At 45.1% G+C, this 53,586-nt stretch overlaps 2 protein-coding genes across 2 annotated transcripts; both read left to right on the plus strand.

Annotated features, from left to right (window-relative positions):
- Nucleotides 1-19,599: 19,599 nt before the first annotated feature.
- On the plus strand, nt 19,600-28,361 carry LOC120673339 (nuclear pore complex protein NUP98B-like). The gene is made up of 10 exons (XM_039954131.1): nt 19,600-19,717; nt 20,722-20,832; nt 23,384-23,461; nt 24,123-24,281; nt 24,927-25,468; nt 25,564-25,689; nt 25,775-25,897; nt 25,978-26,085; nt 26,180-26,327; nt 27,474-28,361. Exons 2-10 carry the CDS (start codon nt 20,724-20,726, stop codon nt 28,061-28,063), a joined length of 1,983 nt encoding a protein of 660 aa, XP_039810065.1. The 5' UTR covers nt 19,600-19,717; nt 20,722-20,723; the 3' UTR covers nt 28,064-28,361.
- Nucleotides 28,362-35,859: 7,498 nt separating this feature from the next.
- Nucleotides 35,860-39,626, plus strand: LOC120673340 (probable LRR receptor-like serine/threonine-protein kinase RKF3). The gene has a single exon (XM_039954133.1). The coding sequence runs from the start codon at nt 35,997-35,999 to the stop codon at nt 37,908-37,910; it is 1,914 nt and encodes a 637-aa protein (XP_039810067.1). The 5' UTR covers nt 35,860-35,996; the 3' UTR covers nt 37,911-39,626.
- Nucleotides 39,627-53,586: the final 13,960 nt, after the last annotated feature.

Raw genomic sequence — 53,586 nt, forward strand, 5'->3', positions numbered from 1 at the left:
AGAAAGACGTGTATTAATGTATTACTTTCCTTTAGTATACACATACTTTTCTTTGCACATACGATAACCCATAATCCATGTTATTTTTTCTTTTGGAAGGATAATAATTGACGTCATTATTTATGGAAGAAAAAGAAAGACATGTTTTATTTTTAGAAGAAAAACAAATGGCATTGTTGCTTGATGGTTTTTTAAAAATATTAATTGATATCATTGTTTTATGGAAGGAAAAGAAAAATGTGTATTGTTTTTGGAAAAAATAAATAAATAACATCATTGTTTGATGGAAGAAAAATTAAATACGTGCCATGCACTTACATCTTCTCTAGTTCTTAAAAAAGTAATAAAGATGTTTATTGGTAGTTCAACCATTGTAGATTAGTTGATGGGGTTTACTCTTTTTTCTGCTTTTCTAGGGGGGTTTTTAACCTTCAAGCATGAAAAAGATTTCTTTTCTTCAATTTGAAGTTGCTGTTACATGGGCTAAAACTAAATGTGAGCGCTTATAGTGATTTTGTAAAGACCCAAAATCCAAAAACATGTCATTAAACATCCGTGAGCATATAATCCAACCTAATTTAAACTTTTTAGCATTGTTTGCTTATATTTGAATTTGGGTAGCATAATGTATGTGCATTGCCACGGATAATATAATAGATTTATATAGTACCATCAACTTTATGTTTGTTGACTTCATGTATAGGCCGTGCTATAATAATTGTACGAGACATTGATTGTTCGTGGGATTCCTATTGATTTGCCTAGGTTCTGTGATTTGTCCAAATTCCGATTAGGGTTTTGATTAACGGACCAAGCAAACATTATTTGCTTTAGAAATATTAGCTAATAGAGATAGAGATTTTGAACTAAACCAACTGGCATGTTTCCTATAGAACTTGTGCTGGGAAATAGGTTGGTAAAATAATAGTTTCCAGTTCATGAATTTAAGTGTGTTTTCATGGATTTTAGGATACCATGTTCAAGCCGAACAACCTACACGGTCGCCCCGTCGACGCCCGTCTCCCCGCGCGCGCCCGGCAAGGCCCGCGGCCGCCTGCCTATCAGCGACGCCTCCATCCCTCCAGTGGCGCAGGCGGCGCTAGGAGTGGGCTTGGAGGGGGTGTGCGGAGGGGCGCCGCTCGGAGGGGGGAGCTTGGACAGCGGCGCTCGAAGGGCGCGCGGACGGCAAGGCTCGGAGGGGGCGCGCGGAGTGCCGGTGGGGAGGGGGGGTGGGGGGGGGGGGACGCGGAGGGCCGACGAGGGTGGGCGCGAAGGGCCGGCGAGGGGGCTGCGGAGAGGCGACGAGGGGGGTGGGGCCTGACTGCGCGCGCCTCTGGATGGATCGGGAGGGGTGCAGAGGGGGAGGCGCGTGCACCACACAGGGATCCGAGCGAGAAAAAAAAATATGTGTCTCACTCCAATCTAACCCAATAAGTACCTCATGGGTGGGTTAGTTTTTTGGTGGGTTAGATGGAACTAACCCAATCCAACCTATTTGGATGTTTTAGTGTTAGATGGGCTATAAGACTAATTTCAGTGGGAGTGTTATAGAAGTGTCATAGATATTAAATTTGTTAACATGTACCAATAATATGAGGAAAGATGAGAGACTTGTGTCATCACCATGATACTCCACTGGCACAGTTCTTAAGTTTCCAATCTTGGTAACTGTGTCGATGACACTCCCACTGAGACTGGTCTAAAGGCGTCCACAATGATAATAGCTAATACTAGCTATTTAGTCCGGTGATGTGTAAGTGAGAGAGTAAAGAAAAGACTACTTTATACTAGTGGATCCACAAGCTCCTCTCACATAATCTTGAACTACGTGAAATAGATCAGCTATTTGCTCGTCGTTAGTGATTATTTTCTTTTTTATTTTTTTTATTGCCATATCAGATCTAGCTAACTAAATAGCTAATTATTGCGGAAGCCCTAAGAGCATCTCTAAAAGCTATTGTATTTTGGGTGAGTTAGGAAAAAAAAGAGAGAAAAAAACCCACTTCCAACAGAAACGGCATCTACCCTAGTCTTGTATTCTGCGCCCTCGCTCCCGCGCTCAACGCTTTGCATTCTGCGCCCTCGTTCCCGCGCAGATTTGGCCGCTCCCGCGCACGCTGTCCACTTCCGCGCGCTGCCTTGTTCCCCCATGGATTTAACCGCCCCTGCGCCCGCTGCCCTCTTCCTCACACGCACCATCTGAGCAGCAGCACGTGGGACTCCGACAGTGATGCACCAGCAGATGCTCTTGTCAAGGCTCCGGCTATACACCAGCAGCAATAGCTCACCCTGCACCAGGAAGCCTACAGGCTTTCGACCGGGCCTTTGCGGCCTTGCGATGGTGCCCACCTTGGCGAGCTCGCCGTTGCTCGGCCGGTAGCACTACTAGCCGATGGTCTTGCCTGCGGAGCCGTTACGTGCACTCCGTAGGAAGATCGGACGGAATACGAGGGACCGAAAAAACGACCACCTTAATGTGAATGTGAGTTGATTACAAATTATCGCAATCGGAAGCTCGACTTAAGATCCAAAGTATGCACCCAACTCTAACGTCCTAGGTGAAGTACGGAGTAGCTATGGAGGAGCTACACCAGCACACGACAGCCCTAGAGACAAGCGAGAACAATCGCGGAAGCAAGCACGAAAAACAGCACAAGAAACAGCTCGATATAACTCACCGGTTAATCCGACGTGCATAGGTATGAACACGTCGGTTCATCCAGTGAGAAAGAGCCGGCAGCAGAGGAACGCGAGCACCGGTTGATCCGACGTATGAGTTGGAACAGCGTCGGTTCAACCGGTGTTATCACACCGGATAATCCGGCAAAATCAAAACCAACGTCGGTGCTGTTTGTCCAGAGGGACTCAAAAATGCATGATTAATACCGGTTAAACCGATGAAGACAAAACCCTAGCATCGGTGCAATTGTCCAGGGAGATTGTAAAACGAAACGCACTGAGCACCGGTTGAACCGACGTTAAGAAACTTCTATACGCTGGTGCAACGCTCAAAACAGCACACTAAACGGGGGCGGAGTCAGGATTTGATCATTGGGGGGCAAGCAGTGATTGGGGGGCCAACAGTCTTGCCGCAAGCTGCCGCTGGGATAAGTTCCACTTTTGATAATGGTGCTATAATAGTGCTACGGGATCATTAGGGGGGCCAGGCCCCTGCCCGCCCCCCTTGTCTCCGCCCCTGACACTAAAGGTCAGTGAAAAGGTATCACCGGTTGATCCGATGCACGTGGGACTAATGCACCGGCGCAACCAATCGAAAACCCCAGAAACCCTAATGCGTGAAAAACCTACTCACCGGTTGATCCGACGCACAAGGAGGGAAGGACCTCCTTTCCCATTCTATCTCAGTACAAAATCTCAAAAATCCATAGCTAAAATCCTACCCTAGAGAAGAGAGGGAGGAGGAACAGGAAGAGGGGGAGGGGGAGGAGGCGCACGGGAGAGGGAACCAGAGCTGGGCGGCAGGTAGGGAGAGGGAGAGGGTGAAGAAATATTTATGCCCACTAATTCTAGGACAAAAGACTAAACTACCCCTAGACTTAATTAGACACTAGAAAACCCGTAGGGGCAAAACCGGAAAAAGATAAAAGGACTCATCCGACGGCCAAGGTTCTTTCTTTGAGTCGAAGTCTTCTCCGCGATGCCGCCGTGGGGATGAAGATCCGGTCCGCGGCTTTGGAGGGTCCGCGAAACCCGCCTCCACGCCGTGGCTCTGGACGTCGTTTCCTGCCTCGGCCTTCTGACGGCCCTAGACGCCGCCCGACGCCCGTCACCTCCTCGCCCTCAGCGAGGCCCTAGATGCCGTCGACGCCCGTTCCTCCGCCAGTCCCGAGACCGACGCCCGTGCCTCCACGACTTGGCGCCTTCAACCGCAGTCCGCCAGCTTGGTTTTGTGGCGCAAACCAAAAAACCCGCCTTCCGTCGGCGCTTGCGCCCACGATCCAGGAGTGGACGCCACAGTTGCCGCCCGGCCAGAGCTCCGGTCCCGGTTGCCCTTCACCGCCGTCCACCGCACGGTCCATCGGCCACAGCACCTCCACGGCAGCTCTCCGTCGACACTCGATGCCCGTGTACCTGCAACCAAAGACCAAGCACACGATCACACCGCACGGTTGACAATTCACTCATCACAGCCAGGAGTGAGTCCTGCTCATTCCTCAATCTCCCCCTTGATGAGTGCATTGTCAACACACCACCTGTAACCAGAGAAGTGAAAAATAAAAAGTGGCAAGAAGAAAGTGAAGAACTCAAGCAAGTGACAAAAAGCTCAGAAATGCAAGAACAGTCACTTACTCAAGCAAAAATCGATTCCCAAAGACAAGGGCAATGGCTCGACGCAATCGATCAAAAGTCAAAACATGAGTCCTCAAAGACAGAGGTAAAGCTCGACACAGTCATGCAAGAAGCGAAGGGAAAACCAGGAGCTAAACAAAGCAGAAACTCCCACTGAAATGCATTTCCCCCTTACCAGTGCAACTCTCACCACATGTATGCACTCTCAAAGCCCTGTGCGCAACAAGTTTTTCAAAACTTAAACAAGTCTCAAGTCTCCCCCTTGTTCGATCACTTCTCCCAAAAATTCTCCCCCTTGTTGGCACATGTACACATCAAGCCTAAAATATGCCTAAACCTCCTCCTGAAATCATACTATGCAATGAATGTCGTGCAGAGGGTGTAAGTGAAACATTCAGGCATACAAAGATATGATCATCTAGTGACAGACATGTGTGCTTCATAAACAGGAACTGAATCTAGCTCAACAGTGTATATCAATCAAGTCTAGAGCTAGCAAGTTCAGTTCAGCAAAAATAAAAGCATCACCCATGATCTAACAACAGCAAGTAGGAGAAAGAAAGCAGTGCTTACCAAACTCATACAGGGTGATCCAAAGCAGCCAATATATTTTATCATGAATCAATTCTGCATCTCAAAACTTGCATTTGAACGAAAAGTTAACATGTTATATCAAGCAAGTGATTCTGCCAAGGGTTGAAAGTTTGTCATGCTTTACTTAGCAGCGAGACCAAGCCTATGCCAAGGGCAGTTAGAAGCTTAAGGCACTCGCTTCAGTCATGCACAGCCTTGCCCGGGTTCTCACTAGTACTATGTGAGCCGTCCCAAAAGCTCGATCAGTGTGATAAGCAATCCCACCTGAATCTTTTCATTCCATTTCAGACATATATTAAATAATTTTAACAATTTTAGCTCATGTCAAAGATTAAAAGCCACACTAGCATGAATAGGATAGCAAAGCGTATCAATACAACCTAACATGCCAGTAGCCAAGACAGGGTGATCATGTTTTTAGATTTTCAAATCAAAATAGGTTAACTCAGTTGATATAACATATACTAAAGAGCAAGCTATACATGATCAAGTCTAAGAAACTACACTAGCAAGCACTAGAGGATCATAACAGTGTATACAAGAATGCCAGTGTAGTGAAGCAATGCGAAATGCAAACATGTACAATGCAAATGCATCTATCAGAAGCTAGAAAGCGAAGAGAAACAAAAACAAAGACCTACAAAAAACTAACCAAAGAGAAGTCAGCGATCAAAGGGGTAACAAACCCAAGCTCCCCTCGCAAGTGAGCAAAGGTGTAACACCTCCGGTGTTTAGCACTATTTTAAACACGCAATTAACATTTAAGGACCAAGTTAATTACATCAGGCTTTTCACATACGTATATGTATATGTGCATATGTGCAAATATACGCGTGCAGTGACATATACATTGCTTTAATTTTCAAATCAATCCACTCGTGCCTATGAAATTGAGTAGGGACCTTTCCCTTATCTTAATTAACAAATGACTAGTTGGAATCTAGGGGAGAAAACAAAATTTTGCACATGAAATGATAAGTCATTCGAATCAAGGTTTTTGGAAATTCAAAATAATTTTTAAACCATAACTCGAATGAAATTTTGCCCAACACGAAAGTTGTAAATCTTTGAGTTTCCTACAACTTTGATGTTCGCCGTTTTTCGAGTTTCAATACAAAAAATTGAATCATTTTGAGTCAAACTTCGGTTGACTCTCTCTCCCTCGCTCCCTCCTTTCTCCCTCCTCTGCTCTGTTTCCCTTCTTCCCGAGAGCAGAGCCGAGCAGGCCATCATGCCGCGTCCAGCACGCGCTCCTGCTCACTGCCTGCACCACCGCTGAGTCGCTGCCCCGTCGAGCACGCGCCGCGCCGTTGCTGTTGCTGCGCTTCGCTCCGCTCGGGCACGCCACGCCGCGACGACACCGTGACGATAAACGAGCCGGTCGCACCCCCGCCATCAATGCCACGCCCGCCCGCTGCTGCCACCACGCTGCGGCCGCCGTTGACCCCAAGCCCTGCTCTCCTCGCTGCGCTCTCCCCCGGCTTCAATGCCGCACCACGACGCCGGCTCCACGACGCGCACTCGGCGCCGTCGGCCGTCAGTGCCGTCAGCCATCAGTGCCGCCCGGCCATTACCATCGCCCCTCCCTTGCCTAGCTCTCCTCCCCCTCATTTTTCCTTCGCAGTGAAGCCTCCTCTCCATCCCACTCCACTCCCTTTTCCCCAGAGCCGAGCTTCCCCCTGCGCCAGAACACCAGCCGCCCCGCCATGGGCGCCGCCTCCCCATAGCTCCACGCGGAGCCCCCTCCTCCGCCCTTCCTCGCCCCAAATGGACCCCGCAGCAAGATTCCTCTCACTGTTGTGAAGCTCCCAGACCCGCTCGCCTCCGCCCCGGACCGCCGGAGTGGCGCCGCCGCCGTACGCCACCGGCCGCCGGCCCTGCTCCACGCCGGCGAGCCGCCTCCGGCCACCCCGAGACCAACCCGAGCCGCCCAGGGGTAGAGCTCGCCTCCCTCTTGCCTTTCCCCCACCTAGCTCTCACCGCCGGCGAGCTCCTCGCTAGGATTTCGGCCGCCCGCCGCCTCCTCTGATCCAACTCCGGCTAGGAGCCTCCCTGCAATTTGTTTTAATCTTCTACGGGCCCAACTGCAAAGTTCCGTTTTCTTTTTCTTTTGTTTTGAAAAACAACAAACTTGTAAAATTAATAATAAATCACATAAAAATCATAAAAATGTAAACTCAACTTTTCTGGAATCCTTGTGACTAGATCTACAACTTTTATTACATGCACTTTTCATTTGCTCACTATTTGTTGCTTCATTTAAAATACAAAGAATAGTTAGCTTTTATTGTATCTCAAGTTATATGCATGTTCTGGTTCTGAATTTTGGACAGTGTTATATTACTAAATAGTATGGCTCTGTGTAAAAATTTGATGACCATAGGAGAAATCTAGCTATAGATTTTAATAGATCTTGATTTATGCCTAGGTTAAATAGTTTTATTTTTTCAAGTTGTTCTGATATGATTCATGAGCTGAAAATTTTATAGTTGCTCTATTTCGATACTTGTATACTTAGGAAAAAGTTTGGAAATTTTTAGTTAAGTCAAACTGGTCCAAATAATTTATTGTAGGAAGGAATGTACTAAATCATGAAAAATAGTTCCTTTGCCTGGAAAAATCTAATATTTTTACTACAGTCTTTACTTATGTTGGGAACCATTCCTGTAAATTTTGAGGCTCAGAATCTTGGTATAACGGTCTGTGGAATTTAGTTTTGATCCATCCAGCTATATATTGTGCTATTTTTTCATGCCTTGTGTAATGCTTAGTTAAATCTGAAATTTTTAAAGTTTTGTTACTAGTACTCGCATGGTTTCGTCTATACAATTTAATCTTAATTCTAGTAGTAGCAGCTTACGCTATTTTTAGTGATTAATCAGCTTGACGAAAATATCTGAAATTTTGACAGTAGGTTTGTGTTTAAGCAAAGTACTCTGTATAAAAATCTCAGCACCGGAAACTATGTTTAACAGCAGTTATGAATAATCCGTGTTTGCTATTGAAAAATAGCTTTTACGAAAAGGCAAAACCCTCACTTACTTAATGAGAAAAAGTTAATCTAGATAATACTCTATAAACGATTGCCCAAGGAGATGTAAAAGAAATATTTTACAACTCTATAGTGAATTAAATTAAGTTTGTTACCATCACCACAACTCATGCATGTGCATTTCATATAGATTTGACTACTCTCGCCGACGGTACGTACGAGCTGGTGCTGGAGTCCGAGAGTGAGCAGCGTGAAGCTCAAGTTAATCTAACTGAAATTGCTGAAGACCTGAACCAAAGTTCAGAAGAGCCCAAAGCTAGCTCCGCTCAGGAAGGCAAGCCCCGGAGCATGTCCCGTCTATTTTAAATTTATGCAACTTATTGTTATTCCTATTGACTTATGCATTTAAGTTTACAGGGGTTGATTGGAACCTTAGTTGCATGATTCTAAGTACCTATGCTTGAACACTAGTATGTGTAGGTCGCTAGTTGGCTATGCTAATGGTTCGGTAGAAATCGAGTGATTTCCTGTCGCTCGCGAGAATTATAGGAGTTGGATGTTTACTACATGCTGCAACTATAAGGTCTACGGGCGGGGCTGTGGTACTTGTGATGCCCCGTCTGTTTAGTGAAATTTGATAAGGCCACAGTGTGTGGTAGTGGCGGTTAAGCATTTGATAAGGCCACAGTGTGTGGTAGTGGCGGTTAAGCGTTTGAACGTACTAACCACATGCCGAAAAATATGGTAATCGGTAAGCATAAGTACCTGATTGGCCCGCAAGTGGACCTTACTTTCACATTCTTTGAACGTCGTTTCTCATGCACGCACATGCGGGTGTAGAGTCGTCGTACTCTATAGTCGAGGACGGTGACCCTGATCCACGACCCGGAAAGAAAGGGGAAATGTTGCACATGTGACTCTGTGAGTAACCACGTGACGTGTGTTTAGGTCTGCCTTGCAAGGTTAACAAATTCGATTCGAATCGTCCGCCTCTCACGGATATTGGGACTGCTTAACCCTTTTGCCACATAGAGTAAGAAGTGGAACAATGAGGATGATGAATATGGTTGAATGATGAAAAATAATTGTTTTCCACCATGTATGTTATTGGATAGATGTTCACTTAGAATGGTCAATTGAACTAGAATTTTGAAGCTAAAATTGGAAATTAAGGATTTACTCTTAGTTTCTTTTCGGCGAAACAAACCCCTCCAGCCAAAAGCCTTGCATGTCTAGGTAGTGGGCTAAGTATACCCATAGTCGGGTAAGCCTTGCTGAGTATTAGTATACTCAGCCTTACTTGTGGCTCAACTATGTTTTCAGGTGATACGTTTGAAGATCAGATAGCTAGCTTGACTTGGCCGTGTACTTTACCTCCTGGTTGGTCGGTGGAGTGGGATACGACTCCGGCCAACGATGACAATGCCGAGTGATGTCATGTACGGGTTTCATCATGACATCTTGTATCGTCATTTAGAACTCGCTTTATTTCCGCTGCAGTTGAACTCTGAACTACTTTCAATTTGAATTTCAAGTACCTTTCTGAGATTTCGAATTTGGTTTGTAATAATTAAGTTAAGACTCTGTAATGTAATATATTTGTGAAATGTTGTACTCTCTGGACTCACCTTCGTGTGAGTTGCATGTAAGCTTTGGGTTCGATCGACGCTCAGGTGGATTCTTCGGGACTTTACCCGACAGCACTGCCGGATTACTCTGTTTGAAGTGCGTGTTAGCCGGGATTACCTTTAGGGTGATGGTTAGCGCACTTGAGCCGGATTAATTTGGGCGGTTCTGCCACAAAAGGTATCCTGCTCAAGTGGTTTGGTGAGGATATCTGTGGTTTGCCTCTCTGAAGGGACATGGATCATGTCTATGTGGCCTCTCTCATGGTTATCTCGCAGGAAGTGGAACCGGATATCTATGTATTTGGTTCTAGAGTGTAGGACATGGTTCTTTGCAATGTTAATGGCAGACATGTTGTCTACAAAGATGGGAACCCTACCAAAACTCAACCCATAATCCTGCAAGATTTGTTTCATCCAAAGAATCTGAGAGCAGCAGCTAGCAGCGGCAACGTATTCGGCTTCTGTGGAAGAAAGCGCTACACTAACTTGCTTGCGAAAGGACCACAAAACCAACGATGTACCAAGAAAGTTACAAGTGCCGGAAGTCGACTTGCGATCCAGCCGACACCCACCAAAATCGAAATCCGAAAAACCAACCAAAACAAGAGATGAATCCGCAGAATACCAAAGACCAAATTCAGGAGTGAACTTAAGGTACCTAAAGATGCGTTTCACACTTGCTTGGGGGAGGTGTGCGGCGAAGCCTGATACCGCGCACAGAGGCCAACCCCGAACTGAATGTCCGGCCGGGTCACCGTCAGGTACAGAAGGGATCCAATCATGCTACTGTACTCCTGGTCAACCGCCTCGCCATCCAAGTCCGCATCAAGGGCCGTCGATGTGCTGATCGGAGTCGGCTGAGGAGACAAATCACTCATGTCGAACTTCCACAGCAAGTCCTTGGTGTACTTGGCTTGATGGACGAATGTGCCCTGGGAAGTTTGCTTGATCTGCAGCCCGAGGAAGAACTGGAGCTCACCCATCATGCTCATCTCGAACTCTCTGGACATCTGCTCAGAAAACTTCGAAACAAGAGCGTGAGAAGAACCACCAAAGATGATATCTTCCACGTAAATCTGAACCAACAAAAAGTCAGAGCCAGAGCGCATGAGGAACAGGGTTTCATCAACACATCCCATTTTAAAACCTTGAGCAAGCAAGAAGTTTTTAAGCCTATCGTACCAAGCTCTAGGCGCCTGTTTCAAACCGTAAAGAACTTTCTGAAGTTTGTAAACTCGGTTTGGAAACTTGGGATTTTCAAAACCAGGGGGTTGTTTCACATACACTTCCTCTTCAATAAAATCATTCAAGAAGATCGATTTAACATTCATTTGAAAAACTTTAAAACCCTTGGAAGCAGCAAATGCAAAAAAGATTCGAATCGCTTCTAAGCGTGCCACCGGGGCAAAATTTTCCTCATAACATATCCCTTCCTTTTGGCAAAACCCCTGGGCTACAAGTCGAGCCTTGTTCCGCACTACCAACCCATCTTCACCTTACTTGTTCTTGAAAACCCACTTGGTTCCAATGGGGTTACAAGCAGGCGGAGGCTCAACCAAAACCCAAACCTGATTGCTTTCAAAATTTTCGAGTTCCTCATGCATGGCATTGACCCAATTGGAGTCAGAAAGTGCGTATCCAACATCTTTGGGCTCGAACGAGGCAACAAACGCTGAATGAGCAAAGCCAGCGATACTTGTTACCTTGAACCGTGTGACTCGCTCGTTGGGGTCACCTAGCATCTGTTGAGGTGGATGACGACGCTGAATGTGTTGCGGTGCTTCCCTTGTCGAAGTCGCCTCCTCCTCAATCAAAGCTGGTCTCTCCTCAGGTGCAGCTGGTGAAGGCTGAGTCACCTGCTCGATCGGCCCCTGGGAACTAGATGTAGTCGGGTCGGGGCCGTCATCATCGTCCGAGCTCGTGGCGGAGACAACTGGGTCCACAACACGCGTGGTAGCCTCAGCATCACCCTCCGCAGCTTCTTCCTCCTTATCTTCAAAGATGGGGGTGCCGAGCTCATCATCTCCTGCAACCTCAAAGACAAAAGAATTGCACGGTGCAGTCTCATCGAAAGTGACTTCACAAGTCTCTCTGACGATGTTAGTATCAATAATCAGCACACGGTAAGCTCTAGAGTGAGAAGCATAACCGATAAAAATGTCGTCAGATGATCAAGACTCAAACTTATTAAGATTTCCTTCCTTTAGCACAAAACACCGGCAAACGAAAACTCTGAGATGGTCAACACGGGGCTGGCGTCCAAATCGCAACTCATAAGAAGTCTTGTGCATGAAAGCACGCAAGAAAATGCGATTGGACACATAATAAGCGGTGTTAACTGCCTCAGCCCAGTACTTTCTAGGAGTCCTATGCTCATCGAGCATCGTCCTAGCCATCTCAACCAACGTCCGATTCTTCCGTTCTACAACTCCATTCTGCTGTGGAGTGTAGGGGGAAGTGTACTGGTGTTCAAGTCCTTGATCACTGCAAAAAGTGTCAAAACGAGCATTTTTGAATTCTGTGCCATTGTCACTGCGAATCGCTCTCATGGCCTGGGGTAGCTCGTTTTTCAACCTCAAGACCAAGTCTCGAACAAACTCGAAATCCTCATCCTTGGTTTTCATGAAAAAGACCCAAGAATAGCGAGAAAAGTCATCCACGATCACAAAAACGTACCACTTCCCACCAACAGACATCACCCGAGAAGGACCAACAGTGTCCATATGTAGCAACTCTCCAGTGTGAGTGGTCATCACTTGATTAACAGGCGGATGGGAGGTGGCAACCATCTTCCCGTGGCGACACAGATGGCAAACAAGATCCTTCTCAAACTTCAATTTGGGCAATCCTTGGATCAGGCCAAGTGAGTTAAGTCTCGACAACAAATCAAAACTCAAATGTCCAAATCTCTTATGCCACTTCCATAAATCAGAAGAAGGAGCAGCCAGCAAGCAACAAGGAGGACCAAGAGAAGTTCCAGAGAAATCAACCAAGAAAACCCGATCGCGAGGTAAAATCCGGCAAACCAAATCTCCTCTGGAATCTAAAACACGAGAACAACCCTCCTTGAAGCGAACTTCAAACCCCTCATCAAGAAGTTGCAAAATAGAGAGCAAATTGAACCCAAGGTTCAAAACCAAAGCAACTTCTCTCAGGGTAAAGCGATCAGAAACATGAACAGCGCTAATTCCACGTACCTTTCATCTTCCATTGTCCCCGAACACAATGTACTCCTTTGAGCGCATCGGGGTGAGGCTGGAGAACCATTTGTCATTCCTGGTCATATGGCACGAACAACCAGAGTCCATGATCCACCTGTTCTCGAAGCCTCCAACCTGCACATCAGTAGCGAGACAAAGGGTGAGCAAATATCTCAACACTGGGGTTAGCAAAGTGTGAAGCAAACCAGTGTCGAGCCATTTGCTCTACAGAAGGGTTAGCAAGATCATGCAAAGCGTATCCCCTGTCCCGTCTACCCCGAGGCGGACGACCACCACCGCGAGGAAAGCCTCGGTTCCGTGGTCCATAGCCGTACTGAAGACGATCAGGAGCACGACCGGCAAAGCGACCACCCGCTGGAGCACGGTAATCACCACCGTCTCCCTGTCCTCCACCTACACGGCGCGCCCTAGCATCTTGCCTACCACCACACCGAGGAGGACCATGCACTCGAGCAGAGTACATGTCCGGGTTACGTCTCTCCTGCTCACGCCTCGCAGCCCGCTTCCTCCTGAAGCAAAACTCCTCCAGGTGACCGTCTCTGTCACAGTACTCGCAGTGGTACCTCACCTCTCTCTTGGGAGGTGGAGCCCTTGCCTTTGGACAGGGAGGAGCAGCCCCCTTCTTCTGGGCAACCTGGGCTGCGGCAGCAGGGAGCGTATCGAGGGGATTCCTCAGCTCATTGGGCTTTGGAACACAAACCTACTTTTGTGGAAGTGCTTTTTGTGGTTCTTTCAGCACACCATCCACGGGGTCAACAAGCGAAGGCTACGTGCTCGTACTAGCTGTGTTTAGAGCACTAGAAACTCCAGCAGCTTTGCCGATCTTACCATACAGCTTGTCAAAGTCTGACTTCGTGTAGGTGTAACCGACCCTAAACCCATCACCACGCTTAAACTGCTTGATCATCATGACCAACTACGGCTCACTACTAGAAACCCAACTAAGAATCGCCCTAAGATATGTGTTCTCATTCTCCAAATTGGCTTTCTCTACCGCAAGATCATCCAAATCAGAAATCAGACAAGGGCAAACATGACAATCAATAGGTGGGCTAGACTCCCCGACCTTAGTCTTCCCCAAAGACTTAATCAAGGCATTCTTCTCATCTAGCTCCGATCTAAGCGTGGGACAAAGCTTACAAGCACCAAGCAGAACAGGCCTAGACCTAAGCTCCTCTAGCTCACACACAACTGTAGCAATCTTAGACTGCAAAGAAGCTAGATCAGACTTAAAGATGGAGCACTCATCACATTCAAGCACATCACTAACGATAGGAGCGTCCTTGGCTGGTTCAAGCTCATGGTTGGCCTTGGCTAGCTCGTGAGACACGTCAGCAAGCAAAGTCTTGGCAACATCCAAGTTCGCAACGTTCTCGTCATGCTTGGCACGGAGAGCGACAAGATCATTAATGTGAGATATGCAGCCAGCGCACTCATCCTTACCAGATATTTCTCTAGCACAAGCCAGCTCAGCCCTAAGCTTTTTACGCTCTCTAGCTGCTTTCTTAAGCAGCCTTTTCTGATTGTCGAGAGCGGCGTAGAACTCCCTAACCTCAGTATCAAGCAGGTCGATAGTGGAGTTTACCTCTGAATCACTCTCGGATTCAGGAGAAGAGTCGTCGTGCGTCAGTGTAGCATGTCCACCTGGAGACGCACGAGCACCATTGGCCTCGCCAGCCATGGTGCAGAAACTCTTGCGCCGACCGGCCGCCAAGTAAAGGCCGATGAAGCCGGTGGCTTCCTTGTCCCGCTTCTTCTTCTTCTTGTCATCGTCGTCAGAGGTCGGTGAAGAAGAGTGGTCGGTGTCGGAGCTCTTGTCGAGGTCGCTGAGCTACGCTAAGAAAGCCTTCTCTCGCTTCTTGGCCTTGTACTGGAAGCGCTTCTTGATCGACTCCTTGTCGAAACGCCCTCCCTTGTCCCGGTCACGACTGTGGTACTTGTGGCGCCGACGCTCTTTGTTGGAGTCTCCCTTGTCGCGGTCGCGGTGGCGGTAGTAGTCGATGTTGTTGTTCTGGCCATCGCCAGACTTCTTGGGGCAGTCGGCGACAAAGTGGTTTGGATCACCGCAGTGGTAGCACCCGGGGTTCTTCCTCCTCTGCCTATTATGGTAGACACGCTAGAACTTGTTGATGAGGAGGCACAATTCGTCGTCGCCCAGCGTCTCCAACTGCTCATCTGTAACAGAAGGCAAAGAGGCAAGAGAAAAACCAAGAGCAGAGTTAGCGTTAGAGCTCGATCCACCAGGGCCAGTCACAAGAGCGATGCTCTTGGAAGGATGGGAACCATTGAACTTGGCTCGTGTCTGGTTATCCACCTCAGTGGCCTTGAGCTTGCTGAAGAGCTCATTCACGGTCAGAGTCTCATAGCCTGCAGACTCGATGATCGTGTTCACCTTGAGATCCCACACAGAGCGGTCAAGTGCGTAGAGCAACTTGAGAGCCTTCTCATGCTCTGTGTAGTCAAGGGCATCAGCAGATCTGTTCACACTGACTTTGCTCACAATCTATTGAAACCGACTGAACATGTCACCAATGCTCTCACCCGCCCCCTGTGTGAAGTTCTCATATTCACGCCGGTGAGTCTCAAAAAGCCTAGCCTTAACCTGAGGTGTGCTCTCGTGGTAGTTCTCAAGGCACGTCCAAACCTTGTGGGCTTCCTGAAAACCCTGGACGCGTGAGAACTCCGCACGAGAAACGCCAGTAGACAATGCATTGATAGTCTTAGCGTTAGCCTCGTGCTCGGTCACTTGAAGAGGAGTGGTCCGAACGGCAAGCACCTCGTAAGCCTGGTTCTTGGTTATATCCCAAACCTCGGCTCCCATGCTTTGCAAGAAGGCTCGCTTGTGAACCTTCCAATAAGCATAGTCCTCGCCGGAAAACACAGGGATCTTACCAAGACTTGCCATGGTCGTCAAGTAGTTTTCGAACCGGTTAGGGTAATGAAAACCTTAACCAAGCTCTGATACCAATTGAGGGACCAAAAAGGCGACCAGAGGGGGGGGTGAATGGGAGCTGATTAAAAATTATCGCAATCGGAAGCTCGGCTTAAGATCCAAAGTATGCACCCAACCCTAACATCCTAGGTGAAGTATGGAGTAGCTATGGAGGAGCTACACCAGCACACGACAGCCCTAGAGACAAGCGAGAACAATCGCGGAAGCAAGCACAAAAAATAGCACAAGAAACAGCTCGGTACAACTCACCGGTTAATCCGACGTGCAAAGGTATGAACACGTCGGTTCAACCGGTGAGAAAGAGCCGGCAGCAGAGAAAAGCGAGCACTGGTTGATCCAACGTATGGGTTGGAACAGCGTCGGTTCAATCGGTGTTATAACACCGGATGATCCGGCAAAATCAAAACCAACGTCGGTGCTGTTGTCCAGAGGGACTCAAAAATGCATGATTAACACCGGTTCAACCGATGAAGACAAAACCCTAGCGTCGGTGCAATTGTCCAGAGAGATTGCAAAATGAAACGCACTGAGCACCGGTTGAACCGAAGTTAAGAAACTTCTATACGCCGGTGCAACGCTCAAAACAGCACACTAAAGGTCAGTGAAAAGATATCACCAGTTGATCCGATGCACGTGGGACTAATACACCGGCGCAACCAATCGAAAACCCCAAAAAACCTAATGCGTGAAAAACCTAATCACTGGTTGATCCGACGCACCTTATCGCAAGCGTCGGTTTAACCGGTGATAGGTAAAAACTCAGCCCGACGCAGAACCTCTGTTTTTGCTCTCGGTTCGATCCGAGACTTGACGATCGGAGGATCAAAACAAGTTCAAATCTCACCAAAAATTGCAGGCACGATCACAAAGACCTTGTGAACATACCTACCAAAGGAATCGACGAATCACTCCATGGTTTGGGAGGAATCGAGAAATTCCCGAGCAAGAACGGGGTTTTCTCAAGAACGCAAAAACTTCGATTTGAAGGGACTCATGATTCCGGGGGTTTTAGCACTAGGCTAGATGGATTAGAATCACTTCAAAGAGTCAGACAATCATCACAAACTCGTGCACAGAGAACCAACAAAACGAAATCGAAATTTATCGCAAAGAAAGCACGAGATGTATGAAATTGAAACGAAGTCAAAACCCCAGAGGGCACAAGGAGGGAAGGGCTTCCTTTCCCATTCTATCTCAGTACAAAATCTCAAAAATCCATAGCTAAAATCCTACCCTAGAGAAGAGAGGGAGGAAGAACAGGAAGAGGGGGAGGAGGCGCACGGGAGAGGGAACCAGAGCTGGGCGCCACGTAGGGAGAGAGAGAGGGTGACGGAATATTTATGCCCACTAACTCTAGGACAAAAGACTAAACTACCCCTAGACTTAATTAGACACTAGAAAACCCGTAGGGGCAAAACCGGAAAAAGATACAAGGACTCATCCGACGGCCAAGGTTCTTTCTTTGAGTCGAAGTCTTCTCCGCGATGCTGCCGTGGGGATGAACATCCGGTCCGCGGCTTTGGATGGTCCGCGAAACCCAGGTAGGTGGCCGGTTTTGAGAAAACCGCCAAAACTCCATGCGCGGGAAGATTCCCGCCTCCACGCTGTGGCCCTGGACTTCGTTCCCGCCTCGGCCTTCTGACGGCCCTAGACTCCGCCCGACGCCCGTCACCTCCTCACCCGCAACGAGGTCCTAGACGCCGTCGACGCCCGTTGCTCCGCCAGTCCCGAGACCGACGCCCGTGCCTCCACGACTTGGCGTCTTCAACCGCCGTCTGACAGCTTGGTTTTGTGGCGCAAACCAAGAAACCCGCCTTCCGTCGGCGCTTGCGCCCTCGATCCAGGAGTGGACGCCACAGCTGCTGCCCTTCACCGCTGTCCACCGCACGGTCCATCGGCCACAGCACCTCCACAGCAGCTCTCCGTCGACACTCGACGCCCGTGTACCTGCAACCAAAGACCAAGCACACGATCACACCGCACGGTTGACAATTCACTCATCACAGCTAGGAGTGAGTACTGCTCATTCCTCAGAATATGATCACGTGAGACCAGTTTTGAATATAGCAATTATGTTTTACATAATCTATTGGATTATCCCATGAAATTAGGTGGTTTTCTATTTTTACAAAGTGGATATAATCTTCAAATTTACCTAACATAATACAAAAGCTCTTGGAAATGTTCTAAGAAGCAACTCTAACTCTAACCTGGCATTCAAAGAGGACCTAGGTTGCGTTGGGACAACGCTGACCGCCCGGTCATATTTTACGCGATCAAGAGGCCAACCCAGGAATGGCACGGGGACGGGGCTGAAGCCACTCCAGTAGGCAGCGAAAGAAAAAGGGTTAATTAGATCTATACCATTACAATTATCCGAGTTCTTTGATCTGCCATTACTATTCATCATATTGGAACCATGCCATTACAATTCTACAACTCTCCGAAACATGCCCCTACATACCCCTTCGCTGTGTTTCTTACATTTTATGGACCAAAATGCCCCTAGCTTTCTTCTTCCTCACACCCCCTCTCTCCCTCTCTCTCTCTCAATGGCCAGACCCGTCGCGGAAGTCGATATCCGCGGAGCTCGACAGGTGGCGCGCGGCGTTCTTCGGCGAGGAGCCCACCCACGGAGGCCAGTGGCAGGTCTCGCCGGTCGCAGCGGGGCGGATTAGCGGCGCGCGCGCGGGCGTGCAGCCGCAGCCGGCGAACGCCCGCGCGGGCGGCGGGCGAGCGGTCGTGGCCGGGGCGTGCGCGCGTGGACGGCCAGCGCGCGCGCGGGCGGCGAGCAGCGGGGGGCGGCGGAGGTCAACCACCATGGTGCTGCGGCGTGCGGCCGCGGCCGGTGAGCGCGCGCGGGCGGCGGGCGAGCGGCCGCCCCGTGGGCGTGCTCACGCGCGGGCGGATAGCAGCGGGGGCGGCGGAGGTCGACCTCCATGGTGCTCCTCCTCCTTCCCCCTCCCTTTCATGCGCGCGTCTGCCGAGGCCGTCGAAGCGGACGCTCCCCTTGGGCGGGGTCACGGTGCCGCCATCCGCCGCGGCGGCCGTCTTCTCACGTTTCGTCCTCGCCGTCGCCGTGGACGCCTCCGTCCCGGTCGCTGCCACGGCTGCCGTCGTGTCAGGAGGGCGCCCTCCTCGACGCGGACCAGAACGGGACCCTCGACGAGAAGGTCCGTGTGATGAACGACGGCCACCGGTCCGACCGCCCGAGCCGCGCGCTCCGGGCGCCGGCGCTGGCACGGCCTCCGGCGGGCCCCATGCGGCGCAGGCTCTCCTCACCTGCGGCAAGCTCCTGACCGGGGTCCACGTTGCACCGGCAGACGGGGCAGGTGACTTGGCTGGCGAGCCACTCCTCGTCGGGGAGCTCGCCGCGGCCGATGCAGACCGCGCACTCGAACTCGCTGAGGCAGACCGGGGGAGCAGCCGGAGCTCCTCGTCGCCCTCGAACTCGCTGAGGCAGACCGCGCACTCGAGCGCGGCGTCCTTGCCCCCGACCCGGAGCTCCTTGGCCTCCGCGTACCTTATCGTCGGGAACGACGCGAGCACGGCGGGTCGAGCCTGCGTTGCTGCTGGTCCCAGTCCCGCTGCTCCTGCCACGACAGCGCGAGCAACAGAGGCGCTCGCGGGGGAGAAGAAGGCCGCATCCGCGTCCGCATCGTCGGCGCCGCCGCCTGCCGCGGCGGCGTCCGGCAGTGTAGAGAGAGGAAAGAGGAGGGGATGAGAGGAAGAAGAAGGCTGGGGGTATTTTGGTCTATAAATTTTGATAAATACGTTGAAGGGGTATGTAATGGCATGTTTCGGAGAATTTTGAAAGTGTAATGGCACGGTTTCAATATGATAAATAGTAATGACAGATAACTCGGATAATTGTAATGGTATAGATCTAATTAATCCAAAGAAAAAACCCGAAGGAGGAGCAGGCGCGAGGAGAGTGAGGCTGAGAGTTGGAGGCGAGCTAGGCCGCCGCCGCCGCTTCGATCGACTCGGATCGACTCGCCGCCACCGCTCGCGTTCGGTGAGGTCTCCTTTCCACTCCGGCCTATCGACGATACGTGCGTTTGGAATCCATCGGCATTTTGGGATTCTCGGGGTTTCGTGGCCGAGGCAACTGCAGACCAGTGCGTTTTCCTCTTGATTCATTGCCTGACGCGGGATTCAGTGCATGGGGGGTCTTTGGTTCTCGCGTTGTTTGCATTTCGGCGACTGCTATGCTTCGTTGGGGGCTTTGTGTGGGTTTTCTTCCAAAATCCGGTTCAGAAATCCTGGCCCCCCATCTCATCGTTAATGCCCGCCCGGGCGATCGCTGTTTTTGGTTCTAGCTTGCGTTGCTGCGATTGCTACCTTCATTGAGGGGGGTTGTAGATTTAATTCCAAATCGTGGACGGAATTCCGGATTCCCCATTTGATCGTCGATGCCCGTCTGGATGGTGTCGACGCATTTTGGGGTGCCTGTTCTAGTTCCGCTATGATTTGGGGAATTGTTTGTCACTTAGGGTTGCCTGGATTACACGTATTTTGCTATATGAGTTTCTCTTTATATTTTTATATATATTTTTTTTTGCTGCTGATGTCTTCGTGCTACTCTACTAGTCCTTGATAATCAAGTGGGGGCGGATTTGGTGTTTCGGCTATATTGTTCAGAAACCATAACTACTCCTCTGTATGTTTCCATGCAATATCACGTAGCAAATATTTTGGTTCTCTAAATCAGGTGCAGGTTGCAGATTTGTAGTCCAAATTGTAATCCATTTTATTTCATAGGAATTATATGTTATCCAGCAATTTCCCGCTGAGTGGATTTCTGATTTCTTAATGCACAACTATTCTCAATTGTGAAGAGGGGTCATGCCTGTGTTTTTTTTTTCCCGCAGAAGTATTTTAGTTTTTGGTTAGCATGACAAGTTGTTTTGGTTTCACCTCTACTAGCAATTTCTTGTACAACTGACTATGAACTTAATGGATTAACATTAGTGATTGACTTCTGATTCATCTAATAGGATGTGATCTTGCTTTCTGCAGCTATGATGGGCTCTTCTTCATCTTGGTCTGCCCAAACCTTTGGGTCCTCTTCATCTTGTGTTGGCGCAGGCTTTGGGCAAACCGTGGGCTCCGTCTCCTCCACTCCATGGGGCAAGTAGCCTTTCTTTCGACTAGATTTTTAATGCCGTCATTCCATTATGCTATTTTTTATTTAATTCTGCTAAAGTAGGCCTGCAGGATTCTTACTTCTTATCTTTGCCACTTCCAAAACAATATGCAGAATGCAAGAAATCCACAAACATTCCTGCTCTTGTATTCTGTCTGTGCATGGGCATTTATTTATTTTTATTTAGTGGGTGTTAAGTCTTAAATCATTGCTATTCCTGTTCTGCTCATCAATAAGTTGGATGAACAAGTGAAAGATTTAAGTGATTCAATTGTTTTAACAGCTTCACAAGTCTTTTGTACCTTTTGTCCATTTCACTATATTGCTGTTATGTGTTTTTATAAATGTACCATTTTCTTGGGTCAATATGCTAATCTATTAATTAACAAAATCTTGTGGGGACTAGATCCTGAAGATACTAACTCTAGATCTATGGGATGATAATTTATGATCTTTACATTGAACTCCCTACATACTAATCATTGTTAGAACTAATATATTCACACAACTCTCATCTATTAGACATTATCCTCTCTAGTGCGACTAGGGATTTGCGACAGCTTAGTGATTGGCATGACACACAAGGAGCACGCGATTAATTCCAGAGACACCATACCACTGGTTTGTTTTAGGAGCAATTGCACTGATGGGTGAAAATCAATGTTGCAAATAGTCCGCTATAGCTGCGGTATAGCCCCGCTATAGCTTCTAGAGACATGCTCCGCAATGCGATATTGCAAATATTACTGCTAATGCTGCTAACTCCTCTATAGCTAGAAATAGCGTCGCTAAATTCAATAGCACAGTGCTGCTAACTCCGCTATATATATTATAAATCACATATACACATGTGATTTATGACTGTAAATTAGAAGTTGTGACTTAATTTTATATTTGATTGTATCCGCACTCGTGTTCGCACATATACTTATGAAATATATGTTGAAATTTATGATATTACTAATGTTTGAGTCTAAATTTTGATGGTTTTTTGGATACCACTAAAGGCTGTAGCTGCCGCTATAGCTTCTATAGCTTTTCTAGAAACACTCCGCTAAATTTTATAGCCCATGATTTGCGACATTGGTGAAAATTATAGTATACTACTTTCATGCAGGAGGCTGTAGAAAAATCATAAAGGGTATTTGGTGTTTAGAGAGCATCTATAAAATTATTGTATTAAATCCTCTGAGTCAGTGTCAAATACATGAGTTGACGCATTGGTGATATTAAACAGTCCACTTAGAAACTTTATTGATGGATTAGTTCAATTTCAAAGAATGGTGTCCTATTTGCACACACACAAGACAAGTTTGGTGACCTCCAACAGAACTTACTCAAATATATCTACTGACTCTAATGGGTTCTAGTACTCCCTGTGCTCACATTAGAGTCATCTTTTCCCATTGACTTTTATGTCTTATCAGTGCCCTTTGGATTATTTTTTTCCTGGATGGGAACTACTGCCGTATCTCCACTTCAACCGCAAGCGAACTCCTTTCAAGGAACTAGAACTATTGCGAATCTGCGGATAGGAGTATAGGACCCATACCTTGTCTGCTTTGCCCTTAGCCGTGCTCATCTCGGAACATGCCAACACAAGCATGCCTTGCCAATACAACCATTGAATAGATTTCACCTGTACCCCTGACATCATCTATTGTGACAAATATTGGTACAATACATATGAAAGTAAAATACTAAATATGATTGTTAATTCTTTGAAAAATACTAAATATGATTAGAGGTCTGGTTCAAAGTCTTGCAGCAATTCAATCTTCAGATCTTAGCTACACAGACCAATCCTTCATTCTTTGATTGGTGGGCAGCTGCAAGTTCTAGAGTGGAGGGCCAGGTCCAAAGAGGCTTAAATTCCATCATCATCTTGGCAGCTTAGTCTATTTGGAAACACCACAATGGATGTGTCTTCGACGGTGTTATGCCCAATGTTTCTTATGTGGTTTCGGCCATAATAGAGGAGCTGTAGCAGTGGTCTTCTGCCGGGGCTCGAGGAGTGTCACACCTCCTCGCCCAGGACCTTCGGGCGGTTTAGGTGTTCTTTTTGGTCAGGTCCCACCCTTATATCTATCTGTAATAGTCTGCAGGAGTCCATTGTAAGAGCATGATACAGGCCCCTAACTGTATCACTTGGGGTTTCTACCCCTCCCTTTTCTTCTTAATATATTGATGCGCAGTTCTCCTGCGCGTTCGAGAAAAAAAAACTAAATGTGATGAAAATACCTAATGAAAAGACTACCCATATCATCAGCATGTAACTGACTGGGATTTTTCAGTACTCAGTATATAACTGACTATATCAGATAGGTTGGTAGTATCTGACAGTGACATTCTGTCATGCAGAGGAAGCATCCACCCATGCACTTTTTTATTATTCTTTGAAATATTAGGTATTGCCCTTTTTTCTAGGATAATAGCTAGCGGAATATATATGTTTTCTCTTACCATTTTTAGTTTCTTAGAATCAGTGCTAAACATCTGATATTGATGATTCTGATTTCATATTGCGTGTTGCAGCTACCTTCCCTTGGCCTTCTCCAACCTTTATGGTGTCACATACACCTCCTTCAGGGTCCCCATGCTGTAATTTTATGGGTAAGTTTTATGGCTACTATTTGCTGTGGGATGCTTAGTTATAAAGCTGCTGTGGAAAAGTAGTTATGGCAAACCTAATCATATCTTTGGCGAATCAAATTGAAGTTAGTTATTGCTATGAGTGTTCATCTGACATTTTTATTTGTTCTGTTTGTATTTGTTATGCTGTAATACCACTTTCTGCAGTTTGGTTTGATATGGACAAAAAAAAGAGTAAAATATACAAAAAGTGTATCTACCAACAAGACCATTGTAATTTGTCTGAGTGCCATATTGAGCTTTATCTGTTTCTAGTCTGCAAGACTCCAAGTACTTTCTGGTTTTCATTAGTTGTTATGTTACTGGATACAATAAGGAATCACTTAAGAGTTTCAGCTGCTAACATTAAATATTTACAGATAGTAATGGAAGCAGTTGGTTGAAATAAGTCAATGACCCATTGACCCTCACTTTGCAAAGTACTTACAAGCAGTCATGTCTACACCTACGTTCCACCTCTGTGACTGTCTAATTCAATGGTTCACAAGTTGGCAAATGTTTCTTTTCTGTTTGCAACTGCAACTCCCATTTTGGTTGTAATTGTTTGCTCATCTGATTGACTTCCTTTTCAGATTTCATCATCTTATGTATGTGTTCTTCTTTTCCTATCCTAATTTTGTAGGGGTATCTGAACAGGGCAGCAGGGTATGTGCTTATGCGCCAACCGCTGTTGATGGTCCTTCTAATTTTTATCAGATTCAATCGATTTCGGCAATGCTGGTAAACTGCAACAAGTCTCATGAAGAGCTTCGACACGAAGATTATGAGAGAGGGGACAGAGGTAAGTATCTGAAACAATCTCTGAACTTCAAACTTGTTCTGAAACTTTTGATCTATTAAATATGGAATATTATCTTTTTAAAGAAAGAAAGGTTACTCTTGAAAATTTAACTGTACCAAATTTATAAGGGGAATTATTTTTGTTCTTAAAAACAATATAAAATCATAGACATGAGAGTAACAGCTAGTAAAGAAGTCATGGATGTATCAAGTTGTCCAGTTGGATCCTTATTTCTCTACAAGTCTGGGTTTTCCTACACTGATATTTCACATGATCCCAATTCTGAATGGTCCTTTTATTCTTAATCTCCCATTGCTTATGTAGCTATTCCAATTTTCATCAGAAGCACCTTCTTATAAGCTACAAAGATGATTAGTGTGGCCTCCAGGTTTTATTTTGCATTGCAGTGTACCTTTTAAATATCCTGTAACTTAATCTGAACTCTGAAGCATATATGCAACTTATTAGCATCAACAATTTACTGTTAAGCTTATTTTGTGTCTGAATAGCGGTTACACCTCAACAATTTGAGTGAGAATAATATTCACATTTACGTTGATCTGTTAATATTGTATTCCTGAATTGTGTGTTTCTCTTTTTTTACTTTCTTTTTTAATCCTAATAAGCTACTTTTGCATGCTTTAGGAGGTGACAGTCTGCAGAAAAGCATTAATCCAACTCCTATATTTCCTGTGTTCTCATCACCATCATTTGGTTTATCCTGTTCAAGTACACCAGCATTTCACTTTGAGGCCCACGACTCATCTCATTGCTCCATTTCAGGTACTGTTTCACCATCATTTGCACGTGCACGTCCATTTCCAGAGTCCACTGAGCACCCCCCTGCAGAATTACTGCCCTCAACACGAGGCTCCACCTTCAGTTCCCACCCATTCTGCGCCGTTCGAGAAAAAAAAAGTTCCAACCCATTCTGGCTCCCATCTGCTCAGTCATCATTTTCATCTGGAGATTTGCAATCCTTAACACAAGGTCATAGTTCTTACACTCCTGGACTGCCATTTTATCATTACCTGCCCTCAAAGCTAGCATCCATGGGAATAACACCACCTCTATCACACACTGAGTTTCTAAAGAATCCCTCCACCTATTGTCCTAGCTCATACCAGTCACCTTTTACTGCACAAGTAGGAGGTGCACATTCAGCTTCAGCATCAACACAATCTATGGTAAGTCTTCCTATAAAGATTATTCACTTGCGGAAATGGACATTTGCTTATGTGATTTATAACTATTTCTCTTTATGTTGGTTTGTTGTTAGCAGACCACTGCAACATTACCGTGCCCCCATTTTGCAACCTCCACGTCTGTACCTACTATGTGTCGGGACAATATATTCAGCAACTCAGCAGGTGCATTAAATACAGATTTAGCAGAAGCAACTTCTACTGTAAGTATCACTAAAAAGTTTGATAAATCATCTGTTATGCTGTCATAGGTAACAAGGTTTCATATTTGCGTTTCTTTATTAATAGCAGCAGGGTACATTCGGTCAAAACTTCCCCACAACATATACTCAGCCTGGAAAAACTCCATTGATTGGTTCTTCAATTGCCCATTCAAAACCAGCTCTATCTTCAGATGCTCATTGTACTAGCGTAAGTATCCTGCTATCCCTGAATGACACTCTTTTTCCTGAGGTGCTGCTTTCATTACTCATCGATAATTCTGTTTGCAGGTCAATCTTGATTATCCCAATAATACTTTAGAGTTGCATCTTCCGGTCAATGTCAGATTATTACGCATTCATTTTTCGTCAAGCAATGATGGCGCTGGAATTTCACAGGCAGGATACTATATCTGCATAGTCCAGAATGATGTTGTGTGGTAATATGAAACCATTTCTGTGCTGACATGCATGCTGTTATCCTTCTTGGCAGGTTCATTCTGGTCATGTTGCTAAATCTACAGAAGCACCTATTTCTCTATCTATCTATCCTGGGGAGAATCATGAGCTGATTATCCAATCGGTTGCGAGACCTGCTAAGGATCAAATGGGCAAACAGTCTAGTTCAACGGGTGGATCTGGTAATGTTTGAATTTCTTGCCATCTAGTACTAATCTGAGATTCTGACTTATATACTTACTTGATTAGATGGCCTCATTCAAAATATTACTCAGGATGCAGTTTTTGGTTAAACGAGTGGGGTTTTCAGGGGGGAGAAGTGGTATTTCTTATCTATAGATAATCATTTTTGATAAGTGGTGCAAATATACTCCCAAGTTTGGTTTCAGGATCCAAATGAAATAATTTTGCTTCCGCTTCTTGTGTTTCCCTTGTACTGTTATACTCCCTCCATTCTCTTTTGATAGTCCTATTTCCAAAACTCAAATATTCTCAAATGATAGTCCTACTTGCTATTGTTAAGGACTATGGCAATAAATAGCACCAATAACAAGGAGTTTCTAGCAAAGACATTGGGGGACTAGCAAAAAGTCTTGTGTTACATTAATTAGATGATAAGCAAAGTTGCTTTTCCTTGGTTATTGTGTCAAGGTGAAATAGGACTATCAATAGAGAATGTAGGGAGTACCTTGTAGCAAGGTTACGTTTCATTTTCTTTATAGTTAGCTAATTAGGAATGCAAGTATGTTAATGAAGTGTGCTTCTTGATGTTTTCCAACTTATATTTCTGAAAATAAAAAATGTCGGAGGAAATACATTGTCATTTACGTAGAGAAAAATATGGTGGTACACTGGTACTATTGAGAATGTTTATTCAAATAATCGTGAGTTGAATAACCATTTTTATTTGTTTAAGCAATTATGGACAAGCATTATGAGAAGTGATGGATCACGATCGAGGTTCTTACCTTTTGTCTGTGGCACGAATGTAATCTAGTTTTCTTGTTTTGTGTGTGCTTGTTTTTTTTGGGGGGGGGGGGGGGGGGGGCTCAGATTGGGTTAGGTTAGGTTTACCTGACTGGTACTCACTTTTTCTCCTTTAATGAAATGACATGCAGCTCTCTTGTATCCTTCGAGGAAAAAGAGGATTGATGAATCACAATGAAATACATAATTTGGTAGCATCATTGTTTATTTATTGCCATTACCTTACTCCGTTGAGATACATAATTTCATCTTTTTAGCAACTTAAAATGGCAAAGTATCGATATGTATTGTAACTGAAGATTATCAATCCTCCTGTAGTCATTGATTCATAATTATTGCAGATCCCAGCAAAGTTCACAATAGCATTGGTCGTCCACCATCCAAATCTGCTGGGAATCAGGAGGGGAGCAACGGTGATGCCCACTCGATCCAGAAATCATTAGCTGCACCAGAACGTCAAGTGATCACCAGGAGTGTGCTGCCTCGGCTCTACAATGCAGATTACTACACTGTGCCGTCAATTGTGGAACTTGCCGTGAACGAGAGCGAAGAGCCAGGTTACTGCTCCCGAGTGCCGCACTTCACTGTAGGCAGGCATGGCTATGGCAGCGTCAGGTTTGATGGGGAGACTGATGTGCGGAAGCTCGATATCGCATCAATTGTGGAGTTTAACAACCGTGAGATCCTTGTATACAGAGATGAGAGCAACACGCCACCTGTTGGGCAGGGATTGAACAAACCTGCAGAGGTCACTCTCCTGAACGTGAAGTGCATCGACCAGAAGACTGGGTTGCAGTTCACAGGGGGCCCGACGGTCGACAGGTACAAGGAGACCCTGGTTCAGTGGACCAAGGAGCACGACGCCGAGTTCGTGTCCTTTGACCCGATGAAGGGGGAGTGGAAGTTCAAGGTCAAGAATTTCAGCCAGTAGGGTGCATGCAGCTTAAGATCCTAGTCTGTACAGTAGGCTCTCACCCCTTCTGGTTTCTCAGAAATAGCTATGCACTCATGCACTCTAGGCAGGCGTGTTAGCATTAACTGCTGAGGCAAAATACTTAGAAACAGTGAAATCAACTTGGGAATATTGAACTCCAATGTACGGTTGACGCAGGGTCCAGCTCTGGTGACATTTTAGTTTCGTGCCGTGGTTTTGTTGCGTGTATTAGGTGTGCAGATTGCTGCTTTAGACTTTAGAAGCTGTGGAATTGCAAATATGCGGATTTAGATGACTGATGTTGCTTCCGCGCTCAGTAGGTCCGCTAGGAATTGTTTGCACCTTTTGAGTTTTCAAGCTTGGCTATTGCACGATCGAGCATTTTCATCTGGACCTTACTGAAGCTGAGTCACAAATAAATAAATAGTTCGAAAGACGCATCGCACACTCGACGACTGAGTCGATGGCCCTAAGGAAAAGGGAGGTCCAGAAGGGGACGCCGAGCGATGGCAAGAGAACACGGAGAGAATTCACGGGAACATTTCCTTTTCGTGTTGCTTTTGGTCCAAGGATTCCATCACGTCTCGTTGCTAGCATTAGTAGCTGCCTGCGACTTTGCACTGAAAACAACTTTGGTCTGGTGGACGGTTTGATTCATGCATCGAGCTCTTTTGCCATGGTTGGAAAATGGAAAGACCAGAAGTACACTTCCGGGTACTCTTCTTCTATGTTTTTTTTTCTCACCGTTGATCTGTGAGAAATAATTTTAAAACTCAATTTATAGACTTGAGGATATTACATAATTGTCCCTTTTTCTGTAACCAATCCTTCCGTCCTATCCTCAATCCTACCCATCTTGCCGTTGGACATCCCGCCACCACTCCGCTCGTTCGTCTCGCACCCAACTTTGACTTGTTCTTAGGGAAACCGGTTTGCATACTCACTGAACGCTGCAACAAAAAAATACTATTAGGGGGTGTTTAGTTGGCGAAAAAGTTTGAATTTGGGTACTATAGCACATTTCATTGTTATTTGATAATTAATATCCAATTATAGATTAATTAGGCTTAAAAGATTTCTCTCGTCCTAATCAGTTAAACTGTATAATTAATTATTTTTTCAATTATATTTAATGCTCCATGTATATGTCTGAAAATTCGACGTAACAGATACTGTGCAAACTTTTTTTGACCTAAACGCTCTCTTACTTTGCATGACACCGCTGGATCATCGCCGGCATCCTCCCAACGGCCTATGGCCGGCAATCTGCTGCAGCACCTTCCGCACTGTACACTCATTCATGCCTGATCCACATATGACATGGCAGCTTCTACTTATGTTTGTACTCCTTTCAAGTTGGTAAAGAAAATCTTGACAGATCTCTAAAAACAACTTTGATCACTATCTTTTTTTACTAAAAATTATAAAATATAGTCAATATATATACTTTTATAAAACTACATTTCATTTCATGATGAATCTACTTATATCTTTTCCGTATATATTTTCAAACTCAACCTAAAAACATTTATTTATCATTAAAATTTAAAATGTTTGATTTAAGACAAAAACTCAAAACGACCTACTTTACTAACCCAAAGGGAGTATCGCTCATCTAGGCGAGGCACAAGGCTTGTTTGGTTTCAGCCTGGCAGGCAGGTTACCGCCCAGGCAGCGACATCCCACCGCAGGCAGCCAAATCCGACGGCCTGGGGAGCTGCCTGGCCCAGGCAGCTGTCGCCAGGGTCCAAACCAAACATGCCTTCAGCCATGAATGATGCAGCCGTGGCTAGAATTGATCCAATGCAAACAATAATAATCCGGTTGCCAACCAACAGCAAAACAATCATTCATGGCACAAACGAACATTCATGAATGACCCAACCTGTTGCCAACAACGAAAGAGGCACTAGTGCCATGAATGATGCAACCAGCATGTTGCCGGGCACGCTGCCGTGAGCATGGGAGGCTGTGGTGATCTCTCGGCTGCTGTCCAGATTCAGTGTTGTCTGTTTCTCTAAAATTTTGTTTGGATCACAGATTGTAAAAGTTATACTTGTGGATACCTTGTTCGACTAAAACTGATTTTATTCTTTGGATCTCCAAACAGTGACTGAATGTTTGAGGCTTTGAGCTCCTCCGGCCTCCGGGGAGAGGTGGCATCTCGCATGTGGACATGTAGAGGCCAGATGTCGGAGCACAGCGGCTGTAGTGCAAGTTAGGAACGCACAGCCTACAACATTCATGGCAGAAGCTAGAAGAGGCTGTCGCAGCTGCAACACGTACCTACGAACCACATGCTCCCTCCATTCTCTTTTGATATAGTTTTATTTTCAAAATTCAAATAATCACAAATGATAGTCCTATTTACTATTGTTGAGGACCATAGCAATAAATAGCACCAGTAACGAGGAGTTTCCAACAAAAACATTGGAGGACTAACAAAAAAATCTTGTGTTACATTAATTAGATGATAAGCAAGGTTGCATTTCCTTGATCATTGTGTTAAGGTGAAATAGGACTATCAAGAGGGAGTACTACACAAAATTCGCAGCTCACAATCTCGAGATGTGTGTGATGCATGCATTTCGCACAATCCACCTGGATAATTTGCTACGGTGGCTCTCCAAGCACAGGACACGCCCAAACGCGATCACATACATGAATAGGGAAGTTTACAAATATATCCGTTATTAAAATAAAATAATAAGTTAATATGACCAAAGGTCCCATTTTTTTACTAGTCCCACAATTTAATACTTTTCAGAGTACTTTTAGGTACTTTCTATATATTTTTCAATCACTAGATTTCTTTCGATGGACGGTCCTTGTTCTTTTCAACCATCGTAAAACTTTCCGTATTCTCAAGCGCATGGCTAATGGTACTTGTACAAGCTTAGAGCAATGCATTATACTGAAATTGCTTTTAGGTGTACAAGCTTAGAACAATGCATTATACTGAAATTGCTTTTAGGCTCCGTTTGGTTGTTGATATTGGAAGGCTTGGTATTGAATTGGGTCCAATACCAAATCAGACAGACTTTGGAAATGAGTCACAATACTAAATCCATTGTTTGGATGTTGATGAAATTACTAGATAGAATTCAACAAAGTGGCAAAATCTAATTCCTGTTTGGATGTACATACAATCAAATTGAGAATCAACCCGTCTTCTCCACTACGCCCAGCTCCCATCTCCGCTCCGCTCACTGCGCCCAGCATCCATCGCCGCTCCACCTCACGTGCGGCCTATCCTGCCGGTCTTCTCTACTTGCTGTACCCGGCCTATGTACTCATCCATAGTACGCGCGGGGGGTGGGGGGAGGGGAGGGCTGCTAGACCCGGCCTCACGCGCGGCCTTCACAGTGGTAGCGACGGCCTCGCACGCGGCCTCTGCAGTGGCAGCGGCAGCCTCGCGCGCGGGGTTGTGGGGCTGCTAGACCCGCCCGCCGGGGCGAGCCGCTTCTAGTCGCCAGCCGCATCCCGACATGCGTGGACGGGGTGCCACTGCCGGAGATGCAGATTAAGGAGGCCGGACGGCGAGGGAGAAGGAGGCTGCGGTCGGAGATGTAGATATGTAGGGCGGCCGCCGCCGGAGATGCAGATGGTGGACGGCCGCCGGCAAGGGAGAAGGCACGCGCTGCACACGGGCTGTCGGCGGCGGCCGCAGGGAGGGTAGATGGAGGAGGCGATGGGGCTTCTTTTTCTTCAAGGCGGCGGACGAGGGAGCTGCGGGCCGAATGCCTCGCGATACCGAGGGTCAAGCCTCTGAATTGGGGGGTGGGGGCGTGGGCGCAATAGAAGTGAATGCCGCACGGTATTTGTTCGCAATTCCGTTTTTCAATTCCCTCAACATCCAAACGGCGGCATTGGTGACAGCAAATTCCAATTCCTAATTCCATACTCCAATGCCAACATCCAAACGCAGCGTTAGGTAAATTCCGTTGAGAAATTCAAGGGGCAACCCTTGTTTTTATTACACTCTACTCCTAGAATTAGCAGCTGCATCCGAACTGCTTTCCGTTCACAAGGAATGCCACAGTATCGTTAACGTTCACCACTGACAAAGGAAATGCACAAGTGGTCATGAGACACGTGTTGGGGAAAAAAATAACGCGGGTAGCCAATATGGTCAACTGACCTATATGAGAATTTGTCACGAAATGCGAGATGTTGCTTGGAAACGTAAGGATAGACACTAGCCATTTTGTCCAACTAGGTGCGAGAAAACAGAACCCTCTACTGACAAGATTTGTGAATGTCGTGATGGGAATCTTTGGTTCTAGACGTTATATCATTGTCACAAGTTGCCGACACGAATAATTTATTTTTATATAAAAAAAAGAAAAATAAAAAAATACCAGCGGGTCAAACAGAGGCACCAGATATGTGCTCCAACTCACCAACCCCTCTTTTTAAGTTTCTTCAGGGTTCCCAATTTGATGTGACGAGAGCGGCATGTGATTCCGGGAGCACGAGCGACGAGCAAATGGGCACGAGAGGAAAGGCGACCACCAGATCAGGCAAAGCTAGGCGCAAAGCACAAACAAATGCGGCTGGTAGAAGCTTAGAAAATGGGCAGGAAGAAATCCTTTGGATAGCCACATATTCCCGTTCGGGAAGACAACTTGGATCCCTGGCGAGTTTGTTGGGTTCATTGTGTGCCTTGCTTTGATGCTTTGTCCCAAATTAAAAAGGAACGTCTGAATTATGAAAGCCAGGAAAATGAATACTAATACTTGAAGCCCCCCTCTCCCTCATTGGGCTTGGAATTTTATTGTAAACGATGGCGAGATGGATTATTGAAATTTACTTTGCTGGATTCACTTGCTACTACAAGTTTGCATGAAGACATCAGTCAAATTCTGACCTCAAAGCTGGCTTAGCGTCGCACACATCACACATGCGGCCATTTTAAAAACCATCCAACCATATACTAGAATAGAAAGTTACCAGGCCTGGTCATTTGTTTTATTGTTTACGTACTCAGACGCTGCGGCCTTTGATTTGTTTGACCGTCTGTTGTGTTCGGAGGAGAGAAAGACAGGGATCTATCATGCTTACGGTTGTCTTTCGCTACATGCTGCTGTTTAAAAAGTTGTACCGTACTGCTGGGCTTTTGGATCTATCACGCTATCTATATATTCTATATAGACGGAACCCACTAAGCGTCATTTACTCTTATTTTTCTGCGACTACGTTAAGCCACATCACTTCTATTTTCATTACCGTCATATTATAAGTGTCCTCTAAAATCCATCCGTCCATGTATCATCCTCTCATCCTCCACTAGCATTAACCATAATAATCATAATCCTCCACTAGCATCACCCACAATGATCATAACTCAAATACCACTACTGATGGCTTTTCAACTCATCGTCTGACTTCTCTGCTCCCTTCCCGCAACTACAAAAGATGTACATCCTCTCATAGATTTATTAAAAAATTCTCTCAAATCCCGCAGCAATGCGCGGGAAATCACCTAGTTAGTTAAATGAAAGAAACCACTGATGACAATCATTGTACATAAATAAATATTAAACTCAGCCTTTTTTATTTTTTTCAAAATGTAATACACATATATATATTTATATTTATATACAGTTATATACGAACACACACTCATCCCATATGAATATATAGATGCATATCCTACCTCATGAGCATCCCCAAATGATTGGACATAATATTGACGAAGGCATGAAGTCACCACGGTCATTTTCTATCGATAGGTTGTTAATTTTTTTAAAAAAAACAAATCTAAAAATTACCAATGTTTAGTGTTTGAGTCTATGAGTCAAAATCAGTCATACAAATGTTCGATGTAATATTTTTATTTTCTTTATGTTGTTTTGTATCAAGTTTAATCAGATATGAGACAAGTTTCTAGTATCTTTTTTAAAAAACAGTCATACATGTTCGAACCAAAATACCTAACAACTCAGCTCTAATCAGTTCATAACCTTTTTTTTGCAATACAATATAACAAACATTTGTCCCTACTTGTACTACTTTATGTACGTGATTTTGAAAATGAGTTGGATCCTGAATGATGCGACAATGGCAATCTCTATCCTCCAAGATCCACGGTGGCAGCACTTAGTGGATACGGTATTTTTTTCATTACTTTTTTAAAAGCTACAGTCTGCCACATCTGTGTAGCACTTAGTCCTTGTGCTCGACTTTATTTCGACAATAATCCGTTGTATTTAAGTAGATTGGTATATATATGGTCGTGGCCATTTTCATAAGATCCTACCACAACGAAGCCAAGGCCGTGTTTGGTTACAAAATTCCAAATTCCAAATTTTTTTCCGGCACGACTTAAATCTAGACGAAATAAAAAACGCATTGTGACTGTTGTCTGTAAATGGCGAGACGAATCTAATGAATCTAATTAGACTGTAATTAGATGCTAAATTGCTACAGTAAATAACCTCTAATGATGGATTAATTAGGCTAATTAGATTTGTCTCGTGATTTACAGACGAGTTCTGTAATTATTTTTATGATTAGTCTATGTTTAGCACTTCAAATGTAGAAAGATGACTTTTCAAAAATTTTACAGTAGGCAACCAAACGGGGCCAAGTGATTTCCCTCTCTGCTATGCTACCTGTGTGTAGCTCACCTGACTAAAATTTTGTTTTGTCTTCTTATTTCACATTATAGTTTGACCACCAGTTGGATGACCGCCCTGTCCCAAATTCTAACACCACACTAGTGGGGGATCGTTCGCTGGGAATGCGTTGCAGCGAACGCTCTTTAGCTACTACTCCTCTACGTCCTCCTTTCTTCCGTTTCCTTTTTTCTTTCTCCCGACGACCACCTCGCCCGGGCCGCCCCGCCACGGCCAACCTCCCCCACAAGTCGTGGGCAGCTCGCCCCCGCTGCCGGCGGCGCCGCCCAGTCCGTCTCCGGCGGCTCAGGCCGTCGGATTCGCCACCGCCGTCTCGACCTCCCCCACCCTAACTCATTGCTGGAGCCTCGTCGCCGCAGCTCGCCCCCGCCCCGACCCTGCCCAACCGCCATTCCCCACCGCTGCGCCTCGCTGCTCCAGCGCCCGCCACCTCCGTCGGGCCGGCCTGCTACCCCTGGCCTCCCTCTACAACCGGAGAACTCTGGCAAACCAAGCAATCCAAAACAATAAGGCCGCCGACCTCCCACCGCCGCCCACGGCCGGCGGCCCACCTGGGCCGCTTCATCCGCTCTCTGTTTCTCCTGTGGCTCGAGGTTGAAGATGATGGTAGGAGGTTGAAGATGACGTTCTGTTCGCTGCTATCGTTGGCAGCGCACACGCATCCAATAAGAAATTCGGAGTTTTCAAAATGTAATTGTAATGATATGATTACAGGAACTCAGATGGACTGAGGTAGTTGTCTAGGAACAAATTTGTATCCATGTGATAACGCAACCTCCAACAGCTAAAGATGTCATCAATTGTTCTATGTGGTACATAGCCACTCGAACAGTTTTTTTTTCTTGTCCTTTTTTTCACGTATGACACACGATAACGTATACTCCCTCCATATGCGACAAAAGTTTAAGGGCATGACTCCAAGGAAGTACCGAACTGGAGTAGCCCAAAGCATCTTTTTTTTGAACTTTTTTTTGTAACACATTTCAACTCGTGATAATTGAACTTCTTTTTTTGGTTGAGATAAACAAACGGCCTTCCCCTCCAAAGCATCCTTTGACCAGTCGCGTGGCCGCACAGCTTATCCAGCACACCATGGCCCCACCTTTTTCTCCCTTCTCCTCCCCTGGCCGCCGCCCGCCGGCAGCGGCAGCAGCAGCAGCAGCAGCTACTCAGCTCTGCTGCCCATGCCCACCCCAATCACCGCCACCCCCAGCGCCCCTTGACCACCCTCTCCTCCTTCCCTCACTCCACCCACCCTACCCTCACCCACTCTTCCCCATCCGCCTCCCATGTCCCGCCTCCATCTCCACCCGCTCCTCCTCTTCGCCCTCCTCCTCCTCCTCCGCCCCACCCCGCTCCGCTCCCAGCCGGCCGCCCCCTCCCCGCCGCCGCAATGCGCGCTCAACTTCACCGCGCTGCGCCCCTTCCTCGCGCCGCCGCTGCCCGCCGACGAGGCCTCCCGCTGCGGGGTCGCCACGCAGGCCGTCACCTTCCTCCTCTCGCTCCACCTCGCCGCCACCTCCTCCTTCGTGCTCCCCGCCGGCGCGTCCTCCTGCCTGGCCCCGCTCCGCGCCGCGCTCCCCTACCCGCTCCCCGCCTCGGCCTGCGGCCTCTCGGGCCTCGACGCCGTCCTCGCCGCCCCCGGCTGCGGGAACGTCTCCACGCTCGCCGACTTCGACGCGCTCGTCCCGCCCTCCGCGCGCCAGGACATCGACGCCAGCTGCGACCACGACCTCTCCGCCGTCCCCGACTGCACCTCCTGCACCACCGCGCTCAGCAAAGCCGCCGCGGCCTACCTCTTTCCTGGATCCCCCAACGCCGGGAACAACAGCGTCACCGGGTGCGTCCAGTACCCGCCCATCTATGCCGGCGCCAAGGCGAGCCCCCACGGGCCCGCCGACCCGGCCACGGCCTACTGCCTTTTCCTACTCAAGGCCAACCCTCCTCAATCCCGGAGCTCTGGCGCCGCCCCCTGGGTGTACGGCGCCGCATTCGGCTCCCTCGCAGCGGTGCTCCTGCTCGCCGCTGCCGCGGGATCCTGCTTCATTGTGAGGCAGAGGCGGGCGCGAGCGGCCGCTGCTGCCCTGGCTGCGGACAGCAGGAGCAAGCGCTCCCAGGCCATGGAGTCCATCAGCGCCAGCACCACGCTCATCAAGTTCACCTACGACGAGATCAAGGCCGCTACGGACAACTTCTCCAGGGAAAGCATCATTGGCCGTGGAGGCTTCGGGAACGTCTACAAGGGGGTGCTGCGCGACGGCACCGAGGTGGCGGTCAAGCGATTCAAGAACTGCTCTGCCGCTGGGGATGCCGCTTTTGCCCATGAGGTGGAGGTCGTGGCCAGCGTGCGTCACGTCAACCTGGTCGCGCTCCGTGGGTACTGCATTGCCACCACGCAGAGGCAGGGCCACCAGCGGATGATCGTCTGCGACCTCATGCATAATGGCAGCCTCCATGACCATCTCTTCGGCGCTGGAGAGTGCCAGATGGCGTGGCCAGTGAGGCAGAGGATTGCCGTCGGAATGGCAAGGGGCCTGGCCTACCTGCACCGTGGTGCACAGCCAGCCATTATTCACAGGGATATCAAAGCAAGCAATATCTTACTTGATGATGAATTTGAGGCCAAGGTCGCTGATTTTGGACTGGCCAAGTTTGCACCGGAGGGGATGACACATGTGAGCACAAGGGTTGCCGGAACCCTTGGTTATGTCGCCCCAGAGTATGCACTGTATGGCCAATTGACCGAGAAGAGTGATGTCTATAGCTTCGGAGTCGTGCTTCTTGAGCTTCTGAGTGGAAAGAGGGCGTTCATTTCTCTCGGCGAGGGCCAGAGCTTTGTGCTCACTGATTGGGCTTGGTCTTTGGTGCGGAGGGGGAAGACAGTGGAGGTGATCCAAGAAGGAATGATTGAGCCTGGTCCAACTGAGGTTATGGAGAAGTATGTCCTTGTCGGTGCACTCTGCACACATCCCCAGCTGCACGCAAGACCGACGATGGAGCAGGCGCTGAAGATACTTGAGGCTGATTCTGCACCAAGTCCGTTGATTATTCCAGAGAGGCCAATCCCTGTTGTTGCAAACCTGGCTGAGATTGAGAGGTCAGCCAGCAGCAGTGGATCAGGTCAGCTGTTCAGCCCCTCTGGTTTCCGATCTTTTATTCATTCTAACGAGGACGCTGCTCTGGCATCTCCAAATGAAACATGATCTTAGCCCATTAGTGAAAGGTTATTGCTAGAATTCACTACATACCATATTTGTTTTTGTTTCATATGATTACACACTACAGGCAACGGTTGCACATAGCAATTTGTAGTTTTGCTCCCATAGGAAAAGTAAGGTTCTTGCGACAGTTGAATTCATTGAAACATGTTAGTGATGTTTTTTTCGTTCATAGATATTTAGCTTCCAACCTGCAGTAGCTATGTATCAGGATTCTGGATATGGAGGATAAGAAATTCGAAACTCAAAACATATCCCCTTATAAATTAGATTCATAACTTGCTGAATCCGATTGTGCTCTGAAGTTGAAAGGCAACTCAAATCCAGATATTAGGTGTTAGGACATATCATTTGGATGGAAGAGCAAGGAAATATTTTTGATAGAAGATGCCATCAGCTTCTATATGTACTGTACATCAAGCTTCTCGCTGTGGACCAGTTAGAGTGTTGGACTCTGGGAGTCATGGGAACTCCCCTTCCGACCCAGGTTGAAAGCGCGGTACCTTCTTAGAACAAAGCTCAGGGGAAGTCTCCACCTGTGGGTGGAGTTTTTTTATGCGTATTGTATTCATTAGATGCTATAAGGAGGAGGTATAAGCTTAAAATCATTATCCTATAAATCTGTTATGTTGTTTTTAGCTGTCAAGGTTTTCATTTACACTGTCAAGAAAAATACCAGAGGAGCTACTTTTGGTCCGTTGATATTTATTCAGTATGAATGTAGCCTGTAGGGTTGTTTTTGTTTGCAACACCATATCTCTTATGTAAGATTTTGACTATGATATACTCACTCCATCCCATAGTGCAATTCTAGCATTCAAAAAAAGTCCAACAAAGACTGTGATCATAGATATTGGACCACCTTAGTATTCTCTATTCTGCATGGTAAGTGGTCAAATTTGATTCCCGTTCTCAACTACATGCCCAGTGTTTCGGGGTGAGTGGTGTGTGTTCTGGGTGTGTCGTGGTGTTTGTGTTGTATGGCTATTTTGGCCTAACTCTTCTTCTCTTAATGCAATGATATGCAGCTCTCCTGCGTATTCAAGAGGAAAAAAACCTACATGCATGCCCAATATTTTGTTATAGCAATTTGTCAACTTTGACTTCCCATGTTTAGTTACATGCATGCCAGTTAATATACCTGTGGATAGCAAAAAGATGGCACCGCCTAGTTAGATAAGCTAGCGGATTTAATAAGGGCACCAATGTCATTTTACAGAAAAAAAATACAATTGCACTCTTCAAGGGATGGAGGGAGTATGTATCTAGCACCAGGATCTATGAATTAACCAAACAGAAGTAGAACCATCATGCAGTGTTTATGTTAAGCATAAACATTAGATGTGGCATGTTTACCAACATAGTAATCAAAATATTGTTGGGGGTAATCATTGACTGGTGAGCTCATTAATACTTGAGGGATGGTTCTCTCTAGTCGAACTGAGTCACATATATAATATCTAGATCATTTGTATCTTTCTTATGGATGGTTTTTGATCCTGAGGTCCAGTTAGATGTTTATCCATATTATTATATATAACTAGCGCTGTCTACACACTAAGTTTGTTACAGACGTGCCTTCTGAATGCTACTGAAGTTTTTGTAGGATCCTAAAGGAAGAGCTGCTTTGTAGATAGAGCGTAGCTCAGCAAACACGTAGCAGAACATTTTAGGCAAGCATAATCTTCCTGTGAACACATGCCTTCCCAAAGTGTTAACTTTTTTTTTTTGGGGGGAAATCAGAGTCTGAAACTGTTAACAATCTCACTTCCTGCTTGTATGACCCCAGCCATGTGATCCTATTCCTATGAGACAAGGTCTTGCATATGTGAGGTAAAAATATTAATTTATATCGTCGCATGTGGCATCATTGACCATGAAATGAGTCGAGTCCATCGGTCCAACACTCCAACCTCAGGTGCACGCGAGCAGCTTGGTGTTGTAGTATGATTGCCAGCTAATGTACTACTGCTTCCATATCCCTCTGGAGCAATAGAAGTTCTCGAGATTGTTTAGGGGACCCATGTAACAAGAAATGCCCATATAGTGGTAGCTTTGCTTGGTTTCTATGGTGGAAACTATGGTATATGGCAGCAATTCAAGTATTTGAAAGCCTGAAAACATTACCGTAACTTCGTAAGTCAGACATTACCGTAACTTCCTAAGTCAGACTAACTTCAGTAACTTAGTGGTTGCACCATTTATTGATAAATGGAAGGTATTAAACAGCATGGTTAAATCAGCAGGATAACTGCGATGCAAGGCAAATATATCTTAACATAATGTATATAAAAACCAAACCTTCTTGATTAGCAAGACACATAACTGTGTTTAGGTCCATAAACATGACATACAAACTAGATGCATTAGCATCTTATACTGAAGTTCGATGGAACTTTCATTATTTTCCCATGGACATTTCCTATACGAAATGCCCTATTTTGAAAGCTTCAGTGGGGCTTGTTGATCCCTTCTAGTGCTCCTGCTGGTGCTTCCTAATCTTGTTCAGCTTAGCATTGTCATGCTTCAAAGATGGTGGAAATACTGAAGGGGCTCCAGAGTCCAGAGGAGAACATCATGCCACTATGATCATGGCCTAGTGGCGGCCTACATGGATGGTGGTTCTTCATTGGGCACATATGCTCCTGAGTCTGGCTGGGACCCAGTTGGACTACTAGCTGCTGGAGTCTGGAATGCTGATGAGGAAGACCCCAGCTCTTCTTTAGGATTTGCTTTGTTCCTCCGCATTGCAGCAATGGCTTCTAGGCGTTCAAGCTGCAGGAAGAATGATCAATACTAAATGAGTTAAAACTTAAAATGTTTGTTTGCCCAACTCTGGTGTAAAGAATACTGAGGTGAATAACATGAACAGATGGAACTGCAATTTGTAAGTACATGATATACATTATTGGCAGGTGATATATGTAATAGTTGAGATATGAGACTTTATGCATCACAAAAGTGTTTTTGGCCATGTTCAACTTAAGGGTTGTTTGGTTGCACGCCACTGCTCGCCAAGCCACAGTTGTGGCTGCCACATCGATTTAGGCGCCTGTTTGGTTGGTGAGTATGCTTAGGTACGCCATAGAGACTTTGCCTGCCACACCAATGGTTTTAGATGTCGATTCTCGAATTTGGCCGCCACAGATTTTGGCGCACCACAAGTTGGCTTGGCTGGTTGCAGCGGGCAACCAAACATGCCCTTAATACCCACTTTCATCGCTAAGGATATATATGACAGTGCGTAGTGCAAAGATGTGTGCCTTCGCTGGTACTTTTTCATTTTTGTGCAATTATTGACCACTATCTTTAAAGGATGACCAAAGTGCCCATCTCATTTTTATATGAAAGAAATGATTTTAAATCTCTTATCTCAGAATTTGGGTATTTAAAACTAAGAATTTTTGTGAACGAGCATATGGAGAAACATGTAATGTAAATTTCATGCACTTGAAATTTCTTGTCACTTGGATTCTCTAAAATTTTTTACTTACCATGTTGGAATACCAATTTTAAGAAGTAGTATGATGACTGTCTATGTTAACAGTGGCGTCTAGCATATGATTCCAGAACAAGGCAAAATTCTCAGTAAGGATGCCAAAATTACCATAGTTTTAAAATAAATTTGATATTGCCCTAACACCGTGTGAGAGATGTTCTCTGGATCGCTGACCGCCATTCCTTTTAGCTCAAAGCTAACTCAACCAAAGAAAAATCTATCAAACAGACATGTGTGGTCTAACTGTAGCCATTACTCCCTTCGATTTCAGAAGGATGTAATTTCCTCTTAAAAAAAGAAGGATGTCATTTTGGACATTGGCATGTTCTGCTAAGATAAGTTTGACCACTAATTTCCATTGTAATTGTTTGTAATCAACAGTAGGTTTAGTGCTTATCAGTTCCTATATGCAGATACAAGATACAACACATGCCAAAGAAAAGCAACTCTGATATAGGAGTCTGAGATTACTTTTACAAACCTCAGCTTTAAGGCGAGCGTTCTCAGCCTTTAATACGCAAAGGCCACATACTTTTCTTCTCTCCACTAGACCCATTTCGTGGTTCTCTTCCCTCAGCCTTGCATTCTCAAGCCTCAGCATTGCATTCTCTTCCCTGATCATCTGCTTCTGTGATGAACATTATATTTTTATCAACTTATTCCTTGCATTATATTAAACTAGTGAGATTGTCAGAACTAGATAATTTAGTTACAAAATATTCTAAATATACTTGTTATTAGTGCAATCGTTACAGCATAGGTGATATACTTTCATTTAGGAACTGTATGTAACTTCCAAAGAAAATGTGATATTGCCGTCGAAGTACTCTGCGTCCTATTTTGCCACTAGTGTACCCTGAGTAACGAATTTATTGGAGTTCACACTTTTCTACATATTGATATAATTTACAGCCCCGCTGGGTTCCTAGGCACTTTTTTTTAAACAAAATCTTGAAAAAGGCCCATTTGGTGTAAATCAGAAAATAGGTACATTTACACCTTATGGTTTGTGTGCCAAATCCACAAAAAGTTGTATGAAGTGTAGTCAAGTCGTGTGTGTTCAGACGATATACTTATCTCCTTAGGCCAAACACAATTTAACTCTTCAAAATACAATATATGCAAATTTTATTCAAAATTTGTGTTTTCAATAGCAGTGTTTGTTTCCCTAAGGTTGCTAGACTTAAGACTATCATATATTGCAAGTTAATCATTACTTGACTAATTTGGTTGGTAGACTAAAATTTGGTAAACTATGGAAGAGCTGTTCCTGTCCTTCCCACATTTTAAGCATTTCTAGGTTTGGTCAAAGTCAATTTTATTCAATTTTGACTATCAATAGTAAATAATTTATAAAGATCTATAAAATAAAAATGCTTCCCATAATATAAGCATTTCTAGATTTATTACGAAAGTAGTTATCATAATATATAAGTGTCTATATTTAAAATAATTCATTCATGAGTATATTGATGGTCAAAGTTGAACGAATTTGACTTTGACCAAACCTAGAAATACTTATATTTTGAGACAGAGGGAGTATGTATCTTAGTCTTTTCAAACACAAGGTATATTGTTGTTGTTGTAAAACATGGAATATCTTACAATATTTAGGATACCATCATGATAAAATCACTGAAATTTTCACTTGAATAAGTTTCAATGTTTGGTGTTGTAACATGTGACCTTAAGTTGAGCTCGCTTGTTCGAAATCCAAATCTTCATTTGCTTTGATGGAAGTCCTGAGTTCCCGGCCATTTGGTTGATGTTTTTCCTACAAACGTATCAGGCTATGCAGAGCTAATAAAATTAAGAGATTAGAACTTCTTCCACAAAGCAAAAATATCAATATATTAGAACTTGCAAATTAATCTTTGTGAAGAAAAAGAATAGAAATGGTCTAGCTAAGAAAACTAAAAGTATCTCCAATATATAGGTTGGTTGAACCCTTGCTAATCCAGTTACGAGCAGTTCTACTTCCCAAAAAGCATATTAGTATAGAACCTTTACTGCAAACTAAATAAAATTATGTTCTTAGTAACTCCATGCATTGGAAAAATTATTACTATTTTTAAGAAAGTAAAAAAGTTTATATTAGTAACTTTGATGGAACATATCATGAAAATTGGTCCTAGTTAGTATAAAATGTTGTCAAAATGTATAGGATAAGAATTTATCCTTACCATTTTTCTCCATAAATGTAACTACCGAGACATGCACCAGTTTTGTAGTGCTACTCACAAGAGTTTGGTGTTCACCAACCACTAAAGAATTAAATAAAAGAAGAACCAACACTTTAATTACATATTTATATTCTACAATGATTATTTAGCATACATATATATACTAAGTCAAACTTGACCATGATCTTGATTGTTGTTACACACCCTTTCCCCCCTTTTGCTTGTACACAAAATCTCTTGTCTCGATAAAAAAATAAGGTAGGGTTCCCTTCCATCTCGGTTAACAATTTTTAGAGCTGAATTGATAGCATTTATGGTTCAGGTTTCAAGTCCGAAACTAGAAAAACCCTACCAATTTCTAAATAGAAACTTCCTAAAGAGAAGAAAAGAATCTCTACTAGATTGTTTATCAATTTCATAGATAAAATAGAAATATTTCTTAGTTTCCACCGTAAACTAGAAAAACATGTTACTTGATTTTCTCATAAACCAGAATCATTTCCTTCAGAAACAAAATCCCTACCAAATAGGGCCTTAATATATAACAAACATGTGCACTCCTTATCAATATCCTTTATGGAGTTGTCGGGATTCTACTGGGATAGGAACCATATAGAATCTTAAATCAATTCCATGAGAATAAATGATGACATAATACTTTTATTCAAAAAATGCTTATCATTCATTGAATCATTCAGACCCATCTTCAAATTGCAAAAGTACTGATGTAAAATTGTCTTAACTATTTCATAAGAATGCAATTTCCAACTTAAATTTGGTTCAAAGTACACCATTGAAAACATGAAATGATTTACATGATGGAATATTCTCTTGTTAAATAAACTTAAGTATAGAAAAATTAGTAAATATACAAAATACTAACCCAAGTTGTTAATGAAACTGCATAAGCATGTATTCTTCTGGGCCATCAAATATAATTGACCATTTCAAGATCCATAGAAAAGCATCAAGAGCAAGAAAATTTATACGTTACTGCTTCCTACATGCATATTTTTTTTCTCAGCATACATATAGTGAGCATATGGTGATTGGAAGAAGGGTCAAGAAAAAACACAAAGGTAGATACATGAAAGAACCTTTCATACATACTATACATTATATTGTTGAGGAGGATCCAAACATCATTTTTTTAGGAACTCTAAGCTAAGAGTTGTACAGATACTGAAGTTTACTGCAATAGTTTAAAGGAAGAATTAATTTTTTTATCCTATGAAAATTCATACCAGATACTCTCCTTGGTAGACGGTTCGACTTAGTTCTAGTACTTCTCTTTTCTTGTTACATGTTGATGAGAAAAGGATGCTTTATATAGACTTTTGAAAACTAGCGGTGTTTGTTATCAAATCCATGTTTGGTCAGCCATGTCTCATGCCGCACTAGGGATAGATAGGTTTACAGATAGAATGGTGAAGATATATAGATATAGATAGCGATAGATAGAGAGATTGAGTATTGGTATTTTTTTAGGACGGTGTGACAAAGCCAACGATGCAGACACTGGAGGGCAAACTTGGCTTTTTTGCATATACAACTATTAGGACGGTGTCGCAAAGCCAACGATGCAGACACTGGAGCGTAAACTTGACTTTTTTGGATATACAACTAGCGGATCCATGCCAATACAGATGTAGCTAGGGTGTAACACCGATATACAACTAGCGGATCTATGCCAATACAGATGTAGCTAGGGTATAACACCCCGGCCTCCAATGCCGCACAGTCCAGCCCTTCTGAGAGGCGAGCCCATTTACACATAGCACCTTACTTACGCTTTCGTCCTCGCTTCGCATAAAAGGGTTAACCCGAAGGTGCTAGGCTAGAAGCCAAAGGCTTATAAGTTGGCTCCACCCTTGCTCAACTAGCAATGTGGTACTAAACATGTGTACACAGCACTCATGGGCCACTACTGGGCCATATCCAAATTGGCCCGAATGTCACACACTCCCTCACAAAGAACCCGACGTCCTCGTCCATCCAACTGTTGACGCAACTTAGCGCCCCGATTTATATACCGCAAGCACACAGTTCGTGTAGCTTTTCTCTTAGAGTATTCCCCCAATGTTTATCAATCCACGGAACCAAAGATACAAGAAACAATCTACTACCATAGAGATTCCTTTGTGTTGAGATGGTGAAAAACGAATCTAATCTACTAAAACAACAAACACCGAAGGTAGCAAGAGAAAGTTAGAGATAACCAATCTAGATCACCTATATCATGCATATGTTGTAGTTCCAGCTAGATGTAGTGAAGCAAGATAGATGTGAATCTCAATGAAAAGCATCTTTAAACCCAAAATCTCCAATCCAATCCTTCGATACCCCCATCTACTAAAGAAACGCCCTGTCACGACGCCCCCCCTTTGGACGAAAGCACCCAGAAGCAAGTCGAACCCCCTTTGGTAGTTCCGCCATGAACCTCTAGCCACCATGACTACAAGATCATGCTAAGCGATCTATCTCGATAATAGATCTAGGATGAAGTAAACCCAAAGAAAAGAATGAAATCGAAAGAGAGAACATGGTCGCTAAACGTTCGGAATCACAAATAACTTCACCATGAATGATTGTACATCACAAGATCACAACCGGGGCCCTACCTTGATCTTGATGATCCTAGCTCCAGAACTCCGACGTGGTCTTCCTTGCAAGGTTCCCACGTCGGCTAGGGAAGCCCCTAGACAACTAGCACGACCCTCGGCTCTCCGAGAGGTGTCCCTCTATCTTCTCTGCTTCTTGGCGTCGTCTCGCGAATTGATCTCTGCTTGAGCCTCGGGGAGGGGTCTTTAAATAGCCCCAAGAAACCGTAGGTCGAAGGGGAGGCCGAGAAGCCCTGGAAAAGGCCTGGGCCGGCCGGCTCAATGGACCCAGGCCGACCGGCCTGGCCCATTTCCTTGCCGCCTCGCGTTCTCCTTTTTCCCCAAGTCTTCTGGAATCTTCTGGAGTTTATGCCTTTCACGATTGCACCCCGTTGGACGTCGTTATCTTCGAGATTTCTTCAAGGGAAAGGATAGGACGGAGAATCCTTCCTTAAATCTCTATTTTCTTTGCTTAGCCCCGAAGTATCTCGATCTCATCTTGTGGGCTTTGTCCTTTGGGCTTCATTGGGGGGTGGATGTGCATAAACGGGCTTCTAGTCGTCATGGCCTTTGGTCCTTTGTTTGGGCTTTGGCCTTCGTCTTTCTTCGTGTTATTGCGTGATCATGGGCCTCGTCATTTCATGCTCCAAAATTGGTCAAAAACCTGCAAAAACAAAGTACCTCCAAAATATATGTGCAAATGCGAAAACGACCAATAAACGGGCCGAGGTTAGGATGGTTAGTGATTTTGATATTAAATTCATGCCACTATCAAAGTTAAACAGGGGATAAAATGGATACTTAAGGAGCGCCAACATTCCCCCCATGCTTAAACCTTGCTCGTTCTCGAGTAAGTCTTTGATAAAAATCAGTATTGCCTTTCGGTGTCCAATCCCTGCACTTGATCATACATGAGAAAACACAATGCTCCCAAAAATATTTTGCAGTTAATAGTTCAAGTTGTAACCAGCTCTTTCAATGTGGAAGGTAGATACAAGTTAAATGCTTCCCCACAATTATTAAGCACATGCTCTCAAAATTAAACAAGTCTCAGAATTAAGAAAGTAAGTTCCATAAATAATGCTAAACCAAGATCAATAATTTAAACCTCATTGCAGTTTGCTCATGGAAAGTCTCAGCTCATCTTGTCTCTCAAACTTGCTAGAACTTTCTCCTTTCTTTCTCTCATATGTATGTGTGAGGCTTTATCTGGAGCTCTGGAAAGGTTAGTCCTAACAAAAGATATTATAATCAAGATATTATCAAAACAAAAAATACTTCTTATGGATTTACCGAGACTCGTCAAAAAGACCATTGGAAAATAATTTCTTTGTGGAGAGGGAGAGAATGGAATACACACTTTAGATGGTGGACATGTGCAAATGGCAACGGTTGATCCCAAGGCACAACTGAAGTCCTTGTTATCGGATTGCACATGGGTGGAATAATTGAGTATAGAATAATCTTCAAAGTACTTGGAGTATAATAAAGCAAACGGAACCGAGGAGCTTTTCATCATCATTTTTTTCTTTTTTTTCTTTTCTTTCTTTTTTCTCCTCAGAACCGTTAGCAACACAATGCACTTTCTCCACCTTCCCCCCATCCTTGAACATTTGCTTGTCCTCAAGCAATGAAGTGATGATAATCTGATGGAGTGAGTGCACAAAACTCGTATCAATTCTCTGGACTCAACTTTCGAATTCAAAGGGGCATCTCATCGTAAAAGATTGAAGCCAACAGAGGAGGAAAAGGGGCAGGCCGGCCGGCCTAGGGGTGTGGGGCCGGCCGGCCTACTGCCTGTAGCCCTCCACTTCTTCGGATTTTTCTACTGCGAACTCTTTGATGCTTCCCAAGCTTATGTTTTACTAAATTTTGCTCTTGATTCCGCTGTTTTGCCGTCGAAATAATAATATATACTCAATATATAGGTTGTGGTCAAGGAGGTGTTTCACAAAAAGATGTTTTTGGTTAAGGGCGGATATCCAGCGAGGTTTGAGATGTTCCCGGTATAGAAACTCACAATGCATGGATAGAATGGCTAGCAAAAGAGAGGTACACAAAAATACGAAATGGTCAGCTTCTTAGTCCCGTACCAAAGAAGATAATTCTTGAATTAATTCACCTGAAAATAAATCTTGCTATATGGTTTGTCATGATATAACATTTAGGCTTTTAGAAGGGTAGAGCAATTGCAAAAGGTATCATTGACAAGGTTAGCTCAAAATTAAAATGAATTAATTTTTTCTTGACAAGCTTAAGTATGAGAGCAAGAATAGAAAGATGTGGGTCTTAATTTATCATAACCTCCATAATTGAATTAGCCGGCATTTAATTAATTTTTCAGATCATGTTATGAAGAGCATTAGTTTAATCATGCATAAACCAAGCACAAGAAAGTAGACAAGGCGGCAACGATCATCATATTTTAACATGGCACAAACTTTCTATCATCATTACTAACCATAACATTAAAGCGTGTGTGATGCATTTATTTATTATGGTAATGAAAGCAAAAGAAAGCAAATTGCACACATGCTAAAATAAATAAAACAGAAAATTGCTACGCACATACGAGCTTGCACACATGCTGAAAATAAATGAAAAGAAATAGAAAAATCCAAACCACACGTGCGAGCATTTTATTCATGGTCTTGTCGCCGATCACTCTCCTTGATTGTCTCTTGCGTTGTATCCTTGGTCATAATACTGCTGAAATGCTCCTCCATTAAATTGTTCCGGTGGCGCCAGGCAGTCTCATTTGATATGCAATTCCCGCGGTTCCATCTTCTAGTTGGCTTGTGTGCCTCCGGATGACGTCTATGTCTTCCATATTTCTTCTTGCATAGGCACCCATGATTCTCATTCCTTGTTCCGGTTGAGAGAGATCAAAAAATTGTGCTCCAATTGACGGGTCGGGCATCTCTCCTTGGTATGATGGGAGTGGGTAGCCATAGTTGCTAAATGGTGGGGGCGCCGGGTACACCGGTGGAGGCGCCGCTTGGTTTCCTTCCCATTGACTCGTCCATCCTTGCGGGTGTCCTTATCCACTTGATGCACCTTGAAATTCATTCCTCCAATAAGCGGAACTTGGTGGTGGAAGCTTTACTTCTAAATTTTCTTGTTGTGCCGACTCCGATGTTCCTTCAATCAACCTTCCTCTTTTTGTTTTCTTCACTTTTGCTCCAATGTTTTCAACTCGCCAATCGGTCCTTCCTCTTGCGAATAATTTAAGCCTTTGATCGGGGAGGTAAATATCCATCTCGGAAATAGTGAATCCCTTCTTTTCATCCCCTCCGATATAATGGCCTTGCCTCAAATGTTCGATCCCTATATCTCTTCCCGGGACATAATATTTTTGGATCACTGCTAACCCCGGATTCATGGCTCAGGCTATTAGTGTAAGATAACATCATGAACCAACTTCTCCCGTGCCGGATGATGCTTCACAAATCCACCTTTCAACCATGATGTAGGTGGGATCAATCACTTGCTTCTTTACCAATGCTGCATACATCCAATTCAATTCTAGGTCGGTGACCTTTGATTTTCTCATCCTCCCGAGAATTCTTTTGCTCACCCAAGAGTGGAATATTTGGAGGATCACATTACTTATATTCTTCCTTTGGCGGTTGACATCTTTTGCTATCTTTGTCCAAAACTCATCGAGCTCTCCATCTTCGACTTCCACCATTTCATTTGCATTGCTTTTGAACCTGAGCAAACTCCCTATTTCTCCATAGGTGATGACTTTTTCTTCATTCTTGAGCCGAAATTTCAGACATGGAACTTCTTCATCATCCACCACTTCCGTTGTTTTCTCCAGTGTCATGAACATCTCCAAAGCCACTTCTTCTTGCATGTCTACCGTAACACCGTCGGAAAATAACTTCCAACCGATGTTCTCCAAGAGCTGGTAGTTGTCATGATGGAATCCCAACTTCTCCAATGCTTCATCTTCAAAATCATAATTTGCTCGCAGCCTTCCCTTCATGAACTTGAGCCTTTCTTCTTCTTCCTTCGACAAGATAATAAACCCATATTCTGAATTCTTGGGCTTGTATGGTGGTGGTGCAGATGACCTTGTCGAACGCCGTGGAGGAGGTGGTATCCCTTCGGTGAATCTCATGGAGGAGCTTCTCGGGTCTCTCATCCCACCAAGGAGCAACATGTCACTCCTCGGTGCGGGGTTGTCTTCCTCCATGCTTCGCGGAGACTCGGAGACCGAGTGCCTCCGCGAAGAACTTGCCGATGTATCGGATGTTGATGAACGCGTCCTTCTCCTCCCGGTGATGAACCTCATGATGCCACTCATTGTGACTCCTTGCTGCACACACTCAAAAACAAACACACCGGGGGTTTCTTGCCTGCGGGAGAACAATATATCGAAGAATGGAGCAAACTAGGATTTGTGGCGAATTTTTGGAGATTTTTGGAGTTGATTTTGGTGGACGAATTTTTCAGGGCTCTAACTTATGTTTCTGGGTGAAGAACTTGAAGAACATAAGCAAGGAACTGAGTGAGGAGCGTACCTGTGAAAGGGAGCACCAGAGCACTTAAAAAGAGGCCAGGCCGGCCGGCCTAGGGCCTTGGGGCCGGCAGGCCTAGGGCATTCCTGGCCCTCCTTCACTTCATCTTTCTCTGGTGGCTTCCTGGTGCAATTATTTGCTTCTGTCCAGTACATCCTTCATGCTTTGCACCATCCAAATCCGTTCACCACTCCTTCCTTGTCCTTGTTGTCCACTTGCAACATTATTTCTTCACTTTGTGTCATTCACTTTGTCCCATACTTCATCATTCATCGCATGGTGCCATCTTTGCTGAAAATTTCATGTCCTTCCCGTGCATGGCAGCTCCCTTCTTTGGATCATTTGCATGTGGTGGTAGGTAGAGAGCACAATTCCTTCCCGTGAACTCACTTTGATCAATAGATGTTAATCAAGCACATAAACCCTCTCCAAATCATGCTTAGATGTTGAATCCTCCTCTAACTTCGAAATTTCAGAATTAACTCAAAGCATGCAATGAGCTTAAATGAATAATCAGAGGGGAATTAAAACATCTTTACATTTGTAAGTCGAAAAATATTTCCCGACTACATTAATTTTGGTTGCACCGGAACCGTTCACTTTCATGAATTGATAGCGAACAATCTCGAATTCAACCGTGGGTCTTGGGTTTAGGTTCTAATTTTTGCCAAAATGAGAGAGAAATTTATGAAAAAGGGAACAATTAAAGTTAGGAAAATTCTAGTCCTTTGATAATGAAACTGAAAATTCTCTCTATGTTTGAGCGAACCTACGCATCAAGAATTTAAATGATATAAACATAGCGCGGCTTTACTCATGTGTTTTTATCTCAACTTGGTCCGGCCGTCATGGAGAGGACGGTCGCCAAAAATAGGTATGGAATTTTGGATGTGGCTTTCTCAAGAAGAGTCAAATAAATCATAGGATGGCTCATGTCATTGGTTTAATATAAGAAACAACATTAAAATGACTAAGCGAATAAAATCCAAATCGAATTGTTCGACCGAACGACCAATTGTTCAAAAGTTTATCATGTCCTTGCGTAGCAAAATTCTTGACTCACTTACCTAAATCTCTCGCGGGTTGTCCTCCCGGCAGCTTATTCTTGACTCGACGAACGGGTTGAACTCCCGGCAGCTTTATTCTCGACTTGACGAATGGGTTGCCTCCCGCAAAGCGCTTCGTTTATAGTCTATAGCTAGACTTTCTTCTTCTTCACTTCGGACCAACGCTCGGTGATGGTGCTGCAGTCTTGGGTACCCACTTCCGCATAATCCTTGGTGCGGGTTTGTCTTCCAGGTTAGTCATCTTTTTGGTCTTCACAGGCGTGCTTCTAGCTTTTATCTTGACGGGTGCAGCGATCTTCTTTGTCGCGATAGACGCGATGACTTCTTTCTTCATCGCTTCCTTCTTGTTCGGCTCCTCTTCTTTCTTCAGCTTCTCCTCTGTTACATGGCGGTGAGGCGGAACATATTTGACATTGATCATGCTGCATACCTCGAGGCATGGATGAAACTTGAACTCGCTTGTGGTGCCATTGATGTCAAACTTGATCTCCCCCTTGCCAACGTCGATGTTCGCCCTTGCGGTCTTGAGGAAAGGCCTCCTAAGTATGAGAGGCGCCTTGCTCCCTTCTCCCATATCGTGAATCACAAAGTCAATGAGGACTAAGTGTTCTCCAATCTTCACGGGCACGTCTTCGGCGATTCCCAAAGGATAGAGAATGGAATTGTCCGCTAACTCTAGGCACATGGCGATGGGTTCTGGCTCCGGTAAGCTTAGCTTCTCGAACACGTTCTTTGGCATGACACTCACACTTGCGCCGAGATCACAAAGTGCTCTTTCGAATATAAGAGATCCAAGGGAACACGGGATGGTAGGAGCTTCATTAGCGATTGCCGCGCTACATTCCTCGGTTAGCTTGACAGTGCTTGGCGGTATCTCGCGCTTGCTCCCCATGATGTCTTTGAAGTAGCGAGAATACGTCAGAACTTGTAGAGCGTCCAAGAGCGGCATGTTGATGCTCAACCTGCGTACCATGTCAACAAATTCGTTGAATTGCTCATCTTCATGTTTACCTTTGCGGTATCGTGGCCTTGGCGGTAGAATCTTGTTGTCTATATCATCTAGCTCAATCTCCGGCTCTTCGGTGACTATCTCTGGCATAGGAGTAGGTGCCTTCCCCTTGATGATGGTCTCCACTTCAACTCTTGGCTTAGGTTTCCTTGCTCCCGCTGCATGTTCGAGTTCTTTGGTCTCCTTTCTCGAGCGAGTTTGAATTGCCTTAGCCGTCTCCGGACTTTGAGGTTGCCCGGGCAATTTTCCTTCGTTGCTAGATATGCGTCCGGCGAGCTGGGCTACTTGCATCTCTTGCATCTTCATCATGTTGAGTCCTTGAAGGTTAGAGCTCCCGACCTCCGTCACCTTGCCATCAATGTTCTCCAAGATCTTGTCCATAGCCTTGAACTTGGTGACGGTGTCCATGTTGATCTTGCCTTGCTCCTCCATGAACTCCTTTAATTGTATACGAAGAGGCACCGAGTTTTGAATGGAAGAGCTTGCATTAAATTGGGCTCTTCCTTGCCCGTAGCTGAAGTTGGGTGGCGGAATCCATTCTCCCTTCTTCATGTAGTCGAGCATCTTGGCTTCCTCCGAACAATTCTTTTGGACATGGCCGTACTCTCCACATTCTTCACATGTAGACCTTGCTTCGGCCGCCTTCAAATCAATAGCTTGGACTTCTTTCTTTTCCACTTCCATCTTCTCCAACCTTCTCATGAGCGAGTCGATCTTCCCTTCTAGCACTTCTTCACATTCCACTTGCAATACACTCTTCGCGGCGCCCACGGCTTG

Source organism: Panicum virgatum, chromosome 5N (assembly GCF_016808335.1).
Source record: "Panicum virgatum strain AP13 chromosome 5N, P.virgatum_v5, whole genome shotgun sequence".
Classification (NCBI taxonomy): Eukaryota; Viridiplantae; Streptophyta; class Magnoliopsida; order Poales; family Poaceae; genus Panicum; species Panicum virgatum.

Coding starts and splice junctions, on each gene's coding strand:
- LOC120673339 (XM_039954131.1), top strand. CDS start 20,724: ATGATGGGCTCTTCTTCATCTTGGTCTGCCCAAACCTTTGGGTCCTCT. Junction 23,462..24,122: donor CCCATGCTGTAATTTTATGG/GTAAGTTTTATG, acceptor CTAATTTTGTAG/GGGTATCTGAACAGGGCAGC. Junction 25,469..25,563: donor CAGCATCAACACAATCTATG/GTAAGTCTTCCT, acceptor TGTTGTTAGCAG/ACCACTGCAACATTACCGTG.
- LOC120673340 (XM_039954133.1), top strand. CDS start 35,997: ATGTCCCGCCTCCATCTCCACCCGCTCCTCCTCTTCGCCCTCCTCCTC.